This window comes from Erinaceus europaeus, chromosome 5 (assembly GCF_950295315.1).
Source record: "Erinaceus europaeus chromosome 5, mEriEur2.1, whole genome shotgun sequence".
Lineage (NCBI taxonomy): Eukaryota > Metazoa > Chordata > Mammalia > Eulipotyphla > Erinaceidae > Erinaceus > Erinaceus europaeus.
The window spans coordinates 9,859,395-9,925,014 of NC_080166.1; the positions used below are offsets into that span (position 1 = coordinate 9,859,395).

Genomic DNA, 65,620 nt, shown 5'->3' on the forward strand with positions numbered 1-65,620 from the left:
AAATAAAGACAACAATGAGACTATCACATTGCACCTGTTAGAATGTCATACATGAGAAAAGACTGATAAAATAAATATTGGTGAGAATGTGGGGGAAAGGGGACAGAGAGAAATTAAGAGGGGAAACTACCTTCCTGCACTACTGGCAGGAATACGATTTCAAACAACCTTTGTCTCAAGACTTCTCAGAACAGCAGAAGTGGACCTACACTGTGACCCAGCAATTTTTGTCCTGTGAATTTACCCAAATGAGACAAAAACACCTATCTAACAATATCTATGTACATGTATGTTATAGCAGCACAATTCATAATCACCAAAAATTAGCAGCAACCCAGATGTCCGAGGACAAGTGACAAGTTGTGGTATCCTGGAGCATGATGGCAGAAGAGGACCTAGTGGGGGTTGAATTGTTATGTGGAAAACTGGGAGATGTTATACATGTACAAACTATTGTGTTTTGCTATAAACTGTAAACCATTAATCCCCCAATAAAGAAAGTTTTAAAAAGAAAGTAATAAAGAAAGTTGTGGTGCATATACACAATGGAACACTACTCCGCTGTTAAAAATGGTGAGCTCATTGTCTTTGCCTTATCTTGGATGGGACTTGAAGGCATTGTGTTAAGTGAGATAATCCAAAAAGAGAAGGACTACTACTCGATGATCTCACTTGTAGGTGGAACTTAAGAGACAGAAAAGGAAAACACAAAATGAAACTTGGTCTGGATGGGGTGTATTGCACCAAAGCAAAGGACTCTGGGGGAGGAGGGGGAGAGAGGGTGTGGAGAGAACCTTGGGATCAGATGCATAATGATGGAAAAGGATCCAAGTTGGGGGAGAGGGTGCTCTACAAAAACCTTTCACGGGGAAAGTAGAAATTGTGCCTATGTGTTCATGTGTTCAACAACTAAACTGTAAAACATCAAACTCCAATAAAAGTGATCTTACAGGAAATATATGCACAAATAAACCCAAAAGAAAAAAATTTCAACACACATAAAATTCTAGTGACATAAAAAAGGATTATATTAAAGCTTAATTGACTTACTTAACAGTATATAAAATAAAAAGAAATAAAAGAAAAATAGTATATAGAATAATGGCACACTGATATTTTAGACTCAATATAGTTGTCTAAACATACACAGCTATGTTTACTTTTGCTAAGCTGCTATCAACAGTCGGCTTAGCAGTAGAAATGACCGCTGCTTGGGAGTTGGTGAGGCAGCTTACCACACATTGCCTTGCAGAGGACCCAAGTCTGAGCCTGTACATTACAAGGAAGATAAATGTCACTGGGGAAGCTTTAATGTTACAGTATCTCTCCCCCTCTCTGTCCCTCTGTCTCTATCTGAAAAAGTCAGCTTGGAACAGCAAAGTCCCAGTGATGACAAAAAGAAGAAGGAAGAGGAGGAGAATAAGAAGGGAGGAGATGAGGAAGAGGAGATGGGAGATGGAGGAAGAGAAGGAATGAATTCATTCTGTTTTTACCATCTGTGATCTCCTACTAGAAGTTTGCATGATGGAATCTAAGAGCTTATTCCTGCAATATTCCTGGTAAACATCAGGCCAATTTGACCTGACTAGTGGTGATTTAGGATAACATATATGTACTATATAGCTCAAGTCTAATATCCCGTTCTCGCTCCAAAGCGCGCGCGCGCGCACACACACACACACACACACACACACACACACACACACACACGTGCACATGTGCGCACCTCATGTTTCTAACAGTAGATATGAGTCTATGTACACCACCACTTCCAGACAACATGCTGAGCCTATCGCCTTTGTAAATATATTTAGGAAGTACTCATTGAATACAGCACCAAACAATGTCCTCAGGAATGAAAGGAATCCGATGTACTTTTGACTCTCTGTATTCATAGTCTTAAGAGAGTAAGTAAAAAATCACAACCTTCTTTTGGTTCATTCTAAAAATCTAGTTTGTTAGGGACCTGCAGTAATCACAAGTAGATGTGTCAGTGAGAATCAACCCATGCCATTTAAGCATTCATGCTTTCATCTCATGAACTTAAAGAAAACAGAGGAGTTCAATAAGACCATTGCCCTTCAAGCACCCCACACCCAGACAAAAACAAGAAAGTGGAAGGTATCCAATCTTTCCAAGGAATTGCCAGTGGGCAATGAACAGACCTGAAATGAAATGATTTAGTAAAGCTGTTGGAAAGATTATATGTGTAGGGTGTACACACCATCATAAGACTCTTCCTATCTACTTAAAGCATACAGAAACATATTCTATTAAGGCAACAGCAGCAACAACAAAACAGAGAAGGATTCACTCTGTCAGACAGTCCTACTAGATGAGCCTTGAAAGCCACACAGATCTTTGGCAGCAGATATGTTTCTGCTCTGTGTGTGTGTGGTGGGGGGAGGGGTGCATGATCCACACTTTCAGTTAGAATTGGCCAAACCTTCAAAACTGGACTAGAATGGAGAAATAGCTCATCAGACTTATTCAACTGCCAAAAGAATAAGAATTAAGAATTCCTTTGTACCTTGGAAATTTTTTAAATAATTTTATTAGTGATTTAATAACAATTAACAAGATTGTGAGATAACAGGGTACAATTCCATATAGTTCCCACCATCAAAGTTCCATGTCCCATCCTCTTCATTGGAAGCTTTTCTGGTCCTTATGGACCAAAATTCTTTATGGAGTGCAGAAGGTGGGAGGTCTGACTTCTGTAATTGATTCTCCACTGGACATGGGCATTGGCAGGTTGATCCATACCCCCAGCCTGTTTCTCTTTTCCTAGTGGGGTAGTACTCTGGGGGAGGTGTGGTTCAGGGACACATTGCTGAGTTCGTCTGCCCAGGGAGGTCAGGATGGCATCATGGTATTATCTGCAACTTGGTAGCTGAAAGGCAGTAAAATATTAAGCAAGTTGTTTAATAAACAGGAACTAAAAAGTAGAAATAGAGCAAATAAAACTGGGGGGCTTCATGTGGGAAGAAGCAAGGAAGGCTATTTTATTCAGAAAAGGTAACAGCAGCAAATGCTGGAGAGGGTGTGGGGTCAAAGGAACCCTCCTTCACTGCTGATGGGAATGTAAATTGGTCCAACCTCTGTGGAGTACAGTCTGGAGAACTCTCAGAAGGCTAGAAATAGACCTACCCTATGATCCTACAATTCCTCTCCTGGGGATATATCCTAAGGAACCAAACACATCCATCCAAAAAGATCTGTGTACACATATGTTCTTGGCAGCACAATTTGTAATAGCCAAAACCTGGAAGCAACCCAGGTGTCCAACAACAGATGAGTGGCTGAGCAAGTTGTAATATATATATATATATATATATATATATATATATATATATATATATATATATATATAACTCAGCTATAAAAAATGGTGACTTTATTGTTTTCAGCTGATCTTGGATGGACCTTGAAAAATTCATGTTAAGTGAAATAGGTCAGAAACAGAAGGATGAATATGGGATGATCTCACTCTCAGGCAGAAGTTGAAAAACAAGATCAGAAAAGAAAACACAAGTAGGACCTGAACTGGAATTGGAGTATTACACCGAAGTAAAAGACACTGGGTGGGGAGAATACAGGTCCAAGAAGGATGACAGAGGACCTAGTGTGGGTTGTATTGTTATATGGAAAACTGGGAAATGTTACGCATGTACAAACTATTGTATTTACTGTTGAATGTAAAACATTAATTCCCCAATAAAGAAATTTAAAAAAAGATATGAGAAAAGAGCCTAGGTCAACACTAGGTCAGGGTTTGGGGGGGCCTCTGGGGTCTATAGAGTCCTGTCTCAGAGGCTGACGGTCATAACAGCTAGGAATGAATCTCATTCATACCAATCAAGCAGTTTCCAAGGAAGTGAAATAACAGACCTCATGAAATGAGTCACACTAACCCATAGGATCAGAGAAGGCACAGAGGATCAAAGAACAGATGAGCCTTCCAGCTCACTGCCCCTCTGAAACCAGAAGACACATTTCACAGAGCTTACTCTAATCTGTTCCAACCAATTGTTAGGGATTGAGTCTACAGGGAGAGTCAACAGAAGACTTAGTTGCTATAGTCACTTAGATCCCAGGCAAAGTGGGCTTTAATGGAATAATTTAAAATGTCGTATTTCCCCACAATACCCTCACCCAAACAAAATGAATGGAGGTCAGAATCCTACTTATGATACAGGGATTAAAGACATAGGTGAGCAAAATGCAAGGCAATAAGAAATAAGCATGAAAGTAACTGAGCAACTTGCAGTGAACCACAAACAAATATAACTCATTTATTCAAGGGTACTTAGGTAATCTTTTCAATGGTCATATGGATTTTGCTTTTCCTGCCTAGTTCTTTGTCCCATTATGATGTCTGCCTACCAATTGCACATGAGGTGATGTCACACATGCTGGGGCACTATACCCAGTATTCATTCCATGAATCATATAATCCTTTTTTTTTTTTACAATAGTTTTGCTGGGACTTAGTGGCTATAGGACTCTACTGCTCCTAGTGACCATTTTTTCCTTTTCCTCTAGATAAAGGATGAGAGGGAGAGAGAGGGAGAGAGGGAAAGAGAGACAGAGACAGAAGGGGAAACACTGAAGCACTGCTCCACCACTCGTGAAGCTTTCTTCCTGAATGAGCGCCTATGTAATGGCCCAGAGCTTGAAACGAGGCCCTTGCATGTGCTAAGTTGTGCACTCTACTGGGTGAGCCACCTGTTAGCCCCCAAATACCATGACTGCGAAGCAACATAGAGGAGTATTACATGCTCATCTTGACCTCATGAACTGCTATAGAGTTGATTAAAGAAGATACTCTCTAGAAGGTCAAGGAACTAGAAGATTCATGTTTGTTGGGTGGGCCATGCTAGTATCCATGTTACCTTGACAGTCACTGCTTAGACTTCTTATATTTTAGGGTAACTGACAAAGTAGACACACCAGAGTCTATGGAGAGGAGATAGAATCAGTTTCCTTATGACTCATTACAGAGTAATGCATGTGAAGTCAAAACTTTTTACTTGATTAAGAAGTACTAGTGGGAGTCGGGCGGTAACACAGTGGGTTAAGCACATGTGGCCCAAAATGCAAGGACCGGAAGAAGAATCCCTGTTCGAGCCCCCGGCTCCCCACCTGCAGGGGAGTCGATTCACAACCAGTGAAGCAGGTCTGCAGGTGTCTGTCTTTCTCTCCCCCTCTCTGTCTTCCCCTGCTCTCTTCATTTCTCTCTGTCCTATCCAACAATGATGACATCAAGAAAAACAATAATAATAACTACAACAATAAAAACAAGGGCAACAAAAGGGAATAAATAAATATTTTTAAAAAGTACTGGCTTCTTACCTTGTGAGGTTAGAGACTAGAGACAGAGTAAAGTAAAGTGTCTGTACCTCACTTCTATGCCCTCAACTCTGCATTCTTGCAAGTAAAGAGGGTGGTCTTTTCCTGGTATGACGGAGGCTAATAACTGTGTCCTGCAAGATACTACAAACTAGTTACAGAATTCTCCTATGAGCATTCATGGTTGGAGAAGTAACAGACCATTTCCTTACATGATCACAAAATGACCAGGGCTGGTTACCATAAGCACAAGAACATCGAGGTTCCCACAGAGAGACCTCTTCCTAAGGAATCCAGCCTGAACATAACCACACTGAGATTCCACCTCAGGTCTGTGAGAGTGGGCTCTATCAATAAAACAAGAGAAGATAAGAATTGGAGAGGATGTGGAGAGGGAGAGGAACTCTACTACATTGCTGGTGGGTATGTAAACTTGTACAACCACTCTAGAAAATAGTATGGAGAATCCTTAAAGAAATACAAGTGAAAATGCCATATGACCCAGCAATTCTACTGCTAGGCATATACCCAAAATATATAATAACTGATTCAAAGGGATATATATATATGTATATATATATATATACATATATATATATCCCCATGTTTACAGTGGCTTTATTCAAGATAGCAAAAACCTGGAAACAACCAAAATGTACTTTGACAGATGACTGCATGAAAAAGTTATGGGACATATACTCTCCAGTGTTATGCAGCAGTAAAAAGGAATGGTACTGTGTCCTTTGGGATTAAAGTGGATGGAATTGGAGAAGATGATGCTCAGTGAAGCAAGTAAGGGCTGAAGGACAGCTACAGGGTGGTTCGCTCAGATGCAGAGACAATTGAATACACAATGTGTAAACAACCATGTCAACCTATTTTCAAGACAGAGAACTATAATGGTTATCTATGGGGTGGAGATGGGGACACAGACCTTTGATGACAGGATAATGTGCTCTAAAGTAGGATTTTTAATTTTTTCTATTAAAAATCTTGGAAATGGGAGTTGGGCGGTAGCACAGTGGGTTAAGCGCAGGTGGAGCAAAGCACAAGGATCCCAGTTCAAGCCCCCAGCTCCCCACCTGCAGGGGAGTCGCTTCACAAGTGGTGAAGCAGGTCTGCAGGTGTCTATCTTTCTCTCCCCCTGTCTTCCCCTCCTCTCTCCATTTCTCTCTGTCCTATCCAATAACAATGACATCAACAACAACAATAATAATAACTACAACAACAAGGGCAACAAAAGGGAATAAATAAATATTTTTTTAAATCTTGGAAATATGAAAAATAAGAGTTCATCCTGCTGAACTTTAACATGTGAACTCCCCCCCAGGCATGAGCCGCTGCACATAGTCACAGACCTGCTATCTACACTGCCCACCTTAACTCTGACTATAATGATCTGAGCACAAAAGATCTAAGGGACTGTGTAGGGTTTTTGCCATTTGCCCTTGCACCCAAATCCAACTTCTGCCCCCCCCCCATCCTGTACTATATACCCTATGTGATTTGTATCACTGAGTTTCCCTTGCCTGCCAATCCCCAGTGGGTTTTGTCCAGTGGAAACAAAAACAGAGGATCCTAGGAGGAGAGAGAGGACATAGTATTTGGTCCCTCATCCTTCCCTGCTTTGAGCTGCATTCATGGCTATGACAAATCATTTAGATTAGTTTCTTTGAATATTATCAACTGGTACTAAACCTGAGTGAGTCACCAGCACACTTTTCTTTTTTTTTCCTTTTTTTTATTGTTGTAGCTACTATCATTGCTGTTATTAATGTCCTCGTTGTTAGATAGGACAGAGAGAAATGGAGAGAGGAGGGGAAGACAGAGTCGGGGAGAGAAAGATAGACACCTGCAGACCTGCTTCACAGCCTGTGAAGCGACTCCCCTGCAGGTGGGGGGCAGGGGCTGGAACCCGGATCCTTAAACTGGTCCTTGCACTTTGCGCCACATGCGATTAACCTCCTGCTCTACCGCTAGACTCCCTCCAGCACACTTTTCTAAAACTTTGGGCAGAATGAGACTTTTTTCTTACAGCAGGTATATGACAGTAGTAATGCAGGGATGTTTCACTCAGAAAAGGACTTTCTTTCCTAACATCAAGTTATTCCATAGTCCAATTTTGTATATATTTATTAACTATATTGCCTAAAAAATCTCCCTCCCTCTCTGTCTCTGTGTGTGTGTGTGTGTACACAATCTGTGAACTGGAAGCCATACAATTCATAAGCCACTCATTCTTCATGTTATTTTTGTGTTATTTGCTTCTTCAGAGAGATATTTAGACCTTATTCTTTTTTTTTTTTACTTTTCATAGTATTCTTTATTTTTTTTTATTTTATTTAAGAAAGGATTAATTAACAAGACCATAGGGTTGGAGGGGTACAACTCCACACAATTCCCACCACCCAATCTCCATATCCCACCCCTTCCCCTGATAGCTTTCCCATTCTCCATCCCTCAGGGAGCATGGACCCAGGGTAGACCTTATTCTAATGAGAAAATATTTTCTGGTTGAAGTCTGAAATTAAAAATATTTTCTGGAGATTTTCCACACAGCCTACACATACACTGAACAAAAATACATATGACTTAACCAGTCTGGGATCAACAGCTTAGAAACATCTAGTTTACCCAACAATATGTGAAAACATAACACTAATCTTAGAGCCATCCTATTACATACTCATAGTAGGTGATGTCTTTGTGGTATTAATCAGTCAGAATAAAAAATATTCTCTATATAAACTGTCTACATCCCTGTTGCAAACCTGACAGTTTTTCTCCAGATCTTTAGAGATGTTCTATATTTTTAAAAAACTGAAATAAAATAGGAATGTCCTGTATAGTCATAACACTTAAAATATTACTGAGCAGTGTGGTATTTGTGAATATTTGCTGACAATTAACTCTTGCATGTGAAGACTGTTAAATAAGAATACTGACCATGAAGGTGAGAAGGACTCCAGAGTCAGCCTTACCTGCTTCAAAATTTGGGCCTTACCAGTTTTAATAGTTCTGGAAGTGAAGAAAGCAAATTTAAGAGAGAAAAACCATGTTCAAACTTCATTTTGTTTATTAAGAGAGAAGTGGTTAGAAGTGGATTTTGAAATGGTCTTTCCTGTTGACACATGTTCAAAGAATGTCTGGAGGAAATACTAAATTAAAATAAAGACTGATTCAACTACTGGCATCAAAACCCTACAATGAAATATGGTTATTACTTTGAATATGGTAAGAGAAAAAAAAGAGAGAAGCTTTCCAATGTTACAATTTTGTTGATGAAAACAATGAAGATCTTAATTTAGAATCTATTTTATGTTATTTTGATTTTATCATTGTGAATTCCCTTGGAAACATGTTCTCAGAATGGCTCTCTCATATGTTTCTTGTTCCAGATATGACTTGTGTAGAGGGTCTGAGAAATAAAGAAGGCAATAATATTTCAAATATATAATTAGCAACTATAAATGTCCACCTAGAAATACACCTGTTTAAAATGTAAATTTGGAATCTATGAGTAACAAGTTACAACATCTTAATAAAGCACATTATTTAGCCAGTTTACTGTTCATCCTTTTACTCAGCAAGGCCAGACAATGCACAGCATATTTTGCGGGGGGAATTAAAAGAGGATAGCAAGACGTCTATCCACACCTATCCATTTCTATCTTACAACCAAAACTTCATCAAAGGTGATGTAGTCTCAGCTCAGCAGATGTGTCCAACTCAGTCCATCAGGAAATCGCATTCAACCTTGGCAGTGATCGGTTTTCGATCAGCACGTGACCTTGTTCAAGCCAACAGGATGTGGTTGGGGAGAGCGTGTGACCATGTGCAGGTATGCTTCTGGGAAAAGTGTACACCTACAGAAAGCTCTCTGTACTTTAGATTTCTTTTAATCCTGTCACAGCAGACGTGACCACTGGAAGCATTAGGTAGATATAAACACTGAGGACACACACCTGAATCCTGAAAGTAATGGAGAAGCGCTGAATTAATCAACCCTTTTACCGAGCAAATCCGGAGATTCTTGTTACAGGAAAAAATGAATTTTCTCATTAATAAGTTCCTGTAGGTTGAATTATCTATTACTTACAAATGAAAACCTTCTTTGTTGTTACCAAGTGAATAGACACCGTCTTCAAGAACTAGCACTTTCAGAGATTAATGATCTGGAGATTATAAATACCACAGGGAGGCAGAATCTCTCACGTCTGGCCTGCTTGCTTCTGATCGTTCAAACACATAATTTTTCTCATAGTAATCATATTGAATAAGATGTCAAGATTTCCAAGATTTTTTTTTTCTTTCAGAAGAAGGAAAAATTCTTCAACCTACAATGATTAAGAGATGCTTCAGGGAAAGGATGGTATTTCTGGCGAGATTTCAATAATAGGGTGTTTGAATAATAAAGAAGTAATGAGGGGACCAGGCGGGGGCGCACCTGGTTTAAGCACACACATTACAGTGCACAGGGACCCAGGTTCAAGCCTCCGGTCCTCCCGTGCAGAGGGAAAACTTCACGAGTGGTGAAGCAGGGCTGCAGATGTCTCTCTGTTTCTATCTCCCCCACCCCTCTCAATTTCTCTCTGTCTCTATCCAGTAATAAGTAAATTAAAAAAATTTTTTAAAGAAGTAATGAGTAGACAGCTGTAAGAAATGATGAAATCTTGGGAGTGAGCGGTAGCGCAGCGGGTTAAGCACACTTGGCAGCAAAGCGCAAGGACCGGCATAAGGATCCAGGTTCAAGCCCCGGCTCCCCACCTGCAGGGGTGTCACTTCACAAGCAATGAAGCAGGACTGCAGGTGTCTATCATTCTCTCCACCTTTCTGTCTTCCCTTCCTCTCTCCATTTCCAACAAAGACAACATCAATAACAACAATAATAACTAAAACAATAAAGTAACAAGGGCAACAAAAGGGAATAAATATAAAAAAACTTTAAAAAAAAATGATAAAATCTTCACCTTTATCTCATTTTGAATGAAGTTTGAAGGATCATGTAAAGTAAGATAACCTGGGGAGCCAGGCAGTGGTGCACCTGGCTAAGCACACACATTACAGTGCACAGGGACCCAGGTTCAAGCCTACAGTCCTCCCCTGCAAAGGGAAAGCTTCACAAGTGGTGAAGCAGGGCTGCAGGTGCCTCTCTGTTCTATCTCCCCCTCCCCTCTCAATTTCTCTCTGTCTCTATCCAGTAATAAGTAAATAAAAATACTTTTTTAAAAAGTAGTAATGAGTGGACAGCTGTAAGAAATGATGAAATCTTCTCCTTTGTCTCATTTTGAATGAAGCTTGAAGGATCATGTAAAGTGAGATAACCTGGGGGCCAGGTGGTGGTGCACCTGATTCAGGACACACATTCCAGTGTTCAAGCTCCTGGTCCTCACCTGCAGGAGGAAGGTTTCATGAGTGGTGAAGCAGGGCTGCCAGTATCTCCTGTCTCTTTCTCTGCCTCTATCTCCATCTCCCCTCTCAATTTATCTCTGTCTCTAGCCAACAATAAATTAAAAGACTTTTAAGAAGTAAAAGAGAGAGATAATCCAGAAGGAATAGCAGACAATCTTGTTTAGCTGTAGAATTTAAGAATCAAGAAAGGAAATGCAGAGCACAGGGTGAACTTGGACTGTTGGAGCAACCGAGGGTTGGATGTGGGGGAAGGTCAGGCTGAAGGAGTTACGAGAGGGCTGGAAGTCGAGTTCAGTGATGGTGGAGGAGTACTTACATTGATGGTGGTGGTGGCATGCAGACACCTATTATGAAAAGATAAGAAAATGTTTCGTGTGAAGACAACTTGTCGTAAATGGTTATTTCCTTAATAAAATAAGGGGAAGAATCCAAATTTAGAAAAAAAGTAGTGAATATAAAGTAATCTAATATCCTTGATGATAAGAAAGAAGATAATAGTAGAAGGAAACACTGAGGGGGCCGGGTTGATTGAACGCACATGTTACAGTGCATAAGGATATGGGTTCGAGCCCCCCCGTCCCCACCTGCAGGGGGAAGGCTTTGTAAGTGGTGAAGCAGGGCTGCAGGTGTCTCTCTGGCTCTCTTCTTCTCTATCACCCCCTTCCCTCTATATTTCTGACTGTCTCTATTCAATAAATAAATAAAGATAATACAAAAAAAATTTTTTTAAAGGAAACACTGAAACAGTATGATAAAGAGATGTCAAGGTGAAAATGGGAAATGTTACAGTTTGGGTTCTTTAGAATTAAGATCCATTGGCACAATCTATAAAAAGAAATATTCTGTGGTCTAAAAAGTTTGAGAAAAGTGGGTGTACTGACTACCTTTGAGTAATAACCATACACAGTAGCATTTATTTTTTAAGCATTTTTACATTTTTATTTGTGATTAATAGTGAATTACAATATTTTAAGATTACAAGGTATTGTTCCACAACACGCCCACCACCAAAGCTCTGTATCTCAACTTTCCTGTCTCTCAAAGACAACTACCATAATTCTCACAAGTCTTAAAAACAGATAGCTTGTGTTGGTGGATTTTGTTGTTGCTTGTTTGTTTGTCTTACTAGGGCAATTTCGTATGCAGTAACATTTAAAAGGTCTGAGAAATTCCAGGTTAAAACTACAATACACTGGGAATTGGGTGGTAGCGCAGCAGGTTAAGTGCAGGTGGTGCAAAGTGCATGGACCAGTGTAAGGATCCCTATTGAGCCCCCGGCTCCCCACCTGCAGGGGAGTTGCTTCACAGGTGGTGAAGCAGGTCTGCAGGTGTCTCTCTCTCTCTTCTCCTCTCTGTCTTCCCCTCTTCTTTCGGTTTCTCTCTGTCCTATCCAACAATAATGACATCAATAACAACAGTAATAACTATAATAATAAAACAACAGGGGAAACTAAAGGGAATATATATTTTTAAATTATTTTTAAAAAACCTACAATACACTTTGTTTCATTACATACATGTTTCTGAAATTTCCGAGACAAATTTTTCCATACAACAATAGCTATTAGTCCTCCAATGTGCACACTTGAGAAAAGTGAAACTAAAGAGAATAAAAAAGATTAAAGAGAGAATTGGGGACCAAGAGGTGTAAATAGCAATAAAAAGATAGTGATCAGAGGTGTCAAAAAATATCAGAGCAGAGTGTGACAGAAGTCAGAGGCAGAAGATACTTCAAGGAAGGCTATCCAACAAAGCGAAGGAATGCAGGGAAATAAATAAGGATGAAGATTGAGAAAAAGTCCACAAGATCGATCTACTCATACAAAGAAAAACAGAACCAATTGTCAGGATTAGGAAAGAATTTAAGTTTGAAAGAAAGAACTCTGATTATGAGAGAAAGAAAGAAAAGGAATTCTGAATGAGGAGTCTGTTCAAATTTAAATCTGTCATAAATAAGTCTGTGTACATTTGCATATGAAATTAACATAAGGATGAGAGAATGAATACTAAAGAAATGGACTGGTAAATATATATGGGATATATATATATACATATATATATTTATTTATCTAGATTCACCTATACATTGACATAAGAAAGAAGGAGAAAGAGAACCAGAGCTTCTCACCTGCAAGGAGAAAGCTTTCACAAGTGGCGAAGCAGTGTTGCTAGGTGTCTTTCTCTCTCTCTTCCGCTTTTTCTCCCCTTTCCCTCTGATTTCTGTCTCTATTCAGTAAAATAAAAATAAATAAAATATTTAAAAAGACTTTTTTCTCTCCTCTCCTCTACTCTCCTCTCCTCTCCCGGATCAACTAGGAATACCAAAGGAGACCACCCGGACCGAAACAAGACAGGACTAGAATGACCACAGAAACCCAGTAAATCACCCGTGAGTACAAACACGTGTGGCTGGTGACAGAGAGGAGAGAGGGGCCTAAGGAGAGATTAAGTGACTGCTAACAGTTCTTCAGTTTGTCAGTGGAGACACCACCTCCAGTCTGCTCCACCAACAAGGGGACAGCTGAAGGAAGGAAAGGACTCCCCAGAGACTCACCAAGTGCAACTCTGAGTCTCCATTGCTACTACCCTCAGAATCTGGAGCAGCAACAGGGAGGGACAGCAGGGTACAGAGATCTAACTGGGAAACTCAGGAGAAGACCTATACCTCGGTGGCATAGCTGAGGGGCTGTGAAAGTCTCTTTGCATAACCACTGGATTATCTCTGCCACACCCCGCTTTATCTCTTGGTCAGGAGTCAGTGATTAAGCTAAGAAGCCTATTGATAGTTTAAAAGCCCTCAGGCTCCCATAGCCTACAGGGGAAAAAAAAAAAAAGGCTTTTACACCACTGAACTCCAACTCAGGGATTGAAAAAAACTGTTAACTTATATAAAATGGTTAAAACAACAAGAAAAAATATTGGAGACTCGAACCAGGACAAGAGTCCAGCTAAAAGTCCTCCAGAGGGTGAAGCACAAAACAACGAGTTCAACATCCAAACATTAGCTAAGGAAATAATAACAGGAGTGAGTAAAGAATTTGAAAAAATTGTAATCAGAAATGCAGGAATAACAAATGAGAATATGGAAGAAAATTCTAATTATCTCATGGTTATTAGAGAGCTGAAAGCTGAAATCGCTGAGCTAAGAAGGCAACTAGCTGAACAAGCTAAAACAGTATCAGAGCAGGGCGACAAAATAGATGAACTCCGGAAAGCAGTAGAGGGCAGAGAGAATAGAATCAATGAGGCTGAAGACAGAATTAGCAAGATTGAGGATGAATTAGAGACAACTAAAAAAGAAGTAAGAGATCTCAAAAAGAGATTAAGAGATACTGAAAACAACAACAGACTCCTATGGGATGACTTCAAAAGAAACAATATACGCATTATTGGCTTACCAGAGGAAGAAAGAGAAGGGGAGGAAGAAAGCATTCTCCAGGCCATAATAGCTGAAAATTTCTCTAGTCTAGACAACACCAAAGACATAAAGATTCAAGAAGCCCAGGGGGTCCCAAACAGAATTAACCCAGACCTAAAGACACCAAGACATGTCATACTTAGATTGGAAAGGAATAAGGATAAAGAAAGGATCCTCAAGGCTGCAAGAGAAAAACAAAGAGTCACCTACAAAGGAAAACCCATAAGATTAGCAGCAGACTTCTCCATACAAACACTACAGGCCAGAAGAGAATGGCAAGATATCTATCGAGTGCTCAATGAGAAAGGCTTTCAGCCAAGAATACTATATCCTGCTAGATTGTCATTCAGACTAGATGGAAGCATCAAAACCTTCTCAGACAAGCAACAGTTGAAGGAAGCAACCATCACCAAGCCTGCCCTGAAAGAAGTTCTGAAAGGTCCCCTATAAACAACCAGACCACCACAAATAGGACATATATCAAAACACTCTAAAACTCTACAAGAATGGCGTTAAAATATCTTCAATCTTTGATATCAATAAATGTCAATGGCCTGAATTCACCTATTAAAAGACACAGAGTAGGAAGATGGATCAGAAAACACAACCCAACAATATGTTGTCTACAGGAAACTCACCTAACGCAACAAGACAAACACAGACTTAAAGTGAAAGGATGGAAAACTATCATACAAGCCAATGGCCCACAAAAAAGGGCAGGAACAGCTATTCTCATATCTGACATGATAGACTTTAAAATAGATAAGATTTAAAAAGATAGGAATGGACACTACTTAATGCTCAGAGGATCAGTCAATCAAGAGGACTTAACAATTATTAATATCTATGCACCCAATGAGAAGCCATCTAAATACATCAAACTTCTACTGAAAGAGCTACAGCAATATATTAACAGTAACACAATCATAGTAGGGGACTTCAACACCCCACTATCTCAACTTGACAGATCATCCAGGCAGAAAATAAGTAAAGACATAAGGGAGCTAAATGAAGAGATAGATAAACTAGAACTATTGGACATTTTCAGAGTCATTCATCCCAAGAAACTGGAATACACATTTTACTCAAATCCACATGGATCATTCTCAAGGATAGACCATATGTTAGGCCACAAAGACAGCATCAGCCTATTCAAGAGCACTGAAATCATCCCAAGCATCTTCTCAGACCACAGTGGAATTAAACTAACACTTAACAATCAACAAAAGATTAGTAACAGTCCCAAAATGTGGAAGCTCAACAGTACACTTCTTAACAACTTCTGGGTCAAAGAAGAAATCAAAATGTTTCGAGAGTTCAATGAAAATGAAGACACAAGCTATCAAAATATTTGGGACACAGCTAAAGCAGTCCTAAGAGGGAAGTTCATAGCTATACAAGCACACATTAGGAAACAAGAAAAGGCACAAATAAACAGCCTGATTGCACATCTTAAAGACCTAGAAGAAGAACAACAAAGGAATCCTAAAGCAACCAGAAGGACAGAAATTACTAAAGTTAGGGCAGAAATAAATAACATTGAGAATAGGAAAACCATACAAAAGATCAATGAAAGTAAATGTTGGTTCTTCGAAAGAGTAAACAAAATCGACAAACCTTTAGCCAGACTCACAAAACACAAAAGGGAGAAGACCCAAATAAATCGGATAGTAAATGAAAGAGGAGAAATCACAACAGACACTGCAGAAATTCAACATATCATGCGAGGCTTCTATGAACAACTATATGCCACCAAGCTAGAGAACCTGGAAGAAATGAATGATTTCCTAGATACCTACCAACTTCCAAAACTAAGTCAAGAGGATTTGATAACATGAACAGGCCCATCACAGCTAATGAAATTGAAACAGTTATCAAAAATCTTCCCAAAAATAAAAGTCCTGGACCAGATGGTTTTACAAATAAATTCTACAAAACTTTTAGAGAAGAACTAATACCTCTACTTTTAAAAGTCTTCCAGAAGATTGAAGACACTGGAATACTCCCTGCCAGCTTCTATGAAGCCAACATCACCCTGATACCAAAAGCAGACAGGGACACAACCAAAAAAGAAAACTACAGACCAATATCTCTGATGAACATAGATGCGAAAATATTGAACAAAATTCTAGCCAACCGGATACAGCAGTATATCAAAAAAATTGTTCATCATGACCAAGTGGGGTTTATCCCAGGCATGCAAGTTTGGTTTAATATACGTAAATCAATCAATGTGATCCACCACATCAACAAAAGCAAGACCAAAAACCACATGGTCATATCAATAGATGCAGAGAAAGCCTTTGCCAAAATACAACATCCCTTTATGATCAAAACACTACAAAAAATAGGAATAGATGGAAAATTCCTGAAGATAGTGGAGTCTATAAAAAAAAATAAATATTTAAAAAGAGAGAGAGAGAAGTAGTGCGTGCAGCTAAGAATTGAACTCGAGACCTCTTGCCTGAGCATTCTATGTCTGCCACACCTCCAGGTCTGTTGTAGAAACTGAAATTGCTATAGAAATAGTCAAAAGATTCAATCCTAGGAGATGACACTAATAACTGTCTCTATATGAGGTTGCTCCTTGTTGACCAAGAGGGAAAGCTATTTCCCATTCCTCCCAGAACATTTGAACTCAATGAAAATAACATCAAAGGCCACCCTGGAGAAGAGAGAGGGAAATAGGAGATATTGCCAAAAGACAGTTAAATAAAGAGGAGTTCTGATGAAGTAAGAAAACAGGAAAACTAATGGCTCAGAACCAACTTGTTACTGAAGTAGAAGATGAAGTGATGAAGTACAGTAAGGTGTGAAATGGAGCCCTGGGGAAGATTAAGAGCATCTGTAGTCGGGGAGTCCTGAGACTCCCAAACAGACATGATGGGCCTACACCTCAAATAAATCCCACTCTCCATTCTTACCGGTCATCTCTATCAGGAACAACAAAACAGACCCCTTTGTGGGCTCCCATAGGACCTTGCCCTCAACTTGGATCAACAACGGTAGAGAATGTTCCATCCTCTGAAAAGAGGCTGGACAGTATACTCTATGCTCCACCTTGGAATGTTCCTACTCATGACCACAGAATGTGAGCTCAGATCTACAGGGATGCAGAGGTCACATAGGTTCCTAAGCTGAATATGGACCCCAGATCAGATGAAATTGATGGGGTTTACAGTCAATAATATTTATACACCTTTCCCATATTAGGGAGCTACTCTTTTGCCTGACCAGCTTTCTGGTCCTTTTTCCAGCCATGACATCATCTCCCCAGACAATAACTAGGATCCATCTGCATATCAGATTTCAGGTTCAGAGGGAAAAAAAAAAAAAAACTAGTATAGCCACAGATCCTTTGTAATATAACTAAAACATGCCTACTAGCTATCTACAGAACAGAGACACCCCCCCCCCCATTCCCAACTCTTCATCTGCAATATTCCAGCCTTTAGGTTCATGATTAGTGAACAACTTGTTTGGCTTTATATGTTAATTCTCTTTTCAGCCACCAGGTTCCAGATGCTACCATGATGCCAACCAGACTTCCCTGTATAGACAACCCCATCAATGTGTTCTGGAGCTCAGATTCCCCAGAGCCCTGCCCCATTAGGGAAAGAGAGACAGGCTGGGAGTATGGATTGACCTGTCAATGCCCATGTTCAGTGGGGAAGCAATTACAGAAGCCAGACCTTCCACCTTCTGCATCCCACAATGACCCTGGGTCCATACTCCCAGAGAGCTAAAGAATAGGAAAGCTATCAGGGGAGGGGATGGGATACAGAGTTCTGGTGGTGGGAACTGTGTGGAGTTCTACTCCTCTTATCCTATGGTTTTGTCAGTGTTTTCTTTTTATAAATAAATAAGTAAATAAATAAAGCATCTGTAAAAATTATTATGGCTGTTGAGCCAGAGAATGAATGGGAAATGAGTGGGAAAGAATTGTTGGAGTGAATACCTTACTCTTGTGTTATGCACTAGTTGACTAAGGTCATGTGGTTTCTCTTCAGCAGAGTTCATTCAGGTAGATGGAGAAGCAAATGGTAAAGCTGATGTAAGATTGGGTAGTTCCACAGTGGGAGATTAAGAGGTCAGGGGAACTTGGAGTTGATAGGTGGGTCTTGTTAACATGACTACTCTATTTAAAGTAAAAAGAAATCAGATGTGCCGAAAAGAGAGCTGGTGAACACAGCTAGAAATGCAAAGAAAGGAAAAAGCTCTTGATTTGAAATTCTAATGAGAATTCAACCTTTTGGCTTGTGGGAAATGAGTGAGTTAAGGTGTATAAGGAGAGAAGATATACAAAGTTCAAGATCTAAAAGAAATCACATGATAATAAGACCACTACAACCAACAATGAAAACTGAGCAGGCTATGTTTTTGTTGGCATATATTTTGTCAGCCTGCTGGTTGGTCTTTTTTGTCTATACTTGCTAAAATCACTGATACTGTCAAACTTATACTTAAAGTTAAAATGTGCTTTACTTATTATCCTATAAGCCTTATAACCAAGTTTCTAATCACCAAGGCTTAAAAATATATTATTTATATACATGGTCCTTAGTGAGAATTTTTAAGCAAAGTATGATTTTATCTATATGAAAAAAATTTTCCTTCTAGGTCATTTTTGTTTTTGTTTTTCATTGACTTCTAAGAGGTCTTCATTATATTTGGGGGAGGGGAGGTTAATATAAACAACGAACATTTGGTCATGTCTTTGCCGATGACATGTTTTGTTTTATTAAGGTATTAAATGTGTGTGATAAGCTAATACACTTTATGCATTCTTATCTCTCAAATAATGTTTTTAGTTTATAATTTTGTAAGTGTTTATAATGACTTCATTTTTCACAGAAACTCTTTAATTCATCTGGAATAGTTTGTAATAAAGTAAGTGTAGGATAGGGATTCAGGGAGGGTGCGGGTAGACAGCATAATGGTTCTGCAAAGAGACTCTCATGCCTGAGGGTCCAAAGTCCCAGGTTCCATCCCCCACACCACCATCAGCCAGAGTTGAGCAGGGCTCTGGTTTAAAAAAAAAATTAAAAAGTAAATAAATGGGGATAATTATCAGGGCCAGAGATATGCAAGTCTGTGTGTAGTAAGGGGTGGGGTCAGTCAGATAGAAGAAAAAAAAACTTCTATCATCGAGCATACCTTAAACTGAGTGATGTTTTCTAACTGAATTCATCTGAAATGAAAATTCTGAGAGATAATAAGTTGAGTTTCAGCTTGACTGTAGCATACATTTCCTTCATGAACAAGCCTAATCATTCCTTTTGAAATAACAATCATTTTGTGTTTGTAGCTTAACAAATCATTACACTTGGACTACTTATTTGCTTTCAATGTGATAGAATTATTCCATTTAAAATATCCGCTTCTATTGTACAAAGATGATATATTTGACCTGGAGCACATCATAATATCAAAGCTGTTCACATATAATAACTCCATTAGAAGAATTCCTATTTTAGATGAATCATTTATTCTTTGCTCTTTTATTTATCCCCTGCCTGCTTCCACTTTTCTTCTGGCTGTAATCACCTGACTTTTTCCTCAGAATCTCCCTCTTGATTTGACCCATAAATTTGTCAGTTTTCTCCCTAAAATTCCACCAAGCCCATCTTGTTCCCTCAGTTCCTCTGTATAAGACTAGTCTCCACACAAGACTGGAGCTTGGGAAAGAGGTCAAGGCTGTAAGTCTTCCTTTGGCAGGCATCCTCACTGGAAGGATTTTCACATGTGTAAATCTTTCAAAGCAGACACTGCAGACAGTGTAAATGATCTTTCTTGGGCCCAGGAAATCACAGAGACCACCCCATGCAGGATTTTCCCACCCCTCCCATAACATTTGAACTCACTGAATATAACATCAAAGGCCACCCTGAAAAAGAGAGAGGGAAATAAGAGGTGTCACCAGGAAAAAAAAAAAAAAAAGCATCTTGAAACCTGGAGGAAAAAAAATCAAGATAAGGATAGTATCTGACTGGGAAATTAGCTCCAAAAGTACTGGGAACTGCCCATTAGCCAAACCCTCAAGATATTTGCCTGTGGTCACTCCTTCTACCTAAACCCTGTACTCAACTGCTCCAACTCCTCCACTGCAGTTACTTCACAGATGATACGCAAAGGAGACAAAGAGAAGCAGGACAGGAGAGAACTACTATGTTCCTTGACTCAGCAATTGCAGATAGGAAACAGTGCTTCGCAGCTCATAAAAGATGACTAATGTGCAGAATGTGTTCTAATTAAAAAGAAAACCTGAGGAGAGATAAAGCAAATTTTCCACGATCTTACCCTCAGATCACCATCGTTCTGCCTGCAGGAGGTGTGAAAGCCTATTCATACTTTAGGGAGGAGCAGTGCTCCATATGTCCGGACCCAACTTAACCAGTTTCTCTACTTTAAAATTAAGATGAAAGTCTTACCAAAGGTGCTTTGTTCTTCTTCACAGTTATTCTCAAGTTTATCATTTCTAAAGAACCTCAGGAGGGAGCTGGGGGGTGTGCAGTTGGTTAAATGCAAGACCTGGATTCAAGCCCCCACTCACCACCTGCAGGGCAGGGGTTGGAGGAAGGCTTCACAAGTGGTGAAGCAAGTTTTCAGCTTATCTATCACTCTCGATCTCCCCCCTTCTCTCTCAATTTCTCTCTGTCTTATACAATAAAATTGAAAGAAAAAAATGGCCCCTGGGAATGGTAGATCTCTAGTGTTGGCCCTGAGCCCCAGTGATAACCCTAATGGCAATAAATGAAAAACAAAAAAGAATCTCAGAGAGGGCATGACTGTATGACTATAATCTCAGGCAGGAGTTCTATTCTTTGGGGACCTTTGGATATACTATCATCATGAACACTGATAGACTCTCCTCCTCGCCCCAGTGTCCCAAACTGCTGTATTCTTCACCGTACTCTTAGACTCAGTAAGCAAATAGCTAGACTGTTGGAGATGGTGGTGGGCTCAGAAGGAGGGTGCGGGGAAATTCTGTTAAATCTTGAGTTTAAGTACCTGAGGTCAGGAAGGATCAGTCACTGGAGTCTTAGGAAAATATCTATTGATGGAGAGGACTGAAAGTAAGTGGACTCTGTGTAGTGGTGTCTGTAGAGCAGTATTTCTCAGACCCCCAGTGGGGAAGATTGGGTGTTTGGAGGCTTTCTTTGTTAGTTTATTTGGTTTTAGGCAGTCTATTGTGGACTGATAATTTTATACAACAACAACACAAATGAATAGAAAATTAAATTAAAAACAAAAGCATATAAAATCCAGGCCCTATTTTGTGAATGGATTAAAGAGACAAATAAAAAAATAGCATTGTATTAGTCAAATTAATATAGAGATGTGATAAATGACATTAATGGCTTCTTAACTGGTCTCAGTTTTGGTCCTGTGTTTCCACAGACTGGGAGTGAACAGGTCACAGACTGGCACATGTATAGCTGCTTTTCCTCAAGTGTCTGACTGGTGAATCTGGTGTGACAAGGGTTATTAGAGAAATCCAGGCCAAGAGCTGGAAAGTCAGTTAAGCATTAAAGTGAAGGGCTTGCATATGAGAAGGCCCAGCCCAGTGATCCCAGGTTTAAACCCTGGCACTGTATATGCCTGTACTGAGCAGTGATCTGGTCTCTCTCACACTTCTCTCTTGTTATGTTATCTCTCATAAAAGAGTTATTTTTAATGCAGACTAATGGTCCTAACGACATATAGCCTTTCAAGCTTCCAAACAGTTATTCTCTTGGGGTCTAGAGAGAACAAGGGGTGGAGGAAAACAAAAACTCCATGCTCAAAGGACAGCATCTCTTAAGAGCAGCTGAAGGCAACAGGACAAAGGAGAAACTCGGACCCCATGGCGCGAAGCCTTGCACTTACTCAGCCCAGCGCAGCTGCCGTGAAGCCATCCAAAGCAAACATGGCTCTCCCCACGGCAGACTCAACAGAACAAAAACCAACACCCAGAAATAAATTAGATCGCGAACTCATCGTCTTACACAGCCCACTGTTTTCAAATCCAGGACCCTGGATATAATAACAAATGATACTATTAACCAGTGCCTTGGGCTAAAGCCAAAACCAAATAATTTATTACTCTAAACCAACATGGTTCTCAGAATTTTCCAAGTCAGCTACAAGAAAGAGTGAGGAGACTTTCTTCCCGATTGAACTAAATCTCACCCATGTCTAATTGCAGTGTTGTTGGCTAAATCCTTTCTCCCTCTGCACAGCCAGCTTGTGTCTTAGATCTGCTAAGTTCCTGCGACTTCTCAAAGCAAAGAAAGCATGTGGTCAGTCAGGTTAGGAACAACATGGAGCCTGGTGCCTGGCGCCTGGAGCCAACACAGAAAGGTTTAGGTACTGCCTCTGCCACCTGCTAGGTTGACAGTCTCCAGCAAGTCTTCATCTGCAGAGAGAGGACTGATGACAGTCACCTCTCTGGAAACAGGGTTGAACTTGTACTTCGTAAAAAGCTGTGTGGTTGTTAGTTCTTACTAAGAAGGGTTTTCAGTCCCTTCCATGTCCAACCAACCCCACGACCAAAAATGGAGACTCTTTCACACAGTTCTTTTTTTTTCCCCTTTTGTTGCCCTTGTTGTTTTTATTGTTGTTGTAGTTATTATTGTCGTTGTCGTCGTTGTTAGATAGGCAGAGAGAAATGGAGAGAGGAGGGAAAGACAGAGAGGGGGGAAAGAAAGATAGACACCTGCAGACCTGCTTCACCGCCTGTTAAGTGACTGACTCCCTTGCAGGTGGGGAGCCAGGTGGGGCTCAAACCAGGATCCTTACACCCGTCCTTGTGCTTCATGCCACGTACACTTAACCCGCTGTGCTACCGCCCAACTCCCCTCTTTTTTCTTTTTTAAGGTTTTGGATTAATAATTTGATAATGGTTTACAAAGTTCTAAGACGTTAGGGATATAGTTCCACATCACACCCATCACTTAAGCTCTGTGCCCCTTTGCCTCCCTCATAATCAGCAGAGTTTTCACCAAATCTGAGAGACAATTTGACGCCCCCCTTTTTGTTCTTTGCAAGTTAACGTGGATTTTTTAATGAAATTTAATTATTTATTTAGCCTTTAAAATGTAAGTCACCACACTCTATCATAGTTTTGTACAGGTCCCTGACCACCATAGCCAGACTCACAAAGTTCAAGAGGTAGTTTGTTTACCATTTATTTATTTATTTGGATTTCTGCAAGTTTGCTCGTTTCAGTCATCAACATTATACATGTGACAGCTCATTTCTTCTCCCTAGTTCAAGTCACATGTCACAGGTTACCTCCCTTCTTTTCTCAGCATCACTGGATACAGTAGGGAGCAGCCATTGCCACATCCACTGTGTAGCATGGAGAAATGTCACACAAAGGGCCCATCTAAAGGGCTTCAGGAATGACAAAGATGAGTCGAAAAGGCACAAAGATACCTGACTACAACTCAGGTTTGTTTATGAAGTTTGTGGCTTTTCTTAATCTGGTTCCTGTTGTTCTCACTGTCCTTGGGTCTAAGAGACAGGAAGTCACTCCTCCGCACTGGTTTTGTTCATCTTGATTATTTAGTGTATAAAGAAGAAAGATTTTCTGTTGCCACATCCCTATAAGAGGAAGATGGATTATTTCTCAGATTTTGTGCTCGGGTAGAGTTCTGCTTTAGTATATAAGGACCTGATTCGGTCCAAATGTGAGCTGTGTAAGTCTACACCAACTATACAGTCTCTCTGAATCTGTTTCTTCAGTTCTGAAAGAAGTAGTCACCTTGCCTTCCTCACAAACATAAGACATGAAAACATGTCAAGTGAATTTCAGAAATAATTTAATTTCTTTATGTTATTAAATTACAATAAAGGAAAGTATAGTATACAGTGATAATACTGTTTACTATTATTCTTACTGTCTTCAACTAGAAAACAAGACATTGGTAGGAGTTTCTTGTGATTAGCTCAGGGTTCAACTTTTCTTTATAAAAGTTTAGTATTGGGGGTCGGGCGGTGGCACAGTGCATTAAGCGCATGTGGCGCAAAGCGCAAGGACCGGCATAAGGATCCCGGTTCGAGCCCCCGGCTCTCTACCTGCAGGGGAGTCGCTTCACAGGCGGTGAAGGAGGTCTGCAGGTGTCTAACTTTCTCTCCCCTTCTCTGTCTTCCCCTCCTCTCTCCATTTCTCTCTGTCCTATCCAACAACGAACAACATCAACAATGGAAATAATAGTAACCACAACAAGGCTACAACAACAAGGGCAACAAAAGGGGGAAAAAAATGGCCTCCAGGAGCAGTGGATTCATGGTGCAGGCACCGAGCCCAGCAATAACCCTGGAAGGAAAAAAAAAAAAGTTTAGTATGGGGTACATATATCCTTAAAAAGAAATTAAGAGTCAGTGTAAATTTTAGTCCATGTTTCTGAAAAGGAATCGAGGTGGTAGCACTTGGTTTGTCTGTTTGTACTCACCTCATAGCATTTGCACTATTGTTCAGAGTCCAGCACAAACAGAATCTTAAGTCTAATATAGTCCAGTACAGAACAAACTACTATAAACAGCCTGGAAATGCATTATTACCTATTTCTAAGATTGATGAATCTCAGCCCTTGACTTTTAAAAGATATTATTATTAAGGTTCTGGATAAACACATGCTCGTTTTCAACTGAAAATGAATGAGAGACTTAGGATTAAAAATGCATGGTCAGTCTACCCATTAATAATATTAGTAAATCTCCCAGTAATGTACCTAACATTTAACCACATATGGTCAAATTTAGAGGAAGTAGCTAGAGTAGGAATAAGTTTGCTACAAACCATATGGGCTTCTCTGGATGGCAGTCGGGTGTTAGCTCAGCTATAGTGTAATGCAACCATGATGCACACAAGGTTCCATGTCATTCTACCTAATCCATCTATGTCTAAATGAAGAATAGGAACTGCATATGAGAGGCACTGTTTTCTGCCAGGAAAAATAGCACCTATTGTTTTAGACAAGGAACATCTCTGAACTCAGCTACTTCATTAAATTCATATAATTTAGATTTTTTAAATTCTTCTAAGAGAATTTAAACCATTTATAATGTGTGTACTCACAGCTATTGGAGAGTGGCCTTCAGAAATGTGTTTTTCAGAAGAGAAACACAAAGCAGAACTTGAACTGGGTCTGGCATATTCCACAAAGTAAAGGAGCCTGGATGGGGAGGGATGGGCTTTCAGGCCCTGGTGTATTATGATTAAAAAGAACCTGGGAGGCAGCGGGTAGCATCTCTGGCAGAAAACGGAAAATTTTTACAGAGGTCCCAACAAATGTATTTACTGTTTACTGTAAATCATTAGTCCCTCAATAAAATAATAAAATACTTTTAAAGGAAATCAGTTATTTGTTGCACACAGAATTCTCCCATAACAGTGTTAGAAGCATAGAACTGAAACTCCCCAAAGTGGAAAAAAAAAACAAAAAACCCACTAGGTGTGAAAACTCCTACCTCTAGAACATCTGTGGTAAGAAAGTCAACTTAACGCCTGTGAGATCAAAACTGCGTCTTCAGATTCTCCGTCCTCTACCACACTGTTTGGATTGCCTAAGTCTAAACCAATAACATGACTAAGTTTACTTCTTTTTCTCTATCTTTTCTACTTGCTGCAGCTTATATGACTCCAAAGTGTAAGTATCTTATCTACCTAAACATGGAAGCGTTAAATGACTTTCTAGTGGTGGTACTAGTGAAAATGACTCTCTATGGCCATTTCTTTTTTTTTTATGCAATTTTTAGTAATTTATTTATTAAATATGAGAATTTTACATAAGGCAGGAATAAGGAGAAGGAGAGAGGGAAGTAAAGAGGAAGAGAGAGAGAGAGAAAGAGAGAGAGCAACCAGAGCACTATTCCTGTACACGTAGTGCCAGGGATCAAACAGGAAAGCTCAACATGAAGGTACCATATATGATTTACCAGTTAAGACATTTCCATAGCTGCAGGATGCATTTTTTTTTCAATAAGATGCTGCAGTTTTAAAATGTTACAATAATAATAATAATAAAAAGTAATGTTAGAATGAAAAAGAGAACTAGATTGAGAGTTCTAAGAAATCACTAGAATTCTAACTCTCATCCTTAGAGACAACTTTGGTTGTATCCAATTTTCCTTAGTTTCTGGGGCTGGAAAAGAATTTTTTTTTTGATTAATGACTTCTATGACACATTTTAGAACCAAAATTATAGTTTTGTGCGGTGAAATTGCGTTGCGTTGTTTTATATACTTAGCTAGATGTACAAGGAATAGAAAAGCCTTATATTGCAAAGTCTCTAAATTTCTTTTACTGTCTTACAAAGTATAGTTTACAAAAGCTTCTGTCTTTTAGATATTTCTGAGTCTATTTGAAAGAAGTAATAAAAATTAAGACCTCTGGAATTAGAGAGACGTACACCCAATTTTCACTTTTTATTCCAGTAATCTATTCATTCATTTTTTTTTAATTTTTTATTTAAGAAAGGATTAACGAACAAAACCATAAGGTAGGAGGGGTACAACTCCACACAATTCCCACCACCCAATCTCCTTAACCCCCCCCCCCTCCCATGATAGCTTTCCCATTCTCTAGCCCTCTGGGAGCATGGACCCAAGGTCTTTGAGGGTTGCAGAAGGTAGAAGGTCTGGCTTCTCTAATTGCTTCCCCGCTGAACATGGGCGTTGACTGGTCGGTCCATACTCCCAGTCTGCCTCTTTCTTTCTCTATGGCCATTTCTATGCCTCTCACTTTCATCAGTAAAATTGTAGTTAATTGATGACTTTATTTATTTTTTCTTTAACATTTGAAAATGAAATGAGAAGGACTACATAAAATGATCTACTTCAATTCTTTGTGTTAGTTGATTTTTGTTTTTTTTTTAATTTCCTTTTGCAGGTTTCAGCGTGGAAATTATTGGAGGGAAGGAAGTGTCACCTCACTCTAGACCCTTTATGGCTTCCATCCAGTATGGTGGTCATCACATTTGTGGGGGAGTGCTGATCCATCCTGAGTGGGTGCTCACAGCAGCTCATTGCTATAGTTGGTAAGTACCTACTTTCCCCAGTACCTGTTTTTTTCTTTAATTTGGTTTAAAGTGGGGGGGGCGGGGGCAGGGGGGGCTCACCACTTCCAAGAGAACCTGGTTTACTGTCAGCAGCTGAGATAACAGAAAACTGGTTCATGTATTTTCTTGTACATCCATATTTTCTGAGATTTTTCTTTTCAGGGACAGCTTTATCAGAGAATCCAGTGACAAATTCAAATCCTTCATGTAAAGCTAGGGACTGCAGCAGCAGTAATAGCAGAAGCAGTTGTGTTCCTGGCCATGTTACATCATATAGCTTCTGAGGAAGTCAGAGAATCTGAGCTTGCTCTGTGCACCTCAACTTCACCACTTAAAATTGGGTAGTTAGAGCAGAAATGTGTGTTTCCTGGCATTTAGAAGATAGGATCTACTTAAGTATGTTAACCTGATGATAGAGAATGGGCAAATCGATTGCAATTATTATTCTTATTTCACTAGTTTCTTTTCTTTCTTTTTTTTTTTTAACAGAGCACTGCTCAGCTCTGGCTTATAGTGGTGCAGGGGATTGTATCTGGGACTTCAAAGCCTCAGGCATAAGAGTCTGTTTACACAACCATTATGCTATCTAACCCTGCTCCTTCACTAGTTTCTTTTTTTTTTTCTTTTTTATTTATTTATTTATTTATTTATTTTTATTTAAGAAAGGATTAATTAACAAAACCATAGGGTAGGAGGGGTACAACTCCACACAATTCCCACCACCCAATCTCCATATCCCACCCCCTCCCCCGATAGCTTTCCCATTCTCTATCCCTCTGGGAGCATGGACCCAGGGTCATTGAGGGTTGCAGAAGGTAGAAGGTCTGGCTTCTGTAATTGCTTCCCCGCTGAACATGGGCGTTGACTGGTCGGTCCATACTCCCAGTCTGCCTCTCTCTTTCCCTAGTAGGATGGGTCTCTGGGGAAGCTGAGCTCCAGGACATATTGGTGGGGTCTTCAATCCAGGGAAGTCTGGCCGGCATCCTGATGACAGCTGGAACCTGGTGATGCAAACTCTAGTGTACTTCTGCTTTCTTACTTTGGTGCCATACTCCAAACTCAGTCAATTTCTGCTTTGCGTTTCTACTTCTTTTTTTTTTTTACATGCATAACTAGTTTCTATGATTGTTTTATTGTTGCATATGTGTAAAGAATCTGCTTGACTAATAGATGGTTTTGAGAGAGAGAGAAAGACAGAGGGAGTAGAGGTGGGGGGGCCTTGCAGAATACCACTCAGTTCTGTTATGTGTGGTGATAAGGATAACACCTTAGATATACAAACTCTAAGTCCTACTGTCTTCCTATCTCCCTGGTCCACTAATGGATTTTTCAACTCCACATATCAACTCCTCCTGACCCACTACCACTCCAGAGATCCGAAGTCCACAGTTTGGGGATCATAACAAAAATTTCCAAGTGAAAACAAAAAACCTGTGGTCTGGGAGGTGACACAGTGGATAAAGTGTTGGACTCTCAAGCATGAGGTCCTGAGTTCAACCCCCAGTAGCACATATACCTAAGCGACATCTGATTCTCTCTTTCTCCTATCCTTCTCATTAATACATTTTTTTAAAGTTATATGTTATTTACAGAGAGAACAGAAAGAGACAGAAATTATTTTCCTAAGATTCTTAGACTGAAAGTTTTGGTTTTGGTTTGGCTAGTTGGTTCGTTGCTTTGTTTTATTGTTTTTTTTTACCAGAGCACTGCACAGCTCTGGTTTATGGTGATGCTGGGGATTGAACTTGGGGCTTTTGGGGCCTCAGGCATGAAATTCTCTTTGCATAGCCATTATGATATCTCCCCAACCCCTAGACTGAAAGCTTCTCTGAAGACAGAATATGACCTCTCAAAGCCTATTTCAACCCATATTCTCTCACTTCAGTTAAAAAAACTTTAAAGAAGTACAAAATTCTGCATGCTGTAGTAGTAACAAAAGGAAAACTACTAGAAAACCAATTGAATGCTTGCTATGTTTTGTTTATGTGAGCTTGGGGAGTTTATTTGGTTGTGATCTGTATATTTCTTCCTCTTGTTTCTTGCATAAATAAGCTAAGAAGAGATGAGATTTCCTGCTTCACTTTCAATTCACTGAAGACTAACTTGGTCACAATGGTTGTCTCTCTAAGAATCAGCTCCATTTAAATAACTACACGGACTTATTCCTCCGTATTTTGAGGAGATTGTTTGCCCCATTTTAGTCAGACATTATGAATACAAATGGGCAATTTCATCACCTGCAGACAGTGAGAACTTCCCCTTTATTTCTAAGTAGCAAGTTGCTCCTTTTCAGTTCAGTATGGCTACTTGACAGAAATCACCTGTCATAGAAATCATCGATGCCCCCTTCAGTTTGGTCCTTCCCCTACTCCTACTCCTCTGAGGACCAGTGAGGCAGGGAGTAACACTCTACAAGTGTTCATTCAGCGAGAAGTATGGGTATTTTCAGATTCATTTGTGATATACCTACAACTGGACTATAAAAAGCTCTCCAAACACAGAGCTTGACTTATTTTTTTTTTAATTTCTTTATTGGGGGATTAATGGTTTACAATCAACAATACAATAGTTTGTACATACATGGCATTTCCGCATAGCAATACAACCCTGACTAGGTCCTCCTCTGCCACCATGCTTCAGGACCCCCAGAGTCTTTTACTTTGGTGCAATACACCAACAATAGTCCAATGTTCAGGGTTTTCCTTTCTTTCTTCTTTTTTTTAATTAATTTATTTTCCCTTTTGTTGCCCTTGTTGTTTTTATTATTGTAGTTATCATTGTTGTTGTTATTGATGTCATCCTTGTTAGATAGGACAGAGAGAAATGGAAAGAGGAGGGGAAGACAGAGAGGGGGAGAGAAAGATAGACACCTGCAGACCTGCTTCACTGCCTGTGAAGCGACTCCCCTGCAGGTGGGGAGCTGGGGGCTCCAACCAGGATCCTTAAGCCGGTCCTTGTGCTTTGCACCACATGCGCTTAACCCGCAGTGCTACCACCCGACTCCCAGGGTTTTCCTTTCTGATCTTGTTTTCAACTTCTGCTTATGAGTGAGATCATTCCATATTCATCTTTTTGTTTCTGACTTAATTCACTTAACACGATAGCTTCAAACTCCATCCAAGATGGGGTAAGGAAGGTGAATTCACCATGAACCTGAGACTTTGGAGCCTCAGGAATAAGAGTCTCTTTGCATAACCATTATGCCATCTACCCCTGTTCACATTTTCTCAGTTTCCACATAACAATTCAATCCCTCACTAGGTGCTCCTCTGCCATCATGTTCCAGGACCTGAACCCTCCACCCCTACCCCAGAGTCCTTTACTTTGGTGCAATATACAGAGCTTGACTTAGTTTAAACACTCAACAAGTATTGCAGGGAATGGAGGCAATAAATCGGAGGGTTTCTCTTCTGAGCAAAAAAATCTGTGAACATCCTTCACAAGCCATAAAGTGTTATCTAAGAGTAAATGGCATTATGAAGTTGAACTCAAAACTTGGGCCAGTGAACTTGACTCAACAGAAATGGATTCTTGAATGTCAAATGAGGAGGGCTGAGGAGCAGAGTTGTAAAAAGTCAAGAGAAAGGTCTTAGAATAGAAATAATAATCATAAAATAAAACTCTATGACTAAGTATCATTTTAAATGGCTGGAGTTTAAAAGAATTTCCCAATATGTGTCTCCAGTTTGCTCTACAGAGCACTTGGGTATAAAAATATAGGTGGGTTGGTGCTTGGAAAAATATTAAGCTTTATGAAATCCAAAATATTTATGAAATAGTTCATTGGTGGCTTCCCACAAATGTCCTGTGGGAATAGAAATTAACCTCAGGCCACTCTCAGTAAAACAGTGTCTGGGGTGCTCCCTTCTTAGTCCTCGTCCCCTAACCCCATTCCTCACTTAGCACCATGGCCCCTTTAATAGCTGCAGCCCCAATTATAAAAGGAAGTTGGTGAAATTCTTCCCAACGATCTTATTTTGAGCACTTTAATTGAACAAAAATAAAGCTCACCACTTCCTGCCCACTGTCCTTCTGGGTCTCCCTTAAGGCCTTCTCTCACTGAGAGCACGCCTTCCTCTCACCTGCCTCACAGATGGCTACACATAGCCTCTGTTCTTTCCACACAGCTTCACTGCATGACAAATCAAGTTCCCTCCCAGAAGAGAAGGCTTAAAATGTTAGACCCTAGGAGACGAGGATATGGCTCACTGGTTAGAATACACACTTTGCTATGCATGAGGACCAGGTTCGAGTCATGCGCCACCACATAGGAGAAGCACGCAGAGGAGGTGAGGTGCCTCACAGGTGGTGAGGCAGTGCCATAATGTCTCTGTCCCTCCCCCTCCCCCACTGCCTTTCTGCAAACAAACAGTCCACCAGAAAGTCAGGGTGGGGGAAGGAGATGGTGCAGGCACTAAACCTCAGAGGAGCCTGTCATCCAGGAATGAATGAATGATTTTATTTTGTCATTTTAACTCAGACCCTGGCAGTTTGGAAAGCAATGCTATGAATTTATAAGCATGAAGTCCCAAATTCTACTCCTTGGAAACAGTGATAATTTGGACCTTCTCCTTCTCAGTCTCCTCCTCTGGCTCCTCCTCCGCCGCCTCTTCCTTTTTAACCAAGGAGTATTTCTTTTATTTCTTTATTATTAGCTAGAGACAGAGAGAAATTGAGAAGAGGGGGACATAGAGAGGGTAAGAGACAGAGACACCTGCATCCCTGCTTCACAACTTGTGAAGCTTTCCCCCTCCAGATGGGGCACCGGAGCTTGTGCACTGTAGTGTGTGTGCTTAACCACCACCTGGCCCCAAATTATACTCAATTCTATATCTAGCTCTGCCTCTCATTAACAGATAAATCTTTTTATAAAAAAAAAGTCAAACCTTAAATTTAAACCACTTGATGTAACCTGTATTTTTACTCTGGAGCCTCTGTTTATTGACTGTGTGATTTTTCTCAACTGTGTTGCTTCAATTCCCTCATCTGCCAAGTGGGGACAATCATAACATCTATGGCACAGGTGTTAAGTAGTTTCAGTGAAGGTTAATGGATAACTTGTTTAGACAGAATCTGACGTTTCACTTAAGAGCTCTGTCACTTAAGAGCTCTGTCACTTAAGAGCTCTGTCAGTTAAGAGTGCAGTTCACATAAGAGAGCAGTCACTTACAAATTCCATCACTTAAGAGCACAGTCACTTAAGAGCTATAAAAAGGATGACAGAGGACCTACTGGGGGTTGTATTGTTATGTGGAAAATTGAGAAATGTTATGCGTGTACAAACTATTGTATTTACTGTCGAATGTAAAACATTAATCCCCCAATAAAGAATTTTTTAAAAAGGAAAAAAGAGCTTAAAAGTACAATCACTTAAGAGCTCTATCATTTAAGAGCTCAGTCACTTAAGTGCTCAAGAGCTCCATTACTTAACAGCTCCATCACTTAAAAGCACAGTCACTTAAGAGCTCCATCACTCAATAGCTCAGTCACTTAAGAGCTACATCACTCAAGAGCTCAGTCATTTAAGAGCTCCATTAAGTAAGAGCTCCATCACTTAAGAGCACAGTCACTTAAGAGCTCCATCACTTAAGAGCACAGTCACTTAAGAGCTATATCACTTAAGAGCTCAGTCATTTAAGAGCTCCATCAATTAGGAGCTCCATCACTTAAGAGCACAGCCACTTAAGAGCTATATCACTTAAGAGCTCAGTCATTTAAGAGCTTCATCAAGTAAGAGCTCCATTACTTAAGAGCACAGCCACTTAAGAGCTCCATCACTTAGGAGCTTCATCACTTAAGAGCTCTATCACTGAAGAGCACAGCCACTTAAGAGCTCCATCACTTAAGAGCACAGCCACTTAAGAGTTCCATCAGCTAAGAGCAACTCACTTAAGAGCTATATCACTTAAAAGCAAGTCACTTAAGAGCTTTCACTTAAAAGCAAGTCACTTAAGAGTTATATCACTTAAGAGCTCGGTCACTGGGGGCCGGGTAGTGGCGCACCTGGCACAATGCTCAGGGACCCCGGTTCGGTTCGAGCCCCCAGTCCCCACCTGCAGGAGGAAAGCTTTACGAGTGGTGAAACAGGGTTGCAGATGTCTCTCTGTCTCTCTCCCTCTCTATCACCCCCCTTCCTCTTGATTTCTGGCTGTCTCTATCAAATAAATAAATAATTTAAAAAAGCTCGGTCACTTAAGAGCTCTATCACTTAAAAACAGTCACTTAAGAGCTCCATCACTTAAGCACTCATCCTTAAGAACTCCATCACTTAGGAGCTCAGTCACTTAATAGTTGGGCAGGGGGTGGGGTGAGTACAGCTGTGGTGGGCAGGCCCTGTTTTCCTTCTCGAAGTAATCTGGATAAAAACTTGAATTTGTTCCATCATAACATAGTATATAAAGTGTTAAGCAATACTTGAGACATGTTATAAACTAGAGTTTCCTCAATTAAACATAAATAAATACATAAATTGATAAATTTAAAAAGATCTGGTATGCCACCACAATTTACTAAATGTTACCTGGTGTTATATTACTATCTGTACTTTCCATTCTAACGGCTAAGGAACAAATCTGTGCTTCAGTCATGTTGATGGGCTAGGACTAGCAATCTCCCCTCAATGTCAGTCAGCCCCCCCCCCCCCATTTTAGACAGAGGAGACCTCCCATGCAAGGCCACTGACTTTACTGAGCAGATGGAAGCAGAGACATGAGGCTTACTGGAACCTGGTCCAGGGCATGCAGCGATGTCATAGAAAATCACTGGACTTGGAGTCCACAAAGTTGAGTTTGGGTTCTAATTTCCTTACATGTGTCACCTTCAGCCATCACAGAACATTTTTACTATAAGAATACAGAGTCCATTGCTTTTCACAACATTAAGGAAAGTTATTGCTGGGCTCAAATGGGAAAGTGGTTTACAAGATTATTAAATCACTAATAAAAATTATATTAAAATTTGGGAAGTCAGAGAAATATCTCATTTGGATGGTGAGCTGCTTTGCCATGTGCACATCTCAGGATCAAACTCAGCCCCCACTACATTTAAGGAAACGTCAATACTATGGTATCTTTCACTATCTTTTTTGTCTCTCTGCAGTATCAGATAGATAGATGGATAGGTGCTAGATAGCGTGTGTGTGCGTGTGCGTGTGCGCGTGCGCGTGCGTGTGTTTGCCTACAGAGCTATCGCTGGGGCTCAGTGCTGGCCTGAGGAATTCTTGCTCCTGGCTACCATATTTTTCCTTTTTTATTGGGACTGAGAGAAATTAATAGAGGGTGGAGAGAAAGAAAGGAAGAGAAAGATAAGACACCTGCAGATCTACTTCACCACTTGTGAAGCAGATCCCCCAACAGGTGGGGAGCGGGGCCTCCAACTGGGTCCTTGGCCTTGGTAATATGTGTGCTCAACCAGATGTGCCACTGCCTCTGTGATTATAAATATCATTGATGGATAATTAAAAGGCTTATTCTAATAGCAAATACTGTGTGTCTTTCTGTTCTGACTGTCATTCTGCCCTAGGTTCATCCAGAGTAGACCCAGAAAGTTGTATTTTGGGGGCTGGCAATGTAGCTCACTTGGTTAGTGAACTGCATTACCCTTTATGCAGTCCATGTTCAAGCCCATTCCCCACTGCACTAAAGGAAACTTCGGTCTCTTTCACTATCTCTCTGACTCTCCAACTTTCTCTATCTTAAAAAAAAAAAAAAAAAAAAAAAAAAAAAAGGAAAGCTGTATTACTCAAAGTAGGTTTTATTGATTTATTGAATAGAATATGGATAGAGAGAAATTGAGAGGGAGAAGAGAGAAAAGGAAAGGGAGAGAGAGAGAGAGAGAGACCTGCAGCACTGCTCAAAGTTTTTCCCCTGCAGGTGAGAACTTGGGGCTTGAACTCAAGTCCTTGTGTATCGTGACAGGTACACTCAACCAAATTCATCACCACCCGTTCCCAAAGAGCTGTATTTTACTCAGTAAATTCCACATGATTCTGAAGCAGGTAGTCCCTGGTGGAGAAATACCAGGGCCATGCAAATGAAAGACACTGATCTTGCTACTTCCCTGTGAATTTAGACCTTGGCTTAGCTAAAGAGGGGAGTCCTGGAAGCCAGGTAATGCAGTATCCTTGGGCAGAAAAAATTGACTTGTACTGTAGATGGCTGTGCAACGTGTCTAGAAATTCAACATTCAGGAGGCATTTGTGGGGGGGGGGTTTACATTTGATTCTAATGTATCTCGGTGGAAATAAAAAGAACCAGTGTATTTCAACAGCATTAACTAGTAAAGAAAATGGGCAAAAGATGAAGGTAAACTAGACATTTTCCCAGCAACCTCCCCTTAGTCGGCAGTCATCTTCCCCAACCGTACGCGTGCTTCAGAGATCTTCTCAGGTATGTTATTTCTGTGGGGCTCCATTTTTTCTCTTAGTGCATTAATCCTGGAGATCTTACCTCTTCCTTTGCCTTCCAGAGCTTTGGGTTCAGTGAGTGTGTTGAATCTGAACCAGTCCTGGGAAATCTGATGCACATGCTATGAGAAATTTTATCTTCATCTTGATTTTGCAATAGGCAAACATTTCAACAAATAAAACAGGATTCCCCCAAAATAAACTCTTCTGGTAGAAACAACAACAAAAAGATAATTCCTCGTGGTCACTGCCCAGCCAAATACCAACCTGCCCCACCATGATCATTTACTTATTCTCCAAAATGGAGCCAACCAGGCTTTATTTTTCTGTACGTTTTTGTGATTTTTTTTTTATTTATTTATTTTACCATCAGAGATATTTCTGGGATTCTGTGCCTACGCAAGGACTCCACTACTCCTGTAAGCTACTTTTTTTTTCTTTTTCTTCTCTTCAACCCTTTTTTTTTTAAAAGAGACATAAAGAATGCAGCATTGCTCCACTACTCATGAAACTTCCCCCAGCCTTCAAAGGTGGAGACCTGGGAAAAAACTCGGCTCCTGGGACATCGTAACATATGCACTCTACCAGTGCACCCCTGCTGGACTTTTCTTTCCGTAATCTATATATATTTATTTATTTATTTTATTGTAGTCTATGTTGATTCCTTTTTCCAGTGGCAATGAAACTATATAAACATGAATTTTATAACCTTCACTAATCCAAAGAAGAATTTGAAGTGACTTCCAAAAGACACACATTAAAATGGAATATTTCTAAAATATGAAAATGTGTTATCAAGATTTCAAACCAAAACTCAATGTTACAACTGGTGAGAAGTCCAGTTTTATTCAACATACAGTAAATATCTTGAATTGTGAAATCATTAAAATACTGCTTCAAGAATTGCATATGACTGGGAATTTAAAAAAAAACAAACCAGTAACTGAGGGCCAGTGGTGGCACAGCTGGCTGAGCAAACATGTTAAAATGTGCAAGGACCCAGGTTCAAGCGTCCAGTTCCCACCTGCAGGGGAGAAGCTTCACAAGTGGTAAGGCAGTGCTGCTGCAGCTGTCTCCTTTTCTCTCTCCCTATTTCGCCCTTTCTTCTCAATTTTTCTCTGTCTCTACAAATAAATACAATGTTCTTTTTTTTAATAACTATTCTTTCTTCACCTGTCTCACATGTTGTGCCCTCTACATCCTCACAATGGAATTTTCAGTAACAATTAACACCAAAGTTTCTTTGTTTCAAAATAGCAGTGATCTTTCACCCTGAGCAAAATGTTCTCTTCTTGTCCAAATCATCTTTCTAGTTCAAGGGTCAGAATATGTGAGCATATTTAACAGGCATTCAATGACTCTTGTTACCTCATATTGCCTTGAAATGAGTTCTAGACATTGCAGATCAGCAACTACAGAGTTGTCTTTTCATTATCAAAACACTTCACACTGGCCCACATGACAACTGCTATTCCAATATGGCAGCCACTTGTTTTTCTTGGGTTTTTTTTTTTTTTTCTGTTTTGATAAAGTATGAGAGACAAAGAGCTAGAAATGCTTGCAGCATGCCTCTACTGCTCAAAAGCAGGACATGAAATGGTTGTGGAGATTGATGGTGATGGCTGGTGAACAATAAAAATGTACTTAATGCCACAGAACTGCACACCTGAAAAAATAATAATGGGACTAGAGAGATAGCTTGTCAGGTAGGATGTATGCTTTGCATGCAGTCAGTTCTTATCAGAACCCAGGCACAACAAGGAAAGTGCCATAGCACTGGGGAGAAGATCTGATGCTGTGGTCGGTCTCTCTCTCTCCCTCCCCCTCCCCCTCTCCCTCCCCCCCCCTCTTAATCAACACATTGGCTCAAGACTTGGGAAGTATTAAAAGTATGAGACCCTATTTCCACAGAAAGTAATTAATTGGTTAAAATAGCTACAATTACAGATTTTATTGTGTACATTTACCTCAGTTTAAAAAAGTTAACAGTAGTAGGTACAAATCATAAACTCAAGAAATAATCCCCTTTTGTTTACATAAATCAGAGTTGTTTTCTTTTAAGCACGATCTCAGTCAGGTAGGTTTTGACCTTTTTCTCTACTGTGGACAATGCTGCAGAAACAGAGTGACTGGGCTTGAGAGCTGATCACCTGGCCTTCGATTTCTCTTCTGCTGCACTAATGCATTTATCTATCATTCCAACTTGAACCTGTAAACTTAAAAGTCCTACCCATAATTTCTGCACTGGGGGGCTGGGCATCACTTCATTACTTCTGTTCTCTGCCTTTTCTTTTCAAGGTTTACCAAAAACAAGCCTTCCAAGGTGGTTTTAGGAGCACACTCCCTCTCAAAGGATGAAGACTCCAGACAAATATTGAATATTAAAAAAATTATACCATTCTCAAAATTTACATCAAATCCTCAGTCAAATGACATTATGATGGTTAAGGTATGTGGCACTGTCTTTAATTTCTCCTTGCTCTTTTTAAATCAACTAGGCAAAAATATTTCACCAGTCTTTTCCCCATGCATGAGGTAACCATGACACATTCTGTAAAGACTTATATTACCCCATACATTGCTTTGAAAGAAGCAAGAACTTACCACAAATGTACCAGGGGCTCTGTTTACACAAGGGAAAGCAGTGAGTGTTTACATATATAGGAGGAGAACATCCCAGCAAGCCCAAGGATTCTCATTAAGTCTTTATTCCCCCAAATGCTTTGAGCATTAGCGAGTGAAAAACACAGACAGTTGTTTCTACAACAGAGCCAACCAAGTGATTTCAGGACTTCAGAAGTGAGTTACAACTTAGTCTAGACCATGCTTAGTGTAGTCCATTCTCAGTCTAGACCATACTCAAGGGTCCTATCCAGCAGGAAACAGCCCAGCCCTTCAAGTCATGGCCTGTGGATGTTATTCCAGAGAAAACCATCCAGTGCAGGGCAAAGGCCAGCCTGCTTGAGACTGGGTGGAATTCTTGTTCAGTGTCATTCCCTCCTGGAACATCACTGAACTCCATGGGGAATGCATGAGCATGTGCAGAAAAGCAACAACCCCAACTATAGCTGCAGGCTACCACCAAAGTCGTTTCACCAAGAGGGACACCCTCCTAGAACAGATGGAGACCACACATACCCTTGCTCCAGCTCATAGCAGAACATAGTGCAAAGCGGGGCAGGGAGCAAGGATAAATTCTCCTCTTTCCAATCTGTCAGCTTGACAGGGCCGCAACACTCAACAAGTATGTCCAGCTGCTCCACCCAAAGACCAAAAACGATATTAGAGCTGGAACCAAATGCCAGGTTACTGGCTGGGGAGCCACCAAGCAGGAAACTCTAACACCCTCTGATACTCTGCAAGAAGTCACGGTGACTGTCTTAAACAGAAAACTTTGCAACAGCCGAAACTATTACAACCACCGCCCTATTATAACTAAAGACATGATATGTGCAGGAGACATCAAAGGCCAGAAGGATTCCTGCCAGGTAAGAGCTGTCACTCAAACAGGCTTCTGGGAGCTCTGCACTCCAGTCAAGGCTCCGTTTGCTCAAAACACAGAGGGACATGGAGAATATAGAGTCATCCTTCCAAAAGGTGACTCTTTGCTCCTGCACGGCACTGTCTGCTGTCTTTCATCTCCCAGTGTGAATGAGTCATAACAACTTTTTCTGGTGTGTAAATTCTCCACTCCTGAAGTCCTTGTTAGTGAAGATTTTGAGACTGTATCTGGTTAACTTTACCAGCTTCCAGTGAAGGGTACTTCTCTCTCTAGGAAACTCACCAACTCGGTAAGTTCACTGGTAGTGTTAGCAGATAACTTCTCCAAAACCAGAAATATCTTTTTTTTTAATTTTTATTAGTGATTTAATACTGATTTACAAAATTTTAAGATAATGGGTATAATTCCTCTCCTTCCCCACCAGTGGAGTTCTGTGTCCCCATTCCCTCCACTGGAAACTGCAGTAGTTCTCCCAAGATCACAGATATGAGTTGACTATTATTTCTATAGCTCTCTGTCCAGCTATCTGTCTGTCTGGCTGTTCACTGATTTTTTTCTATGGCCCTGCCTTCTCTTCCTTTCTAGTCGCACGTACTATTACTGAGTGTCCTTCCTTTTTTTTTTTTTTCCACTCCCTCTTCTCTTTCTAGGTCCTGATGGGATTAGAGTTCAGAGCACTCTGGTCATCTTCCCCTAATATTTACCCCTACCAGAAACAACTTTTAAATTTTTTACATAAATTTATTTTAAGGTAAAAGATACAGTGAACGAGAGGAAAAAAACACTGGCTTATGGTGGTGCTGGAGATTGAACCTAGAACCTCAGAGCCTCAGGCATGAAAGTCTTTTTGCCTAACCATAACCATCATGCTGTCTTCTCAGACCTGGAAACGTTTTTTTCTTTAATAGCGACAACATAACGCTGAAGCTGTCTTCAGTGGGATGGGAACCAGACTCAAATCTGGGTTGTGCACTTGGCAAAAAGCAGGGCACTATACAAGTGAATTATTTCACTAGTCCTAAAGATTTGTTTTCTGGGGGCCAGGTAATGGCACATCTGGTAGAATGCACATGTTACAATGTGCAAGGACCTGTGTTCAAGTCCCCAGTCCCCACCTGCTGGGAGAAAGTTTCAAAAGTGGTGAATCAGGTCTGCAGGTGAATCTCTGTCACTCTTCCTCTTTATCTCCCCTTCCTTCTGATATCTGACTATCTCTGTCAAATCACTAAAGATTTTTAAAAAATTATTTTCTGGGTGTAATGGCTTTATAAAGAGACTCTCATGCTGACACTCTAAAGAGACCTGACACCATTTTTAAACTAATCAATAGAGAATTTTTATAAGATTAAATTATAGAAAGCTTATGTATGCATTGTGAGTCTCTTAGATATGACTGACTGACTAAAAGGAATAGTACTCATTCCATTTTATTTTTCAAAATCTTCCACTCCCTGAGATCATTTTAAAAAATAGGTATTCAAGTTGCAGATGCTGTGATTTCATCCTGACTTCCCTGGGCAGACAACCTTACCAATAAGTCCTGGGACCTTGTCTCTCCTGAACCCTACCCCAATAGAAAAGAGACAGGCTAGGAGAAGAAAGGAAGAAAGAAAGAAAGAAAGAAAGAAAGAAAGAAAGAAAGAAAGAAAGAGGGAAAGAGAGAAAGAGAAAGAGAGAGAGAGAAAGAGAGAGAGAAAGAAAGAAAGAGAAAGAAAGAGAGAGAGAGAGAGAGAAAGAAAGAAAGAAAGAAAGAGAGAGAGAAAGGAAGGAAAGAAGGAAGGAAGGGAGAGAGAGAAACTAACTTGGCTTATCCATTGCACTCCGGATGTGCTGACCCCCTGCGATTTCCCCAAATGTAGGAAACTAGACTGCGTAATTTGTGGTAGTGGGGCACTGCATTTGCTCTCTCCCCTGTTAAATTTAAAAAGAAAAGAAAAGAAAGAAAGGAAGGAAGAGGCTGTCAACCTGCCGACACTTGTCCAACAGAGAAGCAATTACAGAAGCCAGAACTCCCACCTTCTGAACCCCACAGAAAATTATGGTCCATATGAAAGGGGGAGAAATATTAGGAGAAGATGACAGCAGGCCTCTGAATTCCAATCCCTTCAAGACCCAGAGAGAGAGAGGAAGAAAAAGAGGATGGTCATTTGGAAGGAGCAATAGATGTAGGCATGGCTTATAAAGGAAGAGAAGACAAGACCACAGAAAAAATGGGCAAATATATAGAGAGACACAGAGAGAGAGAGAGAGAGGGAGAGACAGAGAGAAATAATAGTCAACCCTTTTCTGTAACTTTGGGAGAACTGCTAATTTCCAATGGAAGCAATGGGGACACAGAACTCTGGTGGTGGGAATGGTGAGGAATTATATCCCAGTTATCCCATAATTTTGTGAATCAATTTTAAATCACTAAGAAAATTTAAAAATAGATATTGCTGTTTACAGGTGTCAAATAGGTAGCACAGCTGGGTTGCTACTCTTTTCACTGAAATACAGTCTTTTCACAAGACAGGTGGGGTATCAATAGCTCCTAAGACTGTGCCGCTTCACCTGCTTCCAGCCAGGCAGGCCTTCAGCGTCACTACATTGAAGAAAGCTTCGGTGCTATAGTCTCTCTCTCTCTCTGTCTCTCTCTCTCTTTCTCTCTCTCTCTCTCTCTTTCTCTCTCTCTCTCTCTTTTTCTCTCTCTCTCTTTCTCTCTCTCTCTCTCTCTCTCTCTCTCTCTTTCTCTAATGAGCAAATTATTTTTTAAAGAATACAGTATCCACATCATTCTGTTGGCCTGAGGCCTCCAAATATCATGTGCATCTAGTGAGCACCAAGGTCATTCTCCTCCTAGGAACCTGTTTTCAGGAATGACTAGAGGACAGTTACTTTAGCTCATGATGTGAGTGACAGCAGAGGCAGAAGTTGCTCCACATATATGAAACTCAATTTTTGTTTGCAGGGCCATGCCGCTCGCCCGCTATCATTCTCTCGTCTGCCTTGATGAAAATTTAGTTCGATGTTTAGTTTATGAGAGTTGAGTCCTCCAGAGTCAGTTTATTGATCAAGTATTCCCTAATGGTGGCCTGTGTGCCTAGCACTGTGTTCATTTATATGGAATTGCAAAGCCAAGAAAAACATAGACGAAATCCTAGAGTTCCTACCTACCATCAGGATGCTTACCACACTGGGTTTCTCTGGTCTAGATGTCTTAGTAGCAATTTGATTGGGGGCCTACTAGAGTCAAAATGAAATTAGTGACTTGAAAGATGTCTTCCATGGATTATTTCAGACTGTATGTCTACCCATTCCTTAATGAACTAATTTCAATAAACATTGATTAATAAAAAAGCAAAGTCAGTGATTATCCTAGACAGAGACAGGACACAGAAAGAGAGAGAGAGAGAGAGTAGCTGAATGGACAGACAAACGAACTAGACTGAAGCAGGGATCTAGACTATAAGAGGTAGACAGAAAGATAGACAGAAACATGGTCTTAGGCAGAGGCAGACACAAAGAACCTACAAGAGTAGGGGGATGTTAGGTGCTCTCATTGACACAAAGAAACCTAGCACTCAGATAATAATCCTTGGGGCGATCAGTGTCTTTTAGGTAACCAATAGATGGAGAAAACAAAACTCAGTAACAGTTTCTCACCAGCCACCTACCCATCTTCTTCTTGGCAGGGTGACTCGGGTGGTCCCTTGGTCTGCAAAGGTAACTTCTATGCCCTGGTCTCTGGTGGGGACAAATGTGGCAAAGCCAAGAAGCCTGGAATCTACACCCTATTAACCAAGAAGTACCAGACTTGGATCAAAAACCATCTTGCTCCCTCTCGTGGAAACTAAGACAACACATTCGTTTTCTTGGATTTTCCAGTTTCTTACACTCTGTTTTGCATACTATGCTGTGCAGGCAAACACTGTCTGCAGATGGAATTGGATGGAGTCAAAACCGAGTCCCAATGGGTCACTTTTGCCCCCCCCCCCCCGCCCTTAGGACTGATTTTGTGAAAGTACATGCATCACTGATGCATTTCTGTTATGCTGATCTCATTCTGAATAAAATTTAGACAACTCTCTCATTGAAACAGAACGCCACAAATGGTTTCTGGACCCTTCTTAGCCACACCCCTCAAACAAGCATACTGGTCACTAAACAAGACAATCATGATATCACCAACCACCATGTCTCTGATTTAATGTGATAAATATGACTTCTACTGGATCATCCTAAATTGTCTTTAAAAAAGAAATAAACAGGGAAGTCGGGAGTTGGGCGGTGGCACAAGGGGTTAAGTGCACATGGTGCAAAGCACAATGACCAGCTTAAGGATCCCGGTTCGAGCCCCCGGCTCCCTACCTGCAGGGGAGTCACTTCACAGACTGTGAAGCAGGTCTGCAGGTGTCTGTTTTTCTCTCCCCTTCTCTGTCTTCCCCTCCTCTCTCCACTTCTCTTTGTCCTATCCAACAACAATGACATCAATAACAATAATAACCACAACAATGTTAAACAGCAAGGGCAACAAAAGGGAAAATAAATATAAAAAAAAATTTAAAAAAAACAGGGAAGTCAAACATCCCAACTCACCAAGGTTTATACAAATATTTTGATACTACTTATTTATTTTATGTCATGCTTTATTTCAGAAAGGACTTAAGGGGGTGTACAAACTTATCTTCAACAAACATAATATGAGATTAAAAATAATTTGAAGAAATTGAGGCAGCAGGGAAATTAAAAAAAAAAGAGGAACACAGGAAAGATGTTAGTACACAAACTGCCGTAATTTTCTTTGAGTTCTTTAGCTAGAAAGAACCTGTTTGACTCTGCTTCACGTGTGCCAAGACAAAGCAATCATCACAAATATCTAGGAAGTAGAAATAAGCTATTTTCTCAGAATTAGTATTGCTTGAGAATTGAAACTAGAGAAAACTTTCTTCCATTATCTACATAAGGGCACTGTACCTTATTTCTGACATCCAGACTAGCTAACTGCATAAGTACTACTGAGAAGATAGTTCATAGTAGAGATTATTCTAACTCTGTCTGCAAACACAGGTTGAATCGTGTGAAACAGACCTTGACATCTATATCATTTAAAACTAATTCCATTGATCCTGGTAAGTAAGTGAGCAAGTCTGAAAACCACAGGTAAAGAACATTTTCAACAGACTAACAAGGGTCATGGATTAGGGGTCTTATGGGGATTTTTTATTGATTTAATAATGATCTATAATACCATAGGATAAGAGGGGTATGATTCCACACAGTTCCCACTACTAGAGTTCCGTATCCCATCTCCCCTCCATTGGAAGCTCTTCTATTCTTTATCCCTCTGCGAGCATAGACCCAGGATCATTATGGGGTGCAGAAGGTGGGAGGTCTGGCTTCTGTAATTGCTTCTCCTCTGGACAATCCATACCCTCAGCCTGTTTCTGTCTTTCCCTAGTGGAGCAGGGCTCTGGGAAGGTGTGTTTTCAAGACATATTGGTGAGGTCATCTGCCCAGGAAAGTCAGGTTGGCGTCATGGTAGCATCTGCAACTGGGTAGCTGAAAAGCATTAAGATATAAAGCAGAGGGAGTCAGGTGGTAGTGCAGCGGGTTAAGTGCCTGTGGCGCAAAGCGCCAGGACCAGCCTAAGGCTCCCAGTCCCAGCCCCCAGTTCCCCACCTGCAGGGGAGTCTCTTCACAAGCGATGAAGCAGGTCTGCAAGTGTCTATCTTTCTCTCCCCCTCCCTGTCTTCCCCTCCTCTCTCCATTTCTCTCTGTCCTATCCAACAATGACAACAGCAATAACAACAATAAAACAAGAGGAACAAAAGGGAATAAATAAGTAAATAAATATTTTTAAAAGATATAAAGCAGAAAAAAATATTTACTAATCATTAGCTTAAAGGTAAGTCTCCATTTTGGAAAAAGCTAGGAAATATATTTTAGGTATATTCCAAGGGGCCCATGACTTTACAGTTTTTTAAGTGTGTACTGGTGACTAAAAAACCTCAGTCACTTGAGGGTCTCACTCGTCCCACAAAAGTTATCTTCCAGGTAGGACAGTAACAATTTCCAGTGTGGGTGTGTGGTGGCAGAGGATGAGAGAGTCGTTTAAGATTATTATCCAATGATCAAAATGTCAGATTCTGTATCACATTGGGTTCCAGAAGGCTGATACATTCATTCCCAGGTGGTAGCACCAAATTTTCTTACATTCATGTAGTTTGGATGTTTTTATTTGTTTGTTCTTTTTTTAAAACTAAATTATCTTTATTGAATAGAGACAGCCAGAAATCATGAAGAAAGGGGGAGATAGAGAGGGAAAGAGACAGAGAGACACCTGCAGCCCTGCTTCACCACTCGCAAAGCTTTCCCCCTGCAGGTGGGGGCCGGGGGCTCAAACCCGGGTCCTTGCACACTATAACTTGTGTACTCAACCAGGTGCGCCACCACCTCGCCCCGTTTGTTTGTTCTTATGGTTCTTAGAAACCATTAGTCAGCCCTACTCTACTATGAATACTTAGATAAAGCATAATTAATATTATAGAACTGCTTTGAAAATAAATAAGTTTAAAGTGTTCTTTAAATGGTACATGTCATTTTGATTCATCACAAACAATAATGAAGTAACTACTTGAAAGTAAATATACTGGACTGACTACTGACATTAGAATTCTGATGGTGGGTGCATGAGGTTTATACATGTACAGAGATTAAGAACCAGTGCTGTCCCCCAAAAGTATATAATAACGCAAGACAACAGAAACATAGCTATATTATGACTCAGAAACCCTGGACTGTATTTTATATGAAAAGAGGGAAATTGTGGAATGTGTAGATTAGTCATTTTAAGATAATTCTGTATCTACTTCACGAAATTTCAAATCCACAGAACATATTATTGCAAATCTCTTTAATCTTACAAAATGACTATTGAGATTTTTTTCTGTTGCAGTTTCCTAAAACATGTTGACAAAAACATCTATTTTGATTCTAGACTTTGTGCTGTTCACATCCAATAAATAAGCCATGTAAGATTGCCAGAAAGCAAAGTTCTGTCCACAGAGGACATTTGCTTTCCCCAAGACAAAGAAAAAGTCATCATGTTTTCTTTTATTCCACTCAGTTTTACTAGAAAGTGACAGCGCTAAAAACATTTAGGTTCGCAGGCTTGGAATATGAATCAACCTGCCAATGCCCATGTTCAGTGGGGAAGCAATTACAAAAGCCAGACCTTTCACCTTGACCCTGGGTCCATACTCCCAGAAAGATAAAGAATAGGAAAGCTGGATCAACAATGGTAGAGAATGTTCCATCCTCTGAAGGGAGGCTGGACAACATAGTTTATGATACACCTGAGGAAGACGGGTCCTGAAATTGGAGCAGCTTGGAATGTTCCTACTCATGACCATAAAAGTGAGCTCAGATCTACAGGGATGCAGAGGTCACATAGGTTCCTAAGCTGAATATGGGCCCCAGATCACATCAAATCGATGGGGTTTATAGTCAACAATATTTATACACCTTTCCCATATTTTGGAGCTACTCTCTTGCCTGATCCAGCTTTCTGGTCCTTTTTCCAGCCATGACATCATCTCCCCTGACAATAACTTTGATCCACCTACATATCAGGTTTCAGGCTCGGGGTGAGGGGGGGGACTAGTATACTCATGAGCCCTTTGGAATATAACTAAAATAGGCCTACTAGCTATCTACAAAACAGAGACACTCTCCTCCCACCCCCAACTCTTCATCTGCACTATTCCAGCCTTTAGGTTCATGATTAGTGAACAGTTTGTTTGGCTTTGTATGTTAACTCTCCTTTCAACCACCAGGTTCCAAATGCTAGCATGATGCCAACCAGACTTCCCTGGACAGATAACCCCAACAATGTGTCCTGGAGCCCCAATTCTCCAGAGCCCCGCCCCACTAGGGAAAGAGAGAGACAGGCTGGGAGTATGGATCGACCTGTCAATGCCCATGTACAGTGGGGAAGACATTACAGAAGCCAGACCTTCCACCTTCTGTACCCCATAATGACCTTGATTCCATACTCCCAGAGGGATAAAGAATAGGGAAGCTATCAGGGGAGGGGAGGGGAGGGGGATATGGAGTTCTGGTGGTGGGAATTGTGTGGGGTTGTACCCCTCTTACCCTATGGTTTTGTCAGTTTTTACTTTTATAAATAATTTTTAAAAAGAATAGGGAAGCTATCGGGGAGGAGATAGGATACAGAGTTCTGGTGGTGGGAATTGTGTGGAATTGTACCCTTCTTATCCTATAGTCTTGTCAATATTTCCATTTTATAAATAAATAAATAGCCATTTAGGTTTGAATGCAGTCCATGAATAATTCAACTTCAGTTTAGGTAAACAACCAAGTCAATCTAGAACCAAATAGTAGAATTATCCCAACCTGCTGGGTCTCATAATTTTTGCACCTGATAGATCCCAGGTCACACTGAGTAACAGCAAGAGCAGTAGAGTAGTATAGCAGAGCCTGATTATCTCTGTAAGGTAAAGAGAAGCTGTTCTCAGTCAGTCGACAACAGTATTCTTCCACTTTGACAAAGCTCTCAATATTGGACAGGACACACAGTTGAAGAAGGTCCTGTTGTCCAGTGGTGATGAGCCCAGACCTCTCAAAAGGCCTACAATCTCACAAGGTTTCTTAAATACACTTGGAAATATATTGCAGTTGTTTGAATACCAAGTGCATTCTGAATTTTTTGTCTTGAATTATTCAGTCCTGTTTTTACACTTTCACACATTGACTTCCTGTTTACAAACTTAAGTTCGTTGGGGTTTTTTGCTGAGTCATATCAGTCAGGATTGACAAATTCTCCTCATCATCTTTTCTTCTTCACCACAAAAAGATCATGTTCATTTTCTGGGCTTAAGCGTAAATGTCTGTGCTAACAGTCTATTAGAAGGAGCATATGGGCTTAACATCAGCCCCCGGTTCCCCACCTGCAGGGGAGTTACTTCACAGGCAGTGAAGCAGATCTGCAGGTGTCTGTCTTTCTCTCCTCCTCTGTCTTCCCCTTCTCTCTCCATTTCTCTCTGTCTTATCTAGCAATGACAACAACAATAAAAAACAAAGGCAACAAAAGGGAAAATAAATAAATAAGAATTTAAGATAAAAAATTAAATAAAGTTTTGTTACATACCTAGTTCAAAAGGTAAAATCAAAAACCTAAATATTCTGTTCCATATGTATGACAATGAAAAATTTATGTGTTTATAATTATTTATTTACTTATTTATTTATTTATTTTGCCTCCAGGGTTATCACTGGGGCTCGGTGCCTGCACTATGAATCCACTGCTCCTGGAAGCCATTTTTTCCCATTTTTGTCGTTGTTGTTATTGCTATTATTGTTGTTGGATAGGACACAGAGAAATTATGAGAGGAGGGAAAGACAGAGAGAGGGAGAGAAAGATAGACACCTGCAGACCTGCTTCACCACTTGTGAAACGACTCCCCTGCAGGTGGGGAGCCGGGGGCTGGAACCGAGATCCTTACACCAGTCCTTGCTTTTCATGCCATGTTCACTTAACCCGTTGCGCTACCACCTGGCCCCCATGTCTTTATAATCTTACGTCAAGATCCTTCAAAATCTCCAATGACTATTTATTTCCCTCCTCATTTTACTGTTTAAAATTAATCTAGAAAAGTGATGTTATAATCAATAAGTCATTTCCCTCTCAGTAATTCATTTTGTTGCTTAGCATGAAGGAAATATCCTAACTTACTTGAGAATTTTTTTTTTCAGTGTCACCAAATTTATCACTGGGGCTTGGTGCCTACACAAGAAATCTGCTATTCCCAGAAACATTTTTCCTTTTTTTTTTTATTTGATAGGACTGATAGAAATTCATAGGGGAGACAGGGAGAAAGAGGGAGAGAGAAGAGGCCTGCTTCAGCATTCATGGACATTTCCCCATGGAGGTGGGGAGTGAGGTCTCGAACCTGTGTTAAGTTCATTCAAGTGTGAGTCATTCTGAATTCCCACATGACAATTTGCTCTACTCCTTGGGCCTATTCACTTTAAGTTTGTTGATTTCCTCATAGGGAAAATTATGTAGATGTCCAGATCTATATTATGTACCTCTGGCCAGACATTAGAGAACAAAAGTTGTAATAACCGCCATACTGAAACCTCCTTGCAGAGGAGAACACATTCACTCCACTAGCGATCAGTTCTCTCCCTCCGTGACCTGGCCCAGCCTTGGAGACAGATTAACAATGTACACAGCAAAGCTTTTGCAGAAGAAAATATTCCATTTCCCTAAGGAAATAATGACTGCACATATCCTATAAATCGAGAGTGATTATCCATCTGTCTTTTAAGGTCCAAAAGAAGAATCTGTGAACTCCCATGGAAATTCTAGAAAGTATCTATTCCAATGACTGTCTTATCTGTAACCTCTCTTCAATTAGTTTTTTAAAAGAAATTCACTAGAATAGACAACAGAATGAATTTGTTTCCATGGACAACCACAGTGCTCTGCTAGGCAGGAGACTGGCAGGTATTATTAGCCAGCAGAATCCACATACATGAGCAACTACATACAAGTTACAGACTGATACTGTATTTATACAAGGCCTCAGTTTTCCTTTAAAATGTTTTTATCTATATACATACAGCTATAGATATTTAGATATATAAACATCTAGATATAAATAAGTATAGAGAATGTATAGGTAGAGATGCATAGTGATGATAAATACATAGATAGATGTAGTAAGTTTTAGGCCCCAAATTAACTGCCCAAGTCTCGGTTAAGGAAAACAAATTTTTAATATTAGATAGAAATATTATTCTAAGAGTTTTTAAAAAATCCTTCCTTCTAGGTCGTTGCTATTCCAGTAATCAAATTGACAAGAGATAATAGTAACAGGAGAAAAACAAACTTAGTTTTATGTATGTGGGAGTCTTATAAAAAAATGTGAGATGCAAAGCCAGGAAACTGAAGCTTAAATGTCATGCTGGGTTAAGGATAAGGGAGATGGGGTTTGGGACTTCAAGGAGAGAGAAAAACAATTCATAGGTGGTCTGGGAGGTGGCACAAGCATGAGGTCCTGAGTTCAATTCCCAGCAGCACATGTACCAGAGTGATATCTGGTTCTTTCTCTCTCTCTCTCTTCCTATCTTTCTCATGAATAAATAAAGTCTTTTAAAAAAAAACAATTCATAAGAATGTGAGAAAGACAAATGTTTTCTGAACAGATGCTTGATTTTCCATGCAGATAAGTCATTCTGATGCGAAATGTCTTCTCCAGTAATGACACTCTCCCTGGAATAAGACTCCACCTAAACTCTTTTGGCCATGTAAGGAATCTGCTGAGTTTTAATTGTCTTCGAGTCAAAGCAGTCTATATGTGAAAACAGCACATTTGGGGTTATATTTCTACTCCCTTGAGTAGAGTTACAGGAATACTACTAGGTGGCATGGCATAGAATTACCATACTATTATCTCAAGGAGAGTTAGGGCCTATATGTGTTTTATTCACTATTGTATAATCAGAACTTAGCACAGGACTTCACTTGGAAATTCTGCCTAGTAAACAGAAGATTCAAATGCATAGATAGGTAGGTAGATATATGCTATGAAAGAGTTATTTGTTATATTGATGAATGATTGGCTGAATGAATGATGGATTAATATATCTCTATGTATGGAATCATTTAAGAATATAATTATATACTTGAGAATTGCCTTTTAAAAAGCTTCATAATGGCACAAGTTTCCTGCTGGCTATATTTCTTCTGTTGCTTTTTTACTATTTCTTATAGCCGTGAGAAACAGTGAGACAGGGAGAGAGGGTGCCCGGCAGCATGGCCCTACTGCTGCTCATGAAGCTTCCACCCTGCAGTTGGGGGGTAGAGATTTTAATCCAGATGAGCTCTGTACTGGATAAGTCACCTCCTCGCCCCTCCATGATGATTAGTAATTATTAGGCAGCCAAGTTGAAGGATAACTGTGTATGTAAACATTGATTATTATTATATACTTAAATGCTTCAGCATTCCATCCTTTGTATAAAACTAGGTGAGCATTGTCTTTACTTTGCAATGTAGGGGTAAAACGGTAATGAAAGTCATTAGTGTAATCGGTCTGAAAGAGTTTATTTTCAAAATTACTGATACTGGCCTTGCCACCTTTGTCTAAATGCTATAGAAGTCTATTTAACTATTAGCAATATCGAACGTTTAGCTTTAAATTATTTTACTAATTTTCATGAGCAGCCTCTTATCTTCAGCTCACTGCATACTTAAAGGACTTACAGATGTTAATATATTCCAATCCTGTGTAAAACTACACTTTCAAAGAAAACTTGATGATCTCAGTGGAGATAACATTCTCTGGATCATTAAGTCTGAAAATGGATATAATCCAAAGATCTTGTAGGTGGTATTGATGCAGAGGTGTATAACTTGTCCCAACTGATTTCCTGATTTCAGTTAGTAATCTGTTGTTAACAGGGGTGGTGGCATACCTGGTTGAGCACATATGTTACCTTGCATAAGGATCCAGGTTCAAGCCCCCTGTCCCCACCTGCAGGGGGGGAAGCTTCACAAGTGGTGAAGTAGTGTTGCAAGTGTCTCTCTGTCTCTGTCTCTCCCTTACCTCTCAGTTTCTCTTTGTCTCTAAAAAGTAAGTAAGTAATTTTTTAAAGGGGGAGGGGGCTTGAGGTCCTGATTTTCCCCTTCCCAAATGTCATCCCCTTGGTTTGCTTCTTCCAAGAGGACTCTACTACCAATACGATAATTAATTGTAGTAAAGGACTCTGGGACAGGGGTGTGGTGTGGGAATTCTGGTCCTGTAACATGATGGTAGAGGAGAACCTAGGTGAGGGGGTTAGAGTGTTGTGTGGAAAACTGAGAAATGTTACACATGTACCAACTACTGTATTTTACTGTCAAGTTTGTAAACCATTAATCCCCCCAATAAAAAATTTAAATAATAATAACTAATTGATCTCCTTATATATCTCAGGAGATTGCCATAAAACATTTGAGGTCAAGAGAATATCTTTCCTACACCACAACGGCAGCTAAATTATAAAAATAGTTCCTACCCTGGGGCCCTTGTGCATCTCACACACCTTTCAAAGGGAAATGAGAGGTGGTGCCTAAGTGCTAAATTAAACTGCAAACCACTAGCCCCTCCAATAAAATTAATTTTAAAAAATAGTACCTGGGAGTCGGGTGGTAGCACAGCGGGTTAAGCTTAAGTGACGCGAAGCACAAGGACCAGCATAAGGATCCTGATTCAAGCCCCCGGCTCCCCACCTGCAAGGGGGTCACTTCACAAGCAGTGAAGCAGGTCTGTAGGTGTCTATCTTTCTCCACCCCTCCCTGTCTTCCCCTCCTCTTTCCCTTTCTGTCTGTCCTATCCAACAACGACAACCTCAATAACAACAACAATAATAACTACAACAATAAAACAAGGGCAACAACAGGAAATAAAGAAATATTTTTTAAAAATAGTTCCTAAATTTGGGGACTGGAATCAGAGTTTGAGATGTAGAAAATATGAGTAACAGAAGGACAAATGGTAGCAAACTTTTAGTGCCTCAGGATTATTACAACCTTATTACTTATAACACTGGAATGGGAGTCAAGAGACTTTAAGCTACATATCAGTAGCACTAGTGGATACCATATCAGAATTCAACCTCCATAGCTACGGACCTCGCTCGCCAGCCTACTCCAGGAGGAGAGTTCTACCTGGCCCTAGCAATTAGCAGATTTTAGCTGGCAACTGAAAGATGTATCCATAATGCTAATTCCTAATAGACAAGCAGCTTCAGTCTGACAGCTAACAAACAAGCTGTGGAAAACACCCTGAAGTCCTTCCGAAATACAACCGGCAACGGGTCCACTGTCTGATTCCTTGCCAACTCAGTACCTTGCCAGCCTCTCTTCCACCCTGATTATCTTCAGAGTGGGCATCCTTTCACTACTTAGGACTGAAGCAACAGCCTTCTTGCAGACTGGATCCTGTGTCCATGGTAGCCAAGTGGCTGCCAGACACACACAACCTCAAGTCTCTGGTCATTGCACAAGTTGTTTTGAATCTCTGTAATCTTGTCAGGAACTGGTACCTACAAACCACACTGCCCAGGTTCTCAAAGAGCACCAAATGCAATGAGGAAGATGGGAGATTGCCTGTGTTGGTGGACTAAGACAAACACTTGGAAAAAATACTACAGAGCTATAGAAACACGTGGTGAAGACTTCAAAGCCGTCTTAAATGAAAGGTCATGGGGGGGGGGGCGCACGGAGAGGGTTTGAATCAGCAAAACCAGAAACAGTTTAGAGGAAGAATGAGAAAATTCCTCACAAAACATAAGACTAACTAGTACAGCAGTTGGCCTAAAAAATACTACTGGACAGATGCTCAACAACAGAAAGACAAGGGTTTAATCAGTGAACTGGAAAAAAAAGGGCAAAGGAAATCATCAAAAAAAGAACAGAGACAAATAAAGAGAACACAAGAGAGTTATGGAACAGTATAAAGAGACTTGAGAAGAGAGAGAGAAAGAGACAGAATTCTAATTTGAAGAAGTAATAGCCAAGAGCTCCCACCAAACTAAAGAAGTATCCAGAAATCCAGATCCAAAAAGCTCTAAGAGTTTCAAGAGAACAAACAAATAAATAACAACAACTTAAATAAGTGCATATCAAGGTATACTATAATTAAAGGGGCAATGACAAAGAATCCTACAGTTTTAAGAGAAAAATCAAAGAATTACATATAAGGGAACTCTCCTAAGAGTATCAGTACACTTCTCAACAAAAATTCCAAAAGCCAAAAGAGAATGGCAAAATACATTCAAACATACTAAGTGGAAAGGCCTTACTTAACCAATAATATTTAACCCAGTTATGGTATTATTCAAGTTTGAAAGAGTGACAAAGAGCCTTCAGACATGCAAGTATTAACAACAAAAAAAACATATATTAAAAATAAAATAAAATTATCATTTCTACTTCTTAAAGAAAAGAAGTTATGGGGTATAAATTCAATGAAATATTACTCTGCAATTTAAAAAATGATAGTGTCCTTTGGGACAAAATGGATAGAACCAGTAGTGATTATTCTTAGTAAAGTAAGTAAAGAAATGAAAGACTGGATGGTTTCACTCATATGTGGAATCTAAGAAATTGAAACACATGAATGTGAAGAAGAGGAAAAATAGAAAAGTGGCCAAACTCCCTAAAATCTTGTGCGGACCATAGCAGCTATCTATCATTAGCGGTTGGTAGACGGATACAGGAGGTGGATCACAGACCTTTTGTGGTGGGTGCAGAGTGGGACTGTAGCCTCGTAATCTTGTACATCATTTTAAGTCACTAACTGAAAAAACAATAATAATAAATATGACCATATTTCAAAAATGTTTCTCAATGATCAAGCAGCTTGATGGAAACAGTATTTTCTGTCCTTCGTTTTTGAGCAAGTGTTGCGTTTCCTTTCTGTTCAGATGCCATTTCATTACCAAGCCACAGCCACAGACGGCTGTTGGGTATCAGTATTAGAGACCAAATGGAAGAAGCAGAACCCTGAAGGGCAAGTCAGCAACCACACGAGGCTCCCCACTCGTCTCGGTTTCCCAGGTTTGGCAGCCCCTGATTTTTCTTACGTTGGGGGAGCATACGGAAAATGTATCTCAGCAAAGTCATTTTTCTTTTTGTAATAATATTTGTTGGTATCTACGGAAACAAGAACCAGATGACAGTTCCTAAATATCATCAGAGCAAGCCTAAAAGAGTCACAGAGAGTAAACTTGCTATGAAGTAGACTGCCTTCCTTTGGACTTAGCCTTTTATTATGAAAAATCTCAAACATTTGCAAAAGTGGAGATAATACTACAGTGAGTCCCCAGGAATCCATCACCCAACCTCCTCAATTTTCAGTTCGTGGCTAATCTTGTCTCACTGCTAGTCCTTCCAGTTTCCCACCACACAACATTGCCAGATATTTTTGTTAAGAGCAAATCCCTATCTATATCATGTGACCTATAAATATTTCAATATGCATTTCTAAAAGCCTTTAACAACATGACCATTACTGTGGACTTTTAAATATTTTAGCTAGCATTTACTCTTCCCCCTCAAACAATATCCATTCAATGTTAGTTGCTCCAACAACGTGATTCATCAAACAATTTATTCAAATATAAAATGTATCCAAATATAACATTTCACAGATTGAAATGACTGTACTTCTTCAGTGTGTGTATAGCTTTTCCTGCCATGAATATGTCCCTTGCAGTGTACGCTCTAAGGGAACTTGCTGGAGAGTTCCTCAGTGGCCCCTGGTCATTGCACCTACATAATGTTATTCCCCCGGTCTCCTCTCTGTTCTAGTTTCTGTGAATTAGTCATGAGATCTAGTAGTCTCAACAGACTGAAGTTCAGTTGGGAGGCTGTGTGGTTTGCATTTTTTGTAGAAACATTTAATATTAGGGCCAGACAGTGGCACACCTAGTTAAGCACACACATTACAGTGCACAAGGACCCGGGTTCAAGCCCTTTCTCCCCAACTGCAGGGAGTGGTGAAGTAGGACTTCAAGTGACACTCTGTCTCTTTCCTCCCTCTATGCCCCCTTCCCTCACAATTTCTCTCTGTCTCTATCCAATAATAAATGAAAAAATTAAAATAAATGAAATAAAATAAAAACACTTAATACTTGCCTGTCTCTCTTATGTTAGAAGTTGCTGATTGGTGTCTAGATCCACCCATTAATTTATTAGTCTTTATTAGTCATTGCCCTTAGAACTTTTCTGTCAATACGGAATATTTATACCCTTTCTTCTTGTGTTAATTTGCCAGTTTTCAATAATGAGAAAAGTATTGTTATTCATTTTTAATAAAATATCCACATAATGATTGCATAATATCAACATACAACCAAAAATACAATCACTTCAAAGAATTTAGGATTTTTATTTACTTTTATTTATTTATTTTTATCAGAGCACTGCTCAGCTGTAGCTTATGGTGGTGCAGGGGATTGATCCTGAGACTTTGGAGTCTCTGGCATAAGAGACGAATTTAGGATTTTTGATGGGTTTTGTTACTATTATTTAGGAAGACAGCCTTGCACCATGCATGGAAGAATTCAGATTATAGCTCATTATTTAGCCAATTTTCAGAGTCCAATACTCTCTCCTCCACACTGTGTTGTAATAGTGGAACCTTGGTTTGTTTCCTTCTTTGATTTTGCAGACACTTTTTCCCTCCCTCTGCTATATATGCCAAAAAGGAGTTAGGGGCAATTTCAAGGGGAAGGGGGGGCAGAGAGAGATTTCAGTCTGTTAGAGGGGCAGCACACATGGCTAGGACCCCAGAAGCTATAGGATCACTCACCATATTTCAGAACTGAGCAGTCCTCTGGTCCTCTTACCCTCCTCTCTCATTCACTCTCTCTCCTTCATAACAAATACATATTTTAAAAATAAGATCCTGGGGCAGGTGGCGGTTCACTTGACTGAGCGCACATGTCACAGGGCTCAAGGACCTGGATTCAAGCTCTGGTCCCCACCTACAGGGGGAAAGCTTTGCAAGTGGTGAAGCATTGTTACAGGTGTCTCTCTGCCTCTTTCCCTCTCTTTTTTAAATGTTTTTAATTATTTTTATTTATTGGATAGAGATTATCAGAAATCTAGTGGGAAAGGGGTGGTAGTGAGAGAGATAGACACCTGCAACACTGCTTCACCACTTGTGAAGCCTTCCCCCTGCAGGTGGGGACTAGGGGTTTGAACCTGGGTCCTTGCACATTGTAGCATGTGCGCTCAACCAGGTGTGTCACCACCTGGCCCCTCCTCTTTCCCTCTCTGTCACCCCAGTCCCTCTCAATTTCTAGCTGTCTCTCTATTCAATAAACAAAGATTTAAGTAAAAGATTAAACAGCACTGAGAAAGTGCTTTAAAAAATTAATAGATCCTATGTTTTACAGTCACTTAAAAGAGTTTGATTATGGAATTAAGTTGATCCAAAGTTGTTTGTGTCTTATTATTGTAAATTTTTAGGGATTTTTTTTGTGAGATCTTGCTTTATAATTACATGGTATATTTATAAGGTTTTAAAATCAAATCTACCCCCAAAAAAATCCAGAAAAGAGCAATTTTTATCATGGTCTATTCTTTTTCTTTCTAAAAGATAACTATTTTATTAAAAGTTATTTTAAGTCAGGTCCTAGAACATGATGGCAGACAAAGACCTAGTGGGGGCTGAATTGTTATGTGGAAAAGTGAGGAATATTTTTATGCATGTACAAACTATTGCATTTTACTGTTGAGTGTGAACCATTAATCCTCCAATAAAGAAGTTTATATTTTTTTTAAGTCTATCTGTTGACTTTTTTTAATTTTATTGACATTTAAGCAGGTCATTTGGTATAAGTCAAAAGCTTACCAAGTAGCAAGTCTGATTTTAGCCTTTGGTTTTAGTGGGCTTACTCTCTGACTTTTCCAGCAGGCAAATAGGATACATCATCTCACTGTGGATGGCTAGAAGTACAAGTCCAGGCTTCTCGCTCAGCCTGCACTGATGTCTGGATGGCTAGAGGGAGCGAGGGGCTATTACATTACTACTGAGCATAGCAGGGAGTTCTGTTGTCCCCCTGCATCTTCACTGATACCTGCCTGACCAAGAGGGTTAAGAGGACCTCATTAATCCCACCTGCTCTCCATTAACATCATATGGGTGCAAGCAGCTCACTACCAATCAGAAGGGGTGAGGTTCTGGCCCCCTACTCTGCTAGCACTACCCCTGGGGGGGAAGGGGTGAGAAGGGACTTTGAAAAACTCATTACAGACTAGGTAGCTTGTCTGTCTTCTTTCCTCCAATGTTCAGTTTTGTGTCCAGAGAATGTACTTAGTCTACCTTCCCAGAAGTGGAAGACAACAAATTTTAGCACTTTTCCAATCATAGATGTTCTAGGTAAGATTTTTTCTCACTGTAACTCACCCATTTTCATCCTTAGCTATTTTATTTGCTTATTTGGTGAGACTTTATTGTGCTCTGACTATTCCCAGCACTAAGTTCCTGAAGGTATAGTAATGAACAAGATCTCATTTTTGTATACAAAGTAATATAGACAGTAACAGAAATCTGCACAAATGAACTGAGAGAAAAGAGAAAACAGTTCATTGAAATGGGGTGGAAGTGAGGGTGGAGTGGATTTAAAGAAAGTTTCAAGGAAGAAAAAAAAACAGTTGAACAAGATCAGAGAATAAGCAGAAGTTTTCCAGTTGGATATGAGGGAAAAAAACAACGTGAGCAAAATGAACAGCATAAGCAGAACAGCATAAAAATGGGGGTCTGAAAACACCTATAATTGCCAAAAACATCTTGATGAAAAGAAACAGAAATGGAGGCATCACACTCCCAAATTTCAAACTATATTATAAAGCCATCATCATCAAAACAGTATGGTACTGGAACAAAAATAGGCACACAGACCAGTGGAACAGAATTGAAAGCCCAGAAATAAATCCCCACACCTTATCTAATCTTTGATAAGGGAGCCCAAAGCATTAAATGGAAGAAGGAGGCTCTCTTCAATAAATGGTGCTGGGAAAACTGGGTTGTAACATGCAGAAGAATAAAACTGAGCCACTTTATCTCAGCAGAAACAAAAATCAACTCCAAATGGATCAAAGACCTGGATGTTAGACGAGAAACAATCAAATACTTAGAGGAAAACATTGGTAAAACACTTTCCCACCTACACCTCAAGGACATCTTTGATGAAATAAGCCCAATTGCAAGAAAGACTAAAGCAAAAACAAACCAATGGGACTACATCAAATTGAAAAGCTTCTGCACATCCAAAGAAACTATTAAACAAACAAAGAGATCCCTCACAGAATGGGAGAAGATCTTCACATGCCATACATCAGACAAGAAACTAATCACCAAAATATATAAAGAGCTCAGCAAACTTAGCAACAAAAAAGCAAATGACCCCATCCAAAAACGGGCAGAGGATATGAACAAAACATTCACCTCAGAGGAGATCCAAAAGGCTAACAAACATAGGAAGAACTGCTCTAGGTCACTGATTGTCAGAGAAATGTAAATTAAGACAACATTGAGATACCACCTCACTCCTGTGAGAATGGCATACATCAAAAAGGACAGCAGCAACAAATGCTGGAGAGGCTGTGGGGACAGAGGAACCCTTTTACATTGCTGGTGGGAATGAAAATTGGTACAGCCTCTGTGGAGAGCTGTCTGGAAAACTCTCAGAAGGCTAGACATGGACCTTCCATATGATCCAGTAATTCCTCTCCTAAGGTTATACCCCAAGGACTCCATAACACCCAACCAAAAGAGGTGTGTACTCCTATGTTCATAGCAGCACAATTCATAATAGCTAAAACCTGGAAGCAACCCAGGTGCCCAACAACAGATGAGTGGCTGAGAAAGCTGTGGTATATATACACAATGGAATACTATACAGCTATCAACAACAATGAGCCCACCTTCTCTGACCCATCTTGGACAGAGCTAGAAGGAATTATGTTACGTGAGCTAAGTCAGAAAGATAAAGATGAATATGGGATGATCCCACTCATCAACAGAAGTTGAGAAAGAAGATATGAAAGGGAAACTAAAAGCAGGATCTGACTAAATTGAAAGTAAGGCACCAAAGTAAAAACCCTGTGGTGAGGGGTAGACATGCAGCTTCCTGGGCCAGTGGGGGATGGAGGGTGGAGGTGGGTGGGTGGGATGGGACACAGTCTTTTGGTGGTGGGAATGGTGTTTATGTACACTCCTAGTAAAGTGTAGTCATATAAATCACTAGTTAATTAATATGAGAGGTGGAAAATTAATTGTATGTCTCGAAGTTTTTAAAACACAGACTGAGTCTTTTTAATATATAGGCTGTGTATTCGATATGTGGACTCTCTCAAAAGCCTAGACCAAGTAGATCAGAAGCAATCGGTGGCACAGCTATTTACAAGATACTGGGTACTATACAGCAAACCCTAACAAAAGGACTTTTCAAAGTTAACCCAACTAGCAAATAATGTGATGATAACATTAACTATCCATTGTCTTTTTGAACCCTAAGACAGCAGGAACCTCACATCTCCACTATAGAGCCTATATTTCCCCCAGTCCTGGAACCTTAGGATAGGGCCCAATTTCCCACATACCTCTCCCAATCCATATCAAATAATATTGCATCTGCTGATCGCAACCTAATCAACACAACGATTGCCACCTCAACATGCTTCAACTCAGACTGTGTCCAGAGACTTCACGTGTGGAATGACAACCCTTCAGCTTCATTACTCGGGTGAGACCTTTCCTTTCATAGTATTCTCTAATTCCATCCCAGGTGGTTCACTTTCTAACAAAGTCCCAAAACCTATATATACACCAGTTTCTGTGTGAGAGAGCATATGTTCACACGTATCCATAAACTACTGCAAAATATATACCTGAAAGCAGAAGTACACTAGAGTTTGCAGTGAGTACCCCACCCCCCCCAACACTTCCTCTCCACTATTCCAAGCTTTGGGTCCATGATTCTTCAACAATTTGTATGGCTTTGTATGTTAACTCTCTTTTCAGCCACCAGGTTCCAGATGCCACAGGGTGCTGGCCAGGCTTCCCTGGACTGAAGACCCCACCAATGTGTCCTGGAGCTCAGCTTCCCCAGAGACCCACCCTACTAGGGAAAGAGAGAGGCAGACTGGGAGTATGGACCGACCAGTCAATGCCCATGTTCAGCAGCGGGGAAGCAATTACAGAAGCCGGACCTTCTACCTTCTGCAACCCTCAATGACCCTGGGTCCATGCTCCCAGAGGGAGAGAGAATGGGAAAGCTATCAGGGGAGGGGGTGGGATATGGAGATTGGGTGGTGGGAATTGTGTGGAGTTGTACCCCTCCTATCCTATGGTTTCTATCTTTCTCCTTCACTTTTCCCTCTCCTCTCAATTTCTCTCTGTCCTATCCAATCAAAAAAAAAACAAAAAACAGAACAAATTGTCACCAGGACAGTGGATTCATAGTGCAGGTGTCAAGCCTCAGTGATACCCTGGAAGCAAAAAGAAAAAACAAAAAAGCATAAAAAAAAAAAAGAACAGAAAATAGTGGCTCCACGTGGGAGGAGGAGTATGTGACAGAAACAAAAAGGTGATGAGATGAGACTAGAAAGTAGATTAGTACAGAATGGAGGTCATGGCAAGTCTTCCTCACTAAGGCCAGCACTTGAGTCTTCTGAATGGTGCAGAGCTTAGTCTTCTGAATGGTGCAGACTTGAGTCTTCTGAATGGTACAGAGTTGAGTCTTCTGAATGGTACAGAGGTGTTGAGTCCTTTGGACAGAGGAAGAAGCAGTGAGCTAAAATATAAAACAATATAAATTACCTACTCTAAACAGAGAGAAAATAGACTGGTCTACACCTGAGGAAGATGGGTCGATATTGGGGCAGCTTGGAATGTTCCTTACTCGTGACCACAGAATGTGAGCTCAGATCTACAGGGATGCAGAGGTCACATAGGCTCCTAAGCTGAATATGGGCCCCAGATCAGATGAAATTGATGGGGTTTACAGTCAATAATATTTATACACCTTTCCCATATTAGGGAGCTACTCTCTTCCCTGATGCAGCTTTCTGGTCTTTTTTTCAGCCATGACATCATCTCCCCAGATAATAACTTGGATCCACCTGCATATCAGATTTCAGGCTCTGGAAAAGAAAGAAAGAAAGAAAGAAAGGAAAGAAAGAAAGAAAGAAAGAAAGAAAGAAAGAAAGAAAGAAAAAAACTAGTCTAGCCACAGGCCCTTTGGAATATAACTAGAATACGCCTACTAGCTATCTACAAAATGGAGGACCCCCCCCCCCCCAACTCTTCATCTGCACTATTCCAGCCCTTAGGTCCATGATTGGTCAACAATTTGTTTGGCTTTGTATGTTAACTCTCTTTTCAGCCACCAGGTTCCAGATGCTACCATGGTGCGACCAGACTTCCCAATATGTCCTGGAGCTCTGCTTCCCCAGAGCCCTTCCTCACTAGGGAAAGAGAGAGACAGGCTGAGAGTATGGATCAGCCTGTCAACACCCATGTTCAGCGGGGAAGCAATTCCAGAAGCCAGACCTTCCACCTTCTGCATCCCACAATGACCCTGGGTCCATACTCCCAGAGGGATAAAGAATAGGAAAGCTACCAGGGGAGAGATGAGATACGGAGTTCTGGTGGTGGGAATTGTGTGAAGTTGTACCCCTCTTATCCTATGGCTTAGTCAATGTTTCCTTTTTATAAATAAAATTTTTTTTTAATAGACTGGAAAAAGAAAAGGAACAGAGCATCAGGAAAGAGGAGATGTATTTATAAGCAGCCAATATTTGTATACTTCTGGAAAGAAGGCAGCCCTGAAAAAGTATTCCAAAAACTAATGATTAAATATTTCCCAGATAAGGGGAGACTTACTGTGAGGATCAAACATGGATACAGATAATGCAAAGGCCGGCATAAGGATCCCGGTTCAAGCTCCTGTCTCCCACCTGCAGGGGAGTCATTTCACAGACGGTGAAGCAGGTCTGCAGGTGTCTGTCTTTCTCTCCCCCTTTCTATCTTCCCCTCCTCTCTCCATTTCTCTCTGTCCTATCTAACAATGACGACATCAATAACAACAACAATAATAACTACAGCAACAGTAAAAAAAAAAAAAAGCCAACAAAGGGGAACATAAATAAATATTAAAAATTATTAAATGGATACAGGTATAATCAAGAGAAAAATGAGTACAGGTATAATCAAGAAATTGCTAGCATAATTCAGAGACCAGACCCAGATGGTATTCAGGCACCAGAACAATAGAACGTTTAAAAATTAACCAAACCTAGAGTAGGAATAAAGCTAACTTTCTGCTTCTATAAGCCCTGCTGCTTTCAATAAGGTAGGATGTTTGTTTCTGGGGGGAAAAAGATGTTTTTGTACCAAGATGTGGTTGCAAGCCTAAAAGCTCCCCAGTCATTAGATTTCAGGTAAATGAGCCAAATACCGGAACCTGTGCTAAATATTGTCTGTAAGCAATGCTGGCATATGCTGTAACTAGTATAAAAAGGTGCTTGTAACTGTGCTTCGGAGTTCAGTCCTTGTACCCAGGACTGGACCTTCAGCTGAGTGGGCTTCAATAAAATTCTTACTCAACCACCTCAACCACCTTACTTGGTGTGGAGTATTGTGATTTCTGTGTGAAGAATTCTAGCCCATTACATTACAACACTAAAAACTCAAGAAGCAAAATAAATGCCAAAAAGAATAAATCCAAAGGACTCAAGCCCCAAGTAATAACAGCAGTTGGGGAAAAGCAGGTGGAGCCCCTAGACATGCAGGTAGTAGCGCCCAGAAAATCAAGACTGTTGAATAGTCAAAACAGTTTGAAAAAGTCAGACACAGCTTGATCCCAAACTGCTAATAGAAATTCCCCCTACAGGAACCACCTGGGGTGGGGGGTTAATAAGAAACAGTGAGAAATATAGACGACCCCATCTTGAAATACTCACTACCCATCATAGACTCAAGCTAACCAGAACTGACTAGTGAAAACTCCACCCTCCACCACCACAACATCCATAAATAATAAAACTTCCAGTTGAACAGAAACAACACACAACTGAACCATAGAAGTACATCATAATTAGGAAAACATGTCTGAGATAGATTTTATGAGGAAGATGGGTCCTGAAATTGAGGCAGCTTGGAACATTCCTACTCATGACCACAGAATGCAAGCTCAGATCTACAGAGATGCAGAGGTCACATAGGCTCCTAAGCTGAATATAATCAAATTGATAGGGTTTGCAGTCAACAATATTTATACACATTTCCCATATTTGGGAGCTACTCTCTTCCTTGATCCAGCTTTCTAGCCCTTTTTCCAGCCATGGCATCATCTTCTCAGACAATAACTTGGATCCACCTGCATATCAGATGTCAGGCTCAGGAAAAAAAACTAGTAAAGTCATGGGCCCTATGGAATATAACTAAAATAGGCTTACTAGCTATCTTCAAAATGGAGACCCCAAATCTTCATCTGCAATATTCCAGCCTTTAGGTTCATGATTAGTCAACAATTTATTCATCTTTATATGTTAACTCTTTTTTCAGCCATCAGGTTCCAGATGCTACTATGATGTCAACCAGACTTCCCTGGGCAGACAACCCCACCAATGCATCCTAGAGCCCCATCTCCCCAGATCCCTGACCCACTAGGAAAAGAGAGAGACAGGCTGGGAGTATGGATCAACCTGTCAATGCTCATGTTCAGTGGGGAAGCAATGACAGAAGCCAGACCTTCCACCTTCTACAGCCCATAATGACCCTGGGTCCATACTCCCAGAAGGTTAAAGAATAGAAAAAGCCATCAGGAGAGGGTACGGGATATGGAGTTCTGGTGGTGGCAACTGTGTAGAATTGTACCTCCTTTTTTTTGCCTCCAGGGTTATTGCTGGGGCTCAGTGCTTGCACCATGAATCCACTGCTCCTGGAGGCCATTTTTCCCCCTATTGTTGCCCTTGTTGTTGTAGCCTTGTTGCGGTTATTCTTATTGTTGATGATGTCATTCGTTGTTGGATAGGACAGAGAGAGGAGGGGAAGACAGAGAGGGGGAGAGAAAGATAGACACCTGCAGACCTGCTTCACCACCTGTGAATCGACTCCCCTGCAGGTGGGGAGCCAGTGGCTCAAACCAGGATCCTTACACTTGTCCTTGCGCTTTGCGCCACGTGCGCTTAACCCGCTGTGCTATCGCCCAATCCCCATAATTGTACCCCTTTTATCCTATGGTTTTTGTCATAAAAAATTTTAAAAAACAATTGAATACACCAACAATAACATATAAATGCAAATTAAAGAAGCCAGGGAACTCTTCACTCAAAAGTTAAGAACTACACAAAGAAAACTCGGAAAGGAAACAACAGAAATAAAAGAAAGCCTCAGCAACACAAAAGCCTACTTAAGGGCCTTGTATCCAGAGTACACCAACTTGAGGAAAGAATCGCAGGGCTGGAGGTCAAAACCACCACACTAGGAGTGCAGAGAAGCTGAAGAGGAAAGGTTGATGAAAAAATGAAGCAACTCAGTGTGGAATAACAGACTTCACCAGAAGAAAGAATTTTAAAGTTATTGGGAGAACTGAGGAGGAAGAGAAAGAGAGGAGCAGGGAATATATTCCAAGACACTGTTGCAGAAAAATTTCTCACCTAGGCAATGGTCAAAAGATAACAACAGAGAAAGTTGTACAGAAGCCAAAACTACTCAACCCCAAACAGTCAACACCGAGAACCTTAATAATCACACTGTCCAAAAGCAAGGACAAAGAAGAAATATTAGACGCTGCAAGAGAAAAGAAGAAGCTGACATGCCTTCTGAGAGGCAGAACCATCAGACTCTCACTAGATCTCTCAGCACAAGCCTGAGAAGCAAGGAGGGAATGGAATGATATTTTTACAATATTAAAAG

At 40.3% G+C, this 65,620-nt stretch overlaps 1 protein-coding gene across 1 annotated transcript; it reads left to right on the forward strand.

Moving 5' to 3' along the window:
• The first annotated feature begins 25,293 nt into the window (after positions 1-25,293).
• GZMK (granzyme K) lies at positions 25,294-43,214 on the forward strand. The gene is made up of 5 exons (XM_007518914.3): positions 25,294-25,818; positions 27,060-27,207; positions 37,931-38,081; positions 38,851-39,120; positions 42,806-43,214. Exons 1-5 carry the CDS (start codon positions 25,755-25,757, stop codon positions 42,965-42,967), a joined length of 795 nt encoding a protein of 264 aa, XP_007518976.1. The 5' UTR covers positions 25,294-25,754; the 3' UTR covers positions 42,968-43,214.
• The last annotated feature ends 22,406 nt before the right edge of the window (positions 43,215-65,620 follow it).

Bases quoted from the DNA above. Each gene is read 5' to 3' on its own strand.
- GZMK (XM_007518914.3), top strand. From the start codon at position 25,755: ATGACTAAGTTTACTTCTTTTTCTCTATCTTTTCTACTTGCTGCAGCT. The intron at 25,819-27,059 runs GTAAGTATCTTA...TTCCTTTTGCAG, and splicing joins AGCTTATATGACTCCAAAGT to GTTTCAGCGTGGAAATTATT. The intron at 39,121-42,805 runs GTAAGAGCTGTC...TCTTCTTGGCAG, and splicing joins GCCAGAAGGATTCCTGCCAG to GGTGACTCGGGTGGTCCCTT.